Source organism: Cupressus sempervirens, chromosome 5 (genome assembly GCF_028749045.1).
Source record: "Cupressus sempervirens isolate cs-2001-9-10 chromosome 5, ASM2874904v1, whole genome shotgun sequence".
Taxonomy (NCBI): Eukaryota; Viridiplantae; Streptophyta; class Pinopsida; order Cupressales; family Cupressaceae; genus Cupressus; species Cupressus sempervirens.
In genome coordinates, this window is record NC_143122.1 from 477,099,692 (window position 1) to 477,171,780 (window position 72,089).

Below are 72,089 nucleotides of genomic sequence, written 5' to 3' on the forward strand. Positions count from 1 at the left end.
GGGTTGTCAAATAAAAAGATTTGGACTCGCTATTGATCTGGGTAAGATCGACAAAGAGTGCATGCTTGCAATAAGAAGTTCTAGGAATTTTAAATAATGAGGGCATGCACCCTTTTGACACGTGGCTGGGTGCTCTAAATTTTTTAAAGGCATTTTACTTTTTGAAATAAAGCCGTTTGATCTTTGAGAGATCGATGGGTCAAATTCAAATTTGAAATATAACATGAAACTAACGGTTACAGGAATTAATATGACTCAAAGTTTCCTTTGTGTGACCTCAATGCATTGGTGTAATATGAAAAATTTCCATTATTGAAGCACACAATCACAGGTTTTCTTAGAGCGAAAGGATTTCCTGGGAAAACTGATTATTTAAAGAGTGCTATGCATGATGATTTCCTAGAACAATTTCCCTTATCAGTAAATGAAATAACTAAAGGTAGGGAGCTCATTCCTAAGAACCCTAGGGTAGTTGTCACTGAGGGTTTCTATGATAGGGAAAACTTGGTAAGAGATGCCCAAGTATCTATGGGAGGTTTGCAATTGTTCAAAAAATGGTTTTTAGAAAGGAATTTAGATACCCCCACGAGCAATGTCTAGGAATTCAACATTGGAAGATTAATAGTCCCTACAGTTTTCTTTGACAGTGATCTACTGACTGACCTGGCTAAGAAATATGATCTTATTACGGGGTGGGTGAAGAATCATTCTGGAGTCAATATTTTTAGGGTTTTCCCTGAGCTTCTCAGTGAAGTTTTTAACCTTAACCCTAACCATGCTATGCATGAAACCATTGATATGGATGATTCGCAAGCAATATATGATGCACAAAGAATATACCTGAGGATAGGGCTATTGCAGGAGCATGCTGCTAAAGTTGTAACCTTATCTATGATTACTGCTAGCACACCTGAGCCATTACTGAAAAGACATTTTAACCCTAGGGCTCAGGCATTATATATTTCTCTTTATAGGATTTTTAGAATGGATGAAGCCGAGTAAATCCCAGGCTCAATTGTCCTCATAATGGCTCAAACTCTTCAATTTGGGATGAGCACTATTCTAGATTTTGCTACTTTTCTTGAAAAAGAGATTCACAACGGTTTGGTGGGGATAGCACGGGGAAAAGTGGATAAACCTTTCTGTTGGTATTCATTGCTCATGTATGTATGTTTGTATAAGGGACTTGCCTTCTTTTCTAAGGGTATGGAGCTGGAAACAACTAGGAATGGAGAGAGGAATCCAATGCAGTTGTGGAGTGTGGATATGACCTCAAAAGCCATAGATGCTAGTTATGTGAGGTTTGATAGATATTTTGCATCAAAGCTTAGATTTCTTTTGAGAGGAGACAACCCTAGAATTCCACAAGCACTGTTAGAATTGGTCAGACCCAAGGACCATGCCAAAGGGCTATTGGTTAGTCATAATTGGGGGGATATAATTCCCTATAATGTTTCAACAGTGATAAGAGGATATGGCTTGCTGGGAATTCCTCATGTGCTACCATTTCATGTGCCTTTGAAGATAGGAATAGCTGAGCTATTATGGCAAATAGGCACTATAGATGAGAGGGAGTTTCCTAAGAAAGGTACATTTTTTCCAATTGTTATTGTGGCACATGATTTTGTCTTTGTAAGGAAAGGGTGGAAGCATTTGAATTTGTTCTTAGATAGATATAACATGGCAGAATCTCATGCCAGGTTTATTAACCCTAAAGGATTTTATGACCTCTTGAGAGAGAGAATAAAAGCTTCCCACATGGTGCAACAAGTTTACTATCCAGAGGATGTGATTATAAATGTTTTTACTTTGCAAGAACAAGAATTGAGAAAGGAGAAATGGATAGTATTTATCAAAACCCTAGAATTCATTAATGCTTTTGAACCCCATTATGATCCATTGAAAGATAAGAAATATGGGGAGCCAAGATGCAGGCATTGATGAATAATTTTTCTATGATAATACAAGTCATGAATGAGAAGAAGGATGCATATGCCAAGGCTTATCCAGACAAGGTTGCAGAGTGAAGAGGAGAATAAATAGTAGAAATATGGTGTCTCTAGGTCAGTACACTTTGCAGAAAAGGGTAGGATATGTAATGATCTAGAATGTGCAATAGGTTCCTCCTCAGTAGAGACCAAGGCTAGAAAGCCCACCTGTAGCTAGTGCTCCAAAAAGATAAAAGTTAGAGCAAAAGTCTTCTTCTCAAATGGAGCAATATTCCCCAAGCTAGTCTCTAATCAAAATTGATGATGAAACATCTCTAAGAGAGTAGCTTAGAAAAATTGGTGGATAGGGAGATGTAATTTTTACTGCCACAGATTTGGAGATTGGAGAGCCACGAGAACCACCTACACCTTCCTTAGATTTAATTGTTGCTGATTACCAAGGTAAGGAAATTGATCCAATAGTTGCCCAAGCCTTAGAAAGGTTTATTATTGATGAAAATTTTGTGAAATCTAGGGCATTTGCTCAATTTTTATGGAGGCTAAATATAGGAAATTTTGAGAAGACTTGTGAAAAGATAAAGATAGAACAACCTGATAAAGTAGATTCTGCTATTAAGGAGGAGGTAAAGTCTAAATTTTTGAATTATTTTTCTCAATTTACCCCTAAGGCTGGTAGGCAAGTAATTAGACAGTCAGGAGTCCTTATTTTGCTAGAATGGGATATAGTGAATGCCATGGTTTTTGATTCAGTAAGGAAGCAAAAGGACGTCCAATTTAAAATTGAGGAAGAGATATTATAGGCTCACAGGGGAGTCAAATTTAGTGATGACCACCAAGCCCTTGTTATTTGGTCAATTGAAAAAAGAGACAAGACCAGAATGCATGAAATCTCTACTGCACAACATACTGGTGCATTGATAGTTTTTAGGGCTGGTGAGGTTGGCAGTAAATAGATAATAGGAATGGCCTCAAAAATGTTAAAATTTGGTAGTGTTGTATCTGGCCAGGAAGAAGATAGATTTTCCCAACTCAAATGCTAGGTTTGAAGAATTTTTGAAAGCATATGAGGAAAGGGATATGCAGATACAATCATTAGAAAACAAAGTATCTCAAATGGAGAAACAACTAGGGAAAAGAAAAGTAGAAGAATCTAGTAGACCCAGGATTGTATACCCCCCCAGGCCACCTATTGAACCTTTCAAATCCACTCCAATTGTTGAAATACCAAACACCCCAGAAAGGCCATCATTCTACACTGCAGAGGAATTTGAGGAAGAAAAGAATAAATTATATGCACTGCATGTGGAACTAAATGATCAGTATGAAGAAAAATTGAGACAGGGTGTCATGTATTTGGTAGATAGAATTGAATGACCATCATTTTTTGATTTGTTATCAGGGATTGCAACCATCAGGGATGAGTTGAAGAAAAATGAGGCTACATTCAAACCCCTTATGCAAAAATGGATAGAAAGAAATAAAGATATCACTATTATGTGTATATTTTTCATTCAACTACCATGTCATCAAATAGAACAGATCTTTGATTTGCTAAATAAATTGCAAGGTTTTGATGACAAACAAGATTATTTTCAAAAAAGATTAATTATTTGTTTTTCCAAATATGTTGTAGAGAAATTTGATTTATTTCCCTGTTCTCTAAAAAGTGTTGATAAAGTGAAAGAAAAATAAAGTGAAAGAAAAAGAGGAGTGGAAAAGAGAATTAGATGAAATTCTTTTTGAAAGGATGAATAAAATTATTAATGAAATTGGTCATTTTTTATGGGCCTGGAAAAATGAGGAGTTGGCAAAAGTATAGTTATTTTATAAAGATGTCAAGAAAAACCTTGTTGATATAGAGGCAGTTGCAAATTCTTTAATAACTGTACAAAGGGAGGTTCTAAATTTTGATTGGCCAGATGACACTACTTATAATGAGTGGAAAGATAAATTCATGTCTATAGAGTAGATGTTAGAAGATGACAAGGCAGAAGATGATGCAAGTGTAACTGTTACTTTAACAGTTGATGATGAAGACAAAGAAAATCCCCAAGTTAAAGTAAACTTGTAGGTAACTAAAGACGACACATCACTTTCAAGCGTCATGGTCACTTATTCTGAGGAATCAGATTGATAGAAGAATCAAATCATTGTACTTTTCCAATTCCAAGGGATGTAATAGAAAGGGGCCCACAAAAGGAATGTTTGATGTATAAGTATTTCTGTTACTCACATTTTTGTCATTTTGTGATAGGTGTATGTAAATATCTCTTATAAATTACACTTGTCAATTTCTCTTAGCCTGAAGCTTGTTGCATCTCACACTATATAAGTTAGATTCTAGGGCTAGAGAAAACGTCTAATTTCTATTGTTTCTAGGTGATATACTTAGTTTTTTTTTGGTCCAAGGTTTGGAGCAAGTTCTATGATGTATTATCTTTGTTAGTTCTTGAGAATACATTAATATAGAATGATCTCTGTGTTTTTCCTAAGGCCATTCAATGTTTATTGCAAATGTATACAATTTTCAAAGAAAATGAATACAAATTATGAGCTGTTCCCATATCAGTTCTTTCTGAATTTTGTCTCCTTTTAGTTACTTAGTTATCTTGATATTGTATGAGTAAAGGATTGTGCAATTTAATGCAATCCATTTAGGTTGTATATCTGTTCACCATTGCTATTAGTTCAATGGATTAAGTAAAAGCTTTGATGAACTAGATAAGGTTGCTATAGTATTAGGAAGGATGTTTTGAATGATTAATTCCAATAAGAATTGCTGATAATATTTTTTGTAAGGCAAAAAATTAGATCTAAGGATTTGTAGTAGACTCTGAATCCTAATGGATTAGGCACTCGTCAAATTGATTTAGCTAGAAGAGAAATATGTCATAAATGGATTTCAAATGCAGAATTATAATCAATTTTACTTTTATTTCCTGAAGATCTTCAAAGTTGGCCGGTACTTGTTTGCATGGAATGTTTTAGCTTCAGTTAGCCACTATTACTGAGAACACGTATAGATCTATAGAAGAATTTTGGCCAAATTTGTTATATGAGATGTGTTTATCAAATTGTCAAGAATTATGTATGTCTTTGAGGATTTGAGATGAGAATCAGAATGAAACTAAAATAATTCTTATACAGTGTTTCCCAGTCTTGAATCATCCCTGTGTATACCCACCCTGGTTTTGCAGAGCCTAAAGAGTAGAAAACCACCCTTGGTTTTGTTGAAGTTGGGTCCAAATGATTTGCACATATAATTGTTAATAGGAATTGGCTAATCCTTAGATTGTGTGAGTGATATCATTTTCGTATTGAGCTTTTTGTTGATTCAATAGTTTTAAAACACCAGCATAGCTCATAATACATATCTACAAGGATCGTAGGTCTCCACACCATCCTCCGAGGTCAACTTACTAGATCTGCTACCAATTGAACCCAGCCCAAAGGGAATCCCTTCTGGGTCCTACTTGGGCTACTAAAGAACACACTAAATAGGCTACAGGATATTGATCCCCATACTCATCTATCAAGTGCTCCTTGCTTAGGTGCCTATCTAGGATGGTAACATCCTTAATTAGCTCCTGCACTGTAAACCTCTCATCTATCAGGGTTTGATCATAATATACCTATGACACACAAATATTCATGTAAAAACTCATAGTATAGAAACCATGAACCAAAAAACTTAAAGAAATATTTATCATACTCACTAGATCTCCACGACACAGTACTTGAAGGATGCAATATACATCCTCTAGTGAGATCATGACCTCACCAGTGGGAAAATGAAAGGTGTTATGCTCACTATGCCACCTCTCTACTAAAGTTATCAATAGGCCATGGTTTTCTTGAATATGGGGCATTTGCAATAGCCAACCAAAGACCATGGTCTCTAGTAGTGTTGTGTCATCATCATCTAGACATTGTACAACTTGCAACCCTACAACCTTGGGGGTTGTGATGTGCAAAATAGGAAAATCCATCTACATAACCAAACAAGAAGAAAAAGAGCATCAATACCAATCATGATGAGTCAAATCAAGCTATAAGCATCTAAGCAAGTGAGAAATCCAAAGCAATACAATCAAATTCTACCTTAAAACATGCAAAATTGCTCAAAAATTAGACGTGTGGTACTTTCTACAATAACCATGCAATATTTCTGGTTGATTATGTATTGAGTGATACTTTTTATAACTATTGGCAATACTTTGTTCCTGTGTGATACTTTGCATAGTGTCGTGCGACTAATAGGTGCCCCCATGCAATACATTCTTATATAGTCATGCGATACTATGTGTTTGTCAAAAGTATTTTGTGACATTTTTTCATAACTAGCATGTAATACTTTTAAAGTATAACATGATATTTCACACTAAACTAATAAAAAATGAGAAAAATGTGCTATAAATGACCAAAAAACTCAAAATCTTTGATGATTTATCAGGGCACCATACTATGGAGGCCAATTGTGCAATTGGTTGTGCTTGAATTTTTGTTGGTGAGTCAAAATAGCTACTAGAGCCATCATTATCTCTCTCAGATCACTCAAATCTCTCAAAATCACAAAGGACAAAATGAGTTTAAAATGACTCTTGGACCCCTTATATAGTCCTTTGACCCAATTTTTGATCTCCTCAAAATGTTGCGAAAATTGCACCTTTGGCTAATTTTGATGCCTTGGATCCATTTTTGGGATTGAAATCAAAATATGAGTTCATCTCAATGGTCAAAATTGCATTTTAAAATTCTACCTTATTTTATGTAGTTAATTGACCTTTTGAGGTCTAATCTTCAAATCTTGCTGGGGCATCATCATTTCTTCATCATTTCCACTCTCCTACACTTCTTCATCATTTCATTAAATTTTATTTGTGTCCATACCATCTTTCTCCTTGATTTGACCTAATTCTAATGCTTTATTCTTCTTGGTCAACTCTAGTCAAACTAGGGCATTCTATTACTTCCTCGTGGTCATGCTTGGGTTCTAATTGCTTATATGTCATCATGGACCTTGCTTTATCTTGATTTGATTATATTTTTCTCAATTCTTCATCCCCTTTACCTCATTTTGATTTCAATCCCAAAGGGGTAATAACATTCTATCATTATTACAAATTGCTCAGTTGCTATAATTATCTATTTCTCAGGAGCATATGCTTGATCTTTCCATTTTCTCTTGATCTATCTGCTTTGCTTGATGTTAGTACTCTTCTTGAGTCTTGGTATCATCTCTCTCTCTCTCTCTCTCTCTCTCTCTCTCTCTCTCTCTCTCTCTCTCTCTCTCTCTCTCTCTCTCTCTCTCTCTCCCCTAGTATTCAATATTTCTGCTACCAAACTATACATTTAGGATTTGCTATCTTGTTTTGCATTTCATTCTTTGGAATCAAATCTCTCTGTTGCTTGCTACTTGGTTTATTCATTCTTTGATGTAATGTGTTCCCAGATCGATCACACATCAGTCAAAGACAACAATTTTAATCATCCAAAAATGGTCACCCAAACCATTAGCCCCCTTCTCAACATTTTGGCTAAATTATTTAATTATTTGCCTAGGCCAAATCTTTTAAAAAATAATTTATTTGATCTTATCCTATAGTTTGAACACTATATCCTAAGATAATATTTCATTAAAAGAACATGTCCCTGTTTAATTAAATAAAATACTCCATTTCCCCTTATCCTAAGTTGCACACATAAAGCATTTTCTCAAATAAAAAAATATAAGAAAAGACTTTTTGTCTCACATGGAGATGCAAAAGTTAACTCTTTCTCATTGGTAGAAATGATCTTGCACATGGATCATGCTAAATGGAAACCCCCACACTTGATCATCCATCTATTGATCATGAACTCAACCATCCATACATCTTTAAAGGGAGATTTCTCTTTTCATCCAAGGATCCCAATTTTGAGCTATTATTATGTTGCAAGTTTACTTACAAGTTTTTTTGGAGCATTTGTTGAGAACTTCTATTCTCCCTGATTCATTCTTGCATCATCATACAAGTGTAGTTTCATTAGCATTAGCTTAGTTTCCTTATGGAATAGACTAGCTCACTTAGCTTAATTATTGTTAGTGTAAATAATTAATTATTATTACACTTTAATTAATTTTACTTAGGTTAATGCATTATTTTATTATTTATTAGATTAGACACCTAGGAGTATGTGTACTCATATGAGTTGTCTTGTTGACAACATAGGAGTTAGCATCCCTAATTTAGCACATGGTGTCTACAATGCAGGAGTTTTCATATTCTTATGAGTTGTCATGTAGACAACATAGTTGTTCACACTCTAATTAAGCACATGGTGTCTACAACATCTTTTTACATGACACACCTATGTAGGCTTATCCTCTCATCATCGCACTAACTTCTGTGCTCAATGGAGAATAATCCACTCTTGGTGGACATGTGCTTAGTTGTGAGTCTTATCACTTTGCTAACTCCTAGTCATTCTAGATGCCTTTATATATTTAGGCACTCCTAGTGTGTATGTACATGAATAGAATTTCATATTGTTATATTGATCATACTTTATTGGTCCATATTGTGCTAGTGCTTGAGCTTTTTGATCTTGGGTGATTTTTTCCTAAGATAAATTCTTACATGGTATCAGAGCTGAGGGAGCTTCTCTTCACATAGCCATTGGAGACCATTTTTTCTTCACCTCTCAGAGGACCTCGATTCAAATCTAGAGTATTGCAGTCATTGGGAGTGTCTAGAGCCAAAGTGAACCTCACCATTGCATCTAGGGGATTAATTCGATAAATTTTGACTATTAATTTTCCTACCCTAGGCCATAGTCAAAATTGAGGCAAAATTTATTTTGCAAACTAGCACCCAAAGGCCTGATTTGTGAATTTGGTATGACCATTTTAGATTTGTGCAATGATCATACCCAATTTCTACATTTTTGCTTTTAGGATTTTCATTTTATTTTCAAAATTTTGCAAAAAAAATTGGCCTTTTAGGCTAGTAGAAGAGATTTTTTTGTAGGACAAGATTGGAGCTTGCTGGTGCAAATTAGAATTGGCATCATATTCAGAATATCAAAAAACCCCCAAATTGACTTTTGTTTCATCAAAATTGGACATCTGAGGTGAAATCTAGAGTCAACTACTTTTTTGGAGGTGTGACAGTGGAGATTTAGGAAAAATAATTGCAAAGGTGATTTTCAAATAGCGATATCTATCTCATACAAACTTCTTTTTCCAAACAATTTTTTTTTTTTGTTTTGGGTTAGAATTTTGCTATCTACACATTAGTGTAGGATGTTTGAGATCTTTGTTCATGAATTTTTTCTGTAAGTTGCAAATCTTGATTTTTGCAAACTCAAAGGCTTAGTACGAGCTCATCTGGACACATTTTTAGGTTCCATTTTTTTAAAAGTGCATATTTTTTAGTCTACTTTCTAGATCTACAATCAGATTATAGGCTTGTGTGGATAGAAGTACCACTTTCAGATATAGGTCCTTTTTTGCATTGTATTGCTTTGATAAAACTTCAAAATTGTTGAATATCTGAGCTACATTGCTTAGTACCAAATTTGAACTCCAAAAGGAGGTTGTAAACAACAAAATTAGAAACCCACTTTTGTCCATTTTGACAAGTGGCCTATTGTAAATGGACAACATAAAAAGTGCCAAAAGCATCACTTTTGGGGGGGTTCTTTGATTGAGTGAAAAGAGGGGGTGTGTCCTATGTTCTTGTGTCTCTCTTTCTCTCTTGTGCTTCTCTTAATTTTTTGTATCATGAGTTCACCTAAAACTCCACTTTTAAATTTCACACAATTATACTACATGGAAAGATATTATATGGAGTAGACTAATGGAAAAAGGTTTAAATCTATATGTTGATCATACAACTATAGAACTCACTAATGCCAATGCACAAGTTGATTGGCAAGTTAAAGACAACCAGGCTTTAGGAATTATTAGAAGTTGTGTCCACAAAGATCTCTTCTTCCATAGTTCTAGCTTTAAGGATGCCAAGGGTGCTTGGGAGAAACTTGAAGGGTTGTAAGATAAGGTGGATGAAGAAAAGGGGTTACAAATTGAGGATGATCTACTTCTATTGGATCCTAAGAATTTTGACACAATTCAAGACTATATCAACAAAGCCAATAAATTGAGAGAACTACTTAAAGATTGTGGTAATTCCATGAAGGATGATAGATTAATTCATCACATCTTGAAAAGGCTACCTTTAGAGTATGCATCTTTTGTTTCGAGTTACAACACTCACAGGTTGACCATGGGAAGTGCCTTCATTAAACCTACATTTAATGCAATTGTAGAAATGTTGATGTTGGAACAATCCAAGTTGATAGATATGGGAATTCTCAAGTCATCCAAGTCTACAAAATTGGTGGCTAGTAATAAGAACCAATCAAGTCAAGGAAGAAAAAGCTTTACCAATAGCAAGAAAAAGTAGTGGAAGCAAAAATCACAATCAGAGACAACAATCTTCCTCCTCACAACAAGGAAATTCTTCTTCCAACAAGAAGGATAAACTATTTTGTGCATATTGCAAGAAACCAAATCATGACGAGCATCATTGCAAGACTAAGAGAATAGATGAGTTGGAAAACTTACTTAGGAAGAACCAAATCAATGTGCCAAATGCTTCCAAGGATTCAAATCCATCTACGTCATAGGGAAAAGGGCAAGCATTTATGGAAAGTTCAAGTTCTTTAGAGGAATGGATTCCTGACTCAAGTGCCTCATATCATATGGGTTCTTCAAAAGGACACTTTTCTTCATTGAAGTAGTTTAAGGTAGCTCCGATCTTTGTAAGGAATGATACACAAGTAGAAGTTGAAGGGAAATGATAAGTTGAGATGGAAAATGTAGAGTTAAAATATGTTCTCTATATTCCTAACCTTAGCTCTAATCTCCTTTCAATTGACCAAATCACTCACTATAGAGGTGGCAATAAAGTTGAGATCCTTCCAAATTTAGTAATGGTGTGTGTAAGAATTTGGCTTAGGCTAGAATTCACCCAAGAACTAAAGAACTCAACACAAGCACACAGTAGACCAAAATAGACAGAGTATGATCAGAATGACAATATTCATTCAATAATTGGATGAGAGTACACTAGGAGTGTCTGAATATAAAGGCCTCAGGAGAGCTTCTAGAATGCATAGAAGTTAGCATCATGATATGTCATACAACCAGGAAAATGTCCACCAGATATGGATTATCCTCCATTAAGCACATGATTAAGTGCGATGATGTGAGGATAAGCCTACAATGGTGTAGCATGCAAATCAGTGGTGTAGACAACATGTGCTAAATGAGGAATGTTGATAACTATGTTATCAATATGACAACTCAATGAATGATGCATACTCCTGTGTTGTAGACACCATGTGCATAATTAGAGTTGTGTAACTCAATGAGAGTTCACAAACTCCTAAGTGTCTCACCTAAAATAATAATTAAATAATGCAAAATAATTAAATAATGCATTAACCTAAGTAAAACTTAAGTAAGTGTAATAAGTAAATACTTATTTACACCAACAGTGTGCAATCTTAAAGATGATTCATTGGTTGCAGTGGGAAAAGTCAATGATGACACGAGGCTTTATTTTTTCTCCCACTTTTTGCCTAAGTATCCTTCACATGCCTTGTTGACACAATCTTAATCACAAAGTAAAGTATGGCATGAGTAGTATGGTCATCTTACCTTCTGCTATCTTCATCAACCTAGCTCAAAAAATATGGTCAAAGGTCTACCTACAATCAAATTTTCTATAGGTGAATGTTCCACTTGTTCAATGAATATGCATCTAGAACAAAAGTATGAAAAAGGGAAGTCATGGAGACCATTAGTTATTCTTGAGTTGGTTCACACAGTTCTAGTAGGTCCTTTCTCAGTGACATCAGTTAGCAAGGGTCACTATGTCCTCACTTTCATGATGACTTTTCATGCTACATATGTGTCTACTTTCTTAATCACAAGAATGAAGTGATTGATAAGTTTTCTAGCCTTTAGGAGTCATGTTGAGAAGCAATCAAGTAAAGCCATCAAGGTTCTTCATATGGACATGAAAGTAGATATGTAAACTCAAGACTGAGATGTTAGTTTGTGGTGACTGATTAGGGAAGTACTGTACATACTTCATAAATTTTTTTGGGCCATGGCTAACATATGGCCAACATGTTGTAACCCTAAAGTGGCATAAAATACTTGCATAAAAGGGCTTAGGGTTAGGGATTGTTTTATTGTGGTGATGCAAAATTGGTTCTTGTAGCGATATTGAGCTATAAGAGATTATGGATTATAATTAGGTTATAATCACTGGATCATAATAATATTATACTTACTATTCGATAGACGTAGCCCAATGATTGGGTGAACCACATTAAATCTTGGTGTCTTGTGTTCTTTTCTATGTGATCTATTATTTTTTTGTTATTGGTTATATTTGCATGTAATTGTTACTTCTATTCATGGTTTATTCCTAACAAGTGGTATCAGAGCGAGGTTATTTTTTCAGTTATCCTCTATAGGAAAGTCTCACGATTGTGTGAGAGTGATGGAAAATGAGAGTAAGCTGATTGTTGATAGGTTTAATGGGCAGAACTTTTAGTTATGGAAGATGCAAATGGAAGACTATCTTTATCAGAAGGATTTATTGAAGCCATTGGAAGGCAAAACTAAGAATCACAGATCTATGTCAAATGACGATTGGGATCTTTTGGATAGAAAGGCACTTAGAAGTATTCAATTATGCATGGCACCATAGGTGGTATTTAATATTACAAAAGTGAAGACGATAAAAGAGTTGATACAAACCCTAGTAAAACTATATGAAAAACCCTCCACTTCAAATACAATATTTCTCATGAAGCATTTATTTAATATGAAAATGATAGAAGGTGGATCTATTGTGAATCATTTAAATGAGTTTAATACTATTACTAGTTAGTTATCTTCTATGGGTATCAATTTTTAAGAAGAAATTAGGGCTCTCTTAATTTTGTGTTCTTCGCCTGAAAGTTGGAATGGTTTGGTAATGGATGTGAGTAATTCTATACCTAGATCTAGTACCCTAAAATATGATGATGTGATCAATGTTATTTTTTTAGTGAGGAAGCTCATAGGAAAACCTCAGGTGGATCTACATCAAGAAGTGCTTTGAATGTACAAAGAAAAGGTAGAATGACTGAGAGAGGAAGTAATTCTAAAAATCATGGGAAATCAAGAAGAAAGTCAAAGGGGAAGAGGTCCCAATTGACAGGACTAAATGATTGCTGGTACTGTGGGAAACCAGGGCATAAAAAGAAATATTGTTGGACTCAAAATAAAAATGAAGGAGATAAACTAGATGGAGACAAGGAGGCAAATGTGGTAAGTAAAAAATCTAAAGAGGATGCTTTGCTTCTATCTTTAGAAAGTATTGATGATTCATGGGTTTTAGATTCTGGTGCTTCATTTCATGCTTCATCTCATTGAGGTTATTTCATTGATTATGTCCAAGAAGATTTTGGGCTTGTTTATTTGAGGATAATGAACCCTGTCAAATTTTTGGAAAGGGAAAAATTAATATTAAGTTGTAAAATGAGAATCATTGGCTACTACATGAGGTAAGACATGTTCCAAAAAGAAACCGAGTAGGAATTTAATTTCAGTAGGGCAACTCAGTGATGAGGGTTGTGTAGTTACTTTTAATGATAAAAATTGGAAGGTTTCAAAAGGCTCCCTTGTAGTAGCAAAAGGTGTGAAAGTAGACACCTTTTATCTTTGTATAGGTCATATTGTTCCTTCTACTTTTAATTGTTTCAGAGAAAAATGAAAATTCAGGAATAGTTGCTGTAGTTGAGCAAGGAGAACAAATAATTGCTATAAATTTTGATACAACACTATGGCACAATAGACTTGGGCATATGAGTGAGAAAGGTATGAAATTACTTCTTTGAAAGAAAGTTCTACCAAGTTTGAAATGTATTAATATCAATTTTTGTGAAAGTTGTGTGTATGGAAAAAAAAAGAGAGTGATCTTTGTGAATACTGGGAAGGAAAACAAAAATGAGAAATTAGAGCTTGTGCATACCAATGTATGGGAACCGGCTCAAGTATCTTCCCTTGGTGGCTCTCATTATTATGTTACATTCATTGATGATGCAACTAGAAGAGTATGGATTTATTTCCTTAGATAGACCTCTGATGTATTTCAAACTTTTAAGAAATGGAAATGCTTGGTTGAAAATGAGACTAGTAAGAAACTAAAATGTCTCAGATCTAATAATGGTGGTGAGTATTGTAGTCATGAATTTGAAGATTATTGCTCCACTAATAGAATTTTTAGATAGAAAACTATTCCAAGGACTCCATAGGAAAATGGAGTGGCTGAATACATGAAAAGGACTATAATGCAGTGTGCAAGGAGCATGAGGTTTCATGTCAGGTTTCCCTTACACATGAGGGTAGAGGCTATCAATACTACTATTTATTTGATTAATAAAGGCCCCTCTACTCCTTTGGGTTGTGGTATTCTAGAGGATGCATGGACTGGTAAGAATGTGAGTTATTCTTTTTTCAAAACCTTTGATTGTGAAGCATTTTCTCACATAGATTTTGAAAATAGAACCAATTTGGAAGCTAAGTCAAATAAATGTGTATTTGTTGGATATGGAATTAATGAATTTAGTTATAGGCTTTGAGATTTTGAAAGTCATAAAATTGTAAGAAGCAAGGATGCCATATTCAATGAGAAAGTGTTGTACAAAGATCTATTGTAGCGACATGAGAAGAAAGAAGATGATTATGTGGTATTGGATGATACTATAAAAGATGATGTTCCAACCATTCCTCATGATGTGCAACAACCACAACAAAAAATAGCACACACACCAATGAATTTTAGATGGTCAACAAGGAAAATTAGACCTCTAGAAATATTTTCTCCCTCTTTGTATTCAATTTTACTTATTGATGCTGGTGAACCTAAATGTTATGATGAAGCAGTACAGGTGATACTAAGATTCAGTTGGAGTCTACAATGAAAGACAAAATTGACTCTTTGTTGAAAAAAGGACGTGGGATTCATGCAAGTTGTTTGCAGGTAAAAGAGCTTTACAGAATAAGTGGGTTTATAGGTTAAAAGAAGAGGATGGAGGTAAGAAAATATTTAAAGCCAACTTAGTTGTAAAATTATTTGCACAGAAAAAGGGTATTGATTTTGATGAGATATTTTCTCCTATTGTTAAAATGACATCTATCCATACTATTTTAAGTATTAAAGATAAGATGTCCAAGGTACCCTATGCTTCAAATGTAGGTAGCTTGAAGTATTACATGGTATGTACAAGGTCAAATATTGCACATGCAATGGGAGTCGTTAGCAGGTATATGAGTCATCTAGGAATTGAGCATTGGAATGTAGTCAAGTGGATTCTTAGATATTTGAGAGGAACATCCAATAAGTGTTTAAATTTTGGGGGCTCTACTATTAATTTACAGGTCTAGGTTGACTTAGATTTGGTAGGGGATATTGATACCAGGTGGAGTACTACAGGTTATGTCTTTACTGTTGGTGGGGCAGCTGTGAGCTAGGTTTCTAGGTTATAGAAAGTAAACACTTTATCCACTATAGAGGCAGAGTATTTTTCTACTATAGAGGCAACCAAGGATATGATATGGCTTTAGTTCTTCTTCAAAGAATTAGGACACCCTCAGAAGGATAATTATTTGTTTATAGATAGTCAAAGTGCCAATCATCTTGCAAAGAATTCAACTCTACACTCAAATACCAAACACATACAGTTGTGGTACCATTTCATTTAGTTAGTTTTGGAGGATGGATAATTAAAGCTAGACATGATACACATAGATGAAAATCCAATAGATATGTTTACAAAGGTAGTAACAAGGGAGAAGATGAACTCATCTTCAGCTTTGGTTGGTATTCTAGACTAAAAATGAATACAAGAACAATAGAGTCTAGGGTGGTTTGATCTAGTGGGAGCCCTAGGTGGTAGCGGTATTGCTATAGGATTAGTCTCCAAGTGGGAGATTATTGTCTAGTGTGGAGTTTGATCAGTCCCCAAATGGGAGATTGTTAGTTTGTGGTGACTGATTAGGGATAAAATACTTGTATAAAAGGGCTTAGGGTTAGGGATTGTTTCATTGTGGTGATGCAAAATTGGTTCTTGCAGTGGTATTGAGTTGTAAGGGATTACAAATTGTAATTAGGTTGTAATCACTAGATCATGATAATATTAGACTTTCTATTTGGTGAACGTAACCCAAGGATTGGGTGAACCACATTAAATCTTCATGTCTTGTGTTCTTTTCCATGCGATCTATTATTTTTTGTTATTGGTTATATTTTCATGTTATTTTTATTTCTATTCATGGTTTAATCCTAACATTAGAGACTTTTGTGAACTTGAGGGTATTTATCTTCATAATCCTATAACATTTAGTGCACAAAAGCTAAATGTAGTAGCAATGAGTATTAGAACTCTTAAGTCAATGACAAGTTGTATGATTCATGCTAAGTCTCTTGATCCATCACTTGAAGTCGAAGCTATAAGTAGTGCCAGTCACATCCTTAATAGGTCTCCTCATAATGTCTTAGATGGAATGACTCCTTTTGAGGCATGGTGTAGAAGAAAACTAGTTGTGAAACACTTTAGAGTTTTTGGTTGTCCAACATTGGCACACATATCTTTAATGGAATGCAAGGCACCACCACCAAGGCCTTGTACTTTTATTGGATATGAAGACAATTTTAAGGCATATAGACTTATTGATCTTGATACTCACTAGATATTCATAGAGAGGAATGCTCACTTTGAGGAAAGTTCACCTAGCATATCCTCTAATCCTCTCCATACTTCATACATTTCAGAAACTGATTGTGACAACAGTGATAGTGATTCAAAAGGTTTAGATATGGGGGATCCTATTGATAGATGCAGAACAAGGTCATAGCATCAACACATCCCACATGCATACATTGCTACAGTGATACGTCCATGTAATTTAGTATAGTTGGGTACACCTTGTCTTTCAGAATCAAGTGATGACTACATAACAAATATTTTAGGTTTGTTTGTGGAGTCCTACATAGAAAATTTGGGAGACATTATTGATGATGCACATCTTCTCTTTGATGAAGAAGATCCTTCTTCAGTTGTTGTGAGGGAACACTCTAACCCTCTTGTCCATTCTATACATGATCAGTCTTACAAGGTTGATATGATTGTGGATCCTTATGTACAATAGTTGTAGGAGGTCTCTTTATCGTTCGAGGAGATAGTTAGTTCTTTAGGATATGTTCTACATCCATCCTTGCTAGATATGAACTTGTTCTTTTCAGTAATGTTGGAAGGGGCAACCATCAATATCAACACAAGGATAGTTGAGTAATTTTTAGAGACACCATTTATCTTCAGGATTCTTTCAAAAAATTGGGAAAGCATGTCATATGAACCTATGAAATTGTTTCTTCCTAAAGGGAGGAACATTATTCAATAGTCATGGATCAACTTCTACATTCATCGTGGAGCAGCTATCACTGATCAACATTCTATATTTGGGAAGGGGGGGACTACCTTGTCTCATTCCCTCTTCTTCTTCTCCCTTATGGGTGGGACTTTTTCCTCTTATGGGGTTTTTTCCTTCTCATACTTCTCTATTGTATATACATGATGTATATTGTTATGGCGGGTCTTAATTACTGCATCCATCCATGCATATTGTTTTTTTATCTCTCTTTTTGGGGGAGAGTTTTTCCCATGAGGTTTTCCCTCTTTCTCCATTTTTAGAGAGATTGTATTGCATTGAATTTGTACATGGGTACCTAAAATTGCCTAGTAGCTGGGACCCATCATGAATTTTCATTATAGCTTTCATAAGCTTAAGTGAATTCCCCTAAGTTGCACTTAAGGGGGGTGTTAGTGTAAATAATTAATTATTATTACACTTTACTTAATTTTACTTAGGTTGATGCATTTTCTTATTATTTATTAGATTAGACACCTAGGAGTATGTGTACTCATATGAGTTGTCTTATTGACAACATAGGAGTTAGCATCTCTAATTTAGCACATGGTGTCTACAATACAAGTGTTTGCATATTCATCTGAATTGTCATGTAAACAACATAGTTGTTTGTACTCTAATTAAGCACATGGTGTCTACAACATCTTTTTATGTGACACACCTATGTAGGCTTATCCTCTCATCATCGCACTAACTTCTATGCTCAATGGAGGATAATCCACTCTTGGTGGACATGTGCTTACTTGTGAGTCTTATCACTTTGTTGACTCCTAGTCATTCTAGAGGCCTTTATATTCAGGCACTCCTAGTATGTATGTACATGAATAGAATTTCATATTGTTATTTTGATCATACTTTATTGATCCATATTGTGGTAGTGCTTGAGCATCTTGATCTTGGGTGATTTATCCCTAAGGAAAATTCCTACAATTGTAATAGTTTTGTAACACTCTCATGTTGTTAGCATAGTTGCACTTTTACATTCCATTTAGCATAGTCTCATCTTACATTGCATCATTTTGGAAGTTCTTTGAGACTAGAACTCTTTCTTTTGTCTAAGAATTTCTCATTTCATGGTATACTAGAAATGATTGCATTTCTAAAGTTCAACTAATAGCTATTTTCATTCTTGTCTATATGCCTTTGCACTCTATGACTAGGGAGCTCTAAGCTATCACCCAAGCTTTCCAATGATAGAATAATTTAGAGGAGTGCACAATTTCTAGTGTACAACATGACTATTTCCTTTGGATTCAAGTCTACTAGTGAGAAATATTACATCATCCTAGACTGAAGCTAATGTATTCGATAAGTGTCAAGAAACACTCAATATCAAGGGAAGTGTTGAAAAACATTGTTGAGCAAGTTGCTAAAGAAAAAAACTATGCACAAAGAGCCCCTAATTAGCTAAGTAGTTTGTGTCTCATAGACCTAAATGAGAGTCAGTTCCAAGCTAGGAAAGGAAAAGCGAAGAGAATGAACACAAAGTGGGACTAGTAGACATAGGTGCAAGGGTCTCAAGTAGTGTCTATTTCCAAGTTTTCACCACTTGGAATTTTTTTTCAAAACTTTGTATGATTTTTTTGTATTTTTTGAGATTTTTGATTTTTTTCATGATACATCAAAGTGGCTATTGGTAGATTTTCACTAAGATGATAATTTTCTTAGGACATTTTGTACTTGTTAGGATTTTTTTAGCATCATATATAATTTTTTTGGATTTTTTCAGGATCATAGGACATGTACAAAAAACTAAGCAATAAGATCCTTTTAGGTGTATAACTTAAGGTAGAGTATGTTAATAGGTTTAGGAAGCGATTCTCCACTAGGTGTAGAAAGCTTATAAGCATCAAATATAAATGTAGTAGTGACGATGTAGGGACCCAAAAAATTAGGCACAAACTTACCTTTCTACTCTCTATTCTACTAATTCTTTAGGTTTTCTCTAAGAACAAGATCACCCACTTGGAATCTCTTTGGACATACCTTCTTGTTGTAACTAGTAGACATCCTCTTCTCGTAAGCTCTCATGTAATCAAAAACAACCTTTAAGCACTCATATAGAGTCTCAAGCACATGAATCCTCATAGCTCTATAGTCCTTATCAGTGATCAATCCTTGTAAAGAGACTCATAAAGAGGGAATCTCAATTTCTAATGGGAGGACAACCTTGGAACCATAGTTCAACATGAAGGGTGTAGCCCCAATGAGAGTGTGTATGGTGGTCCTATAGGCCCATAATGCAGGATTAATCTATAGGTGCCAATACCTTCATGATTTTTGAACCATACTATGCAATATTTTTGGCCTCAAATTGGAAATTCCCTTGGGGATAGTAGATGGAGGACCAATGTTGCTTGATTTTAAAATTCTTGCAAAGTTTCCTAAGGTCCTCATTCTTAAATTTCCTCCCATTATTAGTGACTATGGAAAGGCGAATGCCATAGTGACAAATAATATGATTTGGTATAAACAAGACAATATGTTTTCTTGTAGGAATAGAAAATGGAACAAATTTGACCCACTTAGTGAAATATTTAGTTGCTATGATAATAAAATCTTATCCGCTAGATGAACTTGGATGAATCTTCCTAACCGAGTCAAATGCTTTTTGACACAAAAGTCTACACCCTTGCTTGAGGAACTACTTATTAGGAGACCTTGTGTAACATGAAAAAAACCTCCAAGTGTGGGACTTGCACTCTAAGGCTGAGGCTCTAGAGAAGGTTGACTTCCTTACTATCAAGATGCATCTAAAATACCACTTGGAAGGAAAAGGGAGAAGGAAACTGAAATTAAAATATAAAAAGGGAAAGGGGGTGATGCAATGGGATAGAATGAAGGTTACAACCCTACCTATGAATGCACATGCATCAATGAAACAACTATAATATACTAACTGAGCTCTAATCTATCTTCAAAGGAAACACATGCAGGTTTGGAACTAGTTGAAGTACTAAAAGGAAAAGATACTTCACTATGCAGCAACCACTAATAGATTTGACACATGTAGATTTGAGAAAATGGAAAAGAAGCATTCGAAATAAGGCAATAAACATGCACAAATTAAAGAATGGTCAAAATAGGTAAGAACAAGGTTTTTCATTAATGGAAGGTGAAAAATTGTAAAGCATAATACTACTACAAAATATAAACAAAGAAGAACCCAAAAAAAGTATTTACAACTTGCCTTTATAGATCAGACATAACTCAGATCTAAACTTGAAGTTCAAACCCCAACCAAAGTGGAGTTGAGTTGTAGAGAGAAACAATAAATGAATATCAAAACTAAATCTGATCATAAAATACAATCTGCTATAATAAAGTGAGAGGAAGGGCAAAACAAATGCACCCAGCCGTAAGAAATCAAATCCCATGAGATTTGATCATTTAAATCATTAATTAGGCATGTAGATGTAATGGTTTCATAAAAAAAAGGACACAGAATATCATTCAACATTAAGGAATAGTCCTTGTAATGTGCCATGGTCACAACAAATAAATCTACATTGATATCAAAAAAATGCTGGATGGGATAACACATAATGTTAACCCACCTCAAAAATTAAAGAGTTGACTTGCGTGGAATAAATTTGATTTTCACCAATATGATGAGCTATTGATGCAGATCTCTATTTTAAAATAAATGGCCCAGATGCTGCAAAAAAATCCCCCCAACAGATGAATAAAACCCAATTATAGATGCATATCTTCTTCATTCTCCAACGGATGGCTGAGATGCACTCATAATATCTAAAGATTCCCAAAAATCTAATGACCATCATATCTTCACAAGAGGCCCAAGAAATGATGTGAAAATATGACCACTATCTAATTAAAAGTAGCCCAACACAAGAAGGATCCACCATGCAGCATGCAACTGTTGGTCGACACATTTCTCAAATGTTTAGTTGAAGAGGCAAGAACAATTTCACAATTTTATGGAAGCAAGAAGGTAAGCCTTCCAAAATAGTGAATTTCACTATTTCAAAAAGAGTAGAAAAGTCACTCTCTAAAATGACAAAAATGGTTAACACAAAATGTTAACCCCAACAGAGAATGCGTGTTAACCTACAACTCAGAACATGAAGGAAAAATCCAACTCGATCAATAAACAAATTGAACTAGCTTGACTAATGAAGGAACCAAGTCAACTTAGCTCATGAAGAGACCAAGTTAACAAGAGATGTTAACCCAACCAAAAAGTATGTTAACCACATCAAAGAATCCAACCCATTAAAGATTTCTTAGATTGGTTATCAATGATGGGCTAAATGGGGGGCAAAAATGGCCAATAATGTCCATTTCTAGAAACATAAGTGTGTAACAAAGAAGATTAGTTCATGCTCAGGAGCATGAATCAAGTTGTTGTGTAGCCAACACTTCTTAGAAGATTTAACATATCAGATGACACCAACTTGCAAGGTTGGACAATGATATCCCATGCTAAGCAATTTATGAGAAAGTGTAAGGCCATTAGAATGTGAACCATAAATGTTATCATGAACTTTGCTAATGCTTTTTTAGATTCGTCTATCTCTAGACACCTAAGAAGCATTCTACCTAACCTCTCTCTATATAGGTCATTAGAGATGAGGGTGTAATGGGAAGCGTTATGAATAAGATGATACTTTTTATTGCATGTAAGATTCTTGGAAATGATTTAGTATTGTAGATAGGAGAAGATGGTGGAGAAACTAGAGAATTCATGACCAACAATAGTGCAAATGACTTGATTGTTAGGGGAATTGTAGGAAAGATGTGCAGTTCTTCCACCAGGAACTCAAAGAAAGACTCATGCTCTTGTAGTTGTAGGATAGATGTCAATGTTTTCATAGGATCTACAACCTTGTATTTGGCTCTAGGGATTTGCGAGAATGTGATACAAGTAAAGTAATTCCTTAGAGCGTCCACTAATTTCTTGTCGAGTATTAACTTATCATCCTTAGTTTGATATTCATTGTTAACTTGATTGATAATAAGTTGGGAATCTCCATAAATGTGTAGCTTTTTTATTCTCCATTCAAGGGCTAACTTGATCCCATTAGTTAGAGCTTCATATTCAACTATGCTATTGGTGCATGGGAATAGTAGCTTGTAAGATTTTGGAATAGTATAGCCATGAGACGTAAAAAACAAGATTCTAATATCAGCTCCATTTTGAGTGTATGATTCATCAAAGAACATCTTCTAGGTCCTTTTTATAACATACATGATATATTCATCAGGGAAATTAATCTATATAGAAGTGCTATATGGGATTGGAAATTCAACAAGTTGATCAACGATAGTTTGCCCTTTGATAGCCTTATGCTCAATGTATTGAATGTCAATTTCTAAAAGAATCATCATCCATTTTGCTAGTCTTCCTGTAAATGCAACCTTACTTAAGAGATATTATAAGGGATCAATTTTAGCAGCAAGTTGTATCGTACGTACAAGCATGTAGTGGAAATTTTTTTGTGGATGCAAACACCACGACAAAACAAAATTTCTCAATATTGCTATAATTAATCTTATAATGAACCAATGTAAAAATGATGTAATATATAGATCTTTCTTTTCCATTCTCACCATGTTGTGCTAATAAAGCTCTTAGAGAATTAGCAATAATTGAGATGTAAAGAATAAAAGACTTCCCCTGAATTGGAGGCATGAGGATGCATGTCTTTGCTAGATATTATTTGATTTTAACCAAGCTCTTTGAACACTCCTCATTCCATATGCATACTGACTCTTTATGTATATTTTTGTTGAATTCTTAGGATGTATCAACTAATTGAGATATGGACCTCCTAATGGACTAAAGGCATCCTTGAAAACTCCTTAGTTGACTAATGTTTTTGGGAGGTGGAATTTCCATAATATCTTGTACTTTTTCTGGATCAACTTCTATGCCTTTAGCCGATATTATGTACCCAATAAATTTCCCAAAAGTAATAGTGAAAGCACACTTTTTTGGATTTAGCCTGAGTTGAAATTATTTCATATAGTCTAATATTAAACTTAGGTCAACTAAATGAGTGTTTCATTGTTTAGACTTTGCAAGGGTATCATCAACATAATTCTCCATGTTTTTATGCATCATGTCATGAAAGATTGTAGTCATGGATCTTTGGTATGTAGCACTTGCATTTGTTTAGCCCAAAGGGCATGACATTCAAACAAAATGTACCCCATGCATAAGTTAAAGCTATTTTCTCCTATTCTTTTGGAGCTATCTTAATCTGGTTGTACCCTAAAAAGTTGTCCATTAGAGAATACATTTCATAGCCCATAGTCATGTCTACTATCATATTGATGTTTGGTAGCATAAAATCATCCTTTGGACATGCCTTGTTTAAATCCCTAAATCTATATAGAAATGAATCAAATTATCATGTTTAGAAATGGGAACTATATTAAATATTCATTCTGCATTGTCGATAGCTCTAATGTACTTAACACTTAGTAATTTTTCTAACTCATTTTTGACCAACAAGGCTACATGAGGGTGCATTTTTCTTAATTTTTTCTTAATAGGTTTAACACCAGAAGTGATGGAGAGGTGATGCATAATGAGCTCTATATCCAAGCTAGGTATATCAACATATGTCCATGCAAAGTTGATCTTTTTTACCTTAAAGAATTGTGTGAATTGTTCTCTCTCTTCTATTGATAAAAATAGAGCCAAGTGTATAATCTTGGGAGATTCCTCAAACCCAAGTTGATAGGCTACATCGGTTCTATCAAAATTGATGATCTATCTTGAAAATAGCTTGGAAGACTATCTAGTACCTCATCCTTTGGTGCCTCAATGAGGTTTTCACACACAATTACATCTTTATTTTCACTCATTTTTGGTTCACACACTACCAAAAAGTGGTTTTCACTATATGACCTCTTATTTTTCATTGTTCTTTTCAATTTGTGATTGAGGTACTGTATGTCTATCTCGGTCATGTTAACTATTTGTTCCCTAGTGGAAGATATTTAGGAGATGAAACTATAAGAGGTTACTTTGGTAGAATATCAAAAATTGTTACAAGAATTAAAATTTGTGGAGGAAACAAGATAGAAGATAAAGTAGTGTGGAAAATCTTCAAGACCTTGACACCTTCTTATGATTAGAGAGCATAAATGATCGAACAAGTTATTCCTTACACACCTAATTTTAAAAGAGAGACTCTTCTTGTGAGATTGAAGACATTTGAGATGTGGATGAAACAAAATGGAGAAATGCCTAGAATAGAAATAGATTTCAACCTACAATGAAATATACCTACATTAACAAGAAGTGCAAGTACAATTGGAGATTATGCTAGTAGTGATCAAGCATCTAAAGAGGAAGAAGAAAAGAAGATTGATGAAGGACTTGCCTTTCTTATGAAAAGAGAACCTAAAGGTAACTAGATTCTTGTTTTTTGGACATGTAAAGAACCTAGTCAATATTCTTCTAAATATCCTAAAAGAATGAAGAAGTTTAAGCCTAGAAAGCCTTAAAAATCAAGAGTACCTAAAGATCATTTCTATGTTGACAAGGATGGTGAAGTTGATTTTAAGATGATAAATTTCTTAGATGATAGGGATGACAAGGATGATAAATATGATTTTTTGCTATAAAAGAAGAAATTCCTAAAAAAGAAATGAAAGAGGAAGTAAAAGAAGAAAAAGCATTAGTTTCACATATTGAGAAGAAAAAGTTTGATTGGATTATAGATAGTGGTTATCCTCATCATATGATTAGAGATATGAATAATTTTTTTCAATTCAATAGCTATGATGGAGGTATAGTTAGAGTTGGAAATAATGTGCAACATATCACATAAAAGGAAAATGATCTATTGCACTTAATGAAAAGACTAACACTAAGGATGTTTACTCAGTGGATGGGTTGAAACATAATATTTTGAGTTTTGGATAGCTTGCTAACAAGGGATATCAGTTGCAATTTACATAAAATAATTGCATTATCAAGGATAAAGATGGTAAATTGATTGGTACTAGTACAAGGACAAGAGGTAATGTACTTCAGTTGAACCCTACTGAAATGACGTGTTTAGTTGCTAAAGTGGATGACAGTTGGCTATGATGTAAGATATTTTGTCATATAAAATTTGATAACACTGTGAAGGTTAGTACTACAATTTCATTTAGAGTTTTCCTAAGATTGTGAAACTTGCTAACATGGTGTGTGTGTTGGAAAAGTAGAAGAAAAGTTCATTTCCAATCAAGACACGTACTACTTTAGTAAAGTTGGAGAATTGTACATACAAATTTGAATGGTCCTATAAGAACAAGAGCTTTTTATGGTGAAAGGTATTTCATGCTACGTATTGATGATTTCACTAGAATGATGTGGGTTGCATTTATAAGAGATAAATTTGAAGCTTTTGAGAAAATCAAGATATTCAAGAGTAGAGTTGAGAATGAATTTGATTTGAAGATTAAATGGTTGAGATCTGATAGAAGAAGGTAATTTATTTCAAATGAATTTAACAAATTTTGTGAGGATAATGGCATAAAGAGATAGCTTTAGCCCATAAGACACCACAAAAAAAATGGGATAGTAGAAAGAAGGAACATATCAATGACATATGATCAAATAGAGATGATATTTGAGAATAATTTAGTGTCATGCCCAAAATTCAACATGGAAAAAACACAACTAATTTTTTTTTTGAAAGATATGTTAATGTTTATAATTTAGTCGAATGACTTGATGTTTAATTTGAAAGGTTTTACATTCATATTAGGTTGTGGCTATTTTTGAATGGTAGTCATTATGACTAAATGTATATAAGTTGCATTCTAGGGTTGCGTGTTACATCAATCATTCAAACATTGTTGACTATTTTGAATTTTTCAATTAGAGAGTAAAGAAATTTCTTGACTTCATTGGTTTAAGTAGTTCCTTGCAAGTTACATCTTGGATACAGGGTAGGGTTATGATGTTCTTATCCTAACACACATCTTGTGTTAAATTACTTCCAAATTGCATTAAGATTATCATTATATATGTGCGTCTAATAACTTCGACAGTCCCAATAATGAAGTTTGAAACCGTAAAATACTTAGTGAGTGTACATTGTTTAGTCAATGAATATCACACAATATATACTAACTACACATAAAATTTGTATCCTATAAAACCTACTAACTACCATTCATTACAACACTACTAACCATAGTTAAATTCTATAATACTACACTACCTTAACATTGATTTCCTTTTTAACATAATATTGCCTAAAAAAAAATACTTAAATTAATGTTTCCTTGTTTATTGTAATTTATATATATCTATATTTTTTCTTTTTTTCAAAAAAATATAACAAAAAACTAATTATCTTTTCCTAATTTTGTATAATTTATATACATATATATTTTCTTTTAAAAAAAAAAATTAAAAATGAAACAACAAACTAAGTTTATTTTCCTAATCTATTTCCTAAGCACCCCCTCAAGCCTAATTTTATATCTACCTATTAAATACCTCTTGATTAAGTTCCTATTTAATATCTAACCCTTAATACCCTTTACATAAATAAATAATAAAAAATAAACATAAAAACAAACTACCCCACACCTTTTCCCATACCATATACCTACCCCCACCCACTTCCCAACACCCCACTTTCCCTCTCTCTTCCCACATGGGAAGGAGGAGGGAGGGAGGTGTCCTTTTCTAAGACACCCATAAAACATTTAATTCCCCCCTCGCCAACTTAGTATGGCCGCCAAGTATAAAGGGGAAAGGGGTTGACCCTAACCCACAAAACTTGCTTTTAATTTTATTTTTCTTCTCTTCATTACGCCATGACAAGATGAGTGTTAGGTCACTTTCTAAGATGGGGGAATTATATATATATATATATATATTATGTATTCATCTAATCATTTTATTAATAGTGGACTCACAAAGTACTTCATGCTCCCATATGGCATTATATATATATATATTTTTTGTGTTTACTACTCGGGTAGCCTTCATAACTATGTTTGTTGACATTTATAATTTTATATTGCTAGGGTTAAAATATGTTTATTTTATTCTTATATTATTATTCTATTGATTATAATTTTTGGGAAGAGATTTAGTTGAGTTGCCATACATTTTCCAGCAAGCAAATGTGCACCTACAAGCTTCTTTGAAGTTAAACTTTTGTCTAGTATTCTTCATGCATTCTCTATAATTGTTTATACTTGGGTTGATAAAATTGAACATTGTATAATGAATTATAATACCTCTTAAATCTAGCAATCTAATGTATTACACAAAGCGACTAACATCATACTAACAAAATCTAATTGTAAGGCATTCTAATATGAACATAAATGAATCTTTGTTTGTTGGTAAATCCATGAACATCAATTATTCAAATTCCATAATGATTTCCATTTCATGATTCAAACTAATTATGAATCCATTATCTAACAAATTCATATTATACAACCATGTATGAATCAAGATTGATTACCAAATGTATCTATTTATTTCTATGAGCATGGAGAATAATAGAATAACAATGGATAGTCTTATTTACATCATACCAATTTCTATAATGATGCTTAACTCTTCTCTTCAATATATTCATATCCAAGATTATTAACCAACAAAATCACTACAATAAATCTTTCTTTCAATATCCTTTCAAGCTTTCATCCAACATTTATCAAGTATGCACCAAAGGTGGTGAAATCACCATATCAAGATATACAAATGGAGGGACCTTTTTACAATACATAGATGATTCACAATCTCTCTAATGAAAAATGAATGAGATTAATAACAACACTCTTACAATACATACTAGTTCACATAACAAGATGGAGTTTTTTTCTCCAATTTTATCACAATACAATAAAGTCTTCTTCTCCTATGAAATGAATATACTACATGAACCCCATGTTTCCAACATCATCAAGTAAAACCTACAAAATAGGGACAAAAATGTGGAACCATGGAGGCTCACCTCCCAACCTAGGCCTCAAGGAGGCCACCCATTGAGCTTGGGGAAACAAGGCACAAATGGTTGCACACCTTCACATTCACATTGTTGGATACAATTGATCAATTATGTGTTGTCTTTGATGTTACACAAATGTCATATCAGTTATCAGAAAAAGTCTATAAAGCTTAGTTGGTAAGCAAAGAAAAAGATAGAGTCTACCGAGCTCAGATGGTTAGCAAAGTAAATTACAAAGTCTATTGAGCATTCCTAAATATTACACTGTAGAGACAGCTTCTATCGAGCTCACTCGGGCACTAAAGGATTCTATGGTAGAAGTCAGTTTCTACTGAGCTCACAAGATCAGGAAAGGAAAATTAGTTCTTACTGAGTTCACTCGGTCTCCAAAGGATTTTGCAGAGTTCATATTTTTTACTAAGCTTCACTTAGTTAACACTAGAAATCATTTCTGGAGTAGTGTTTACCGAGCAAGGTCAGCCAATGAAGGATTTCATTATTTTGGAAAATAAAGTTTAATTATTTCATGTAATGTTTGTAGCTGACTGATATAATGTTTATTGGTAAATGTAACTTGTAAATGAGCCAACTTAATAATCTATAATGTATAAATAAAAGGTCAAGTTGTGAATTCAAATGTATGAATGAATGAGCGATTATGCAAGTGAGTTGGTTGTGTGAAGAGGAAGTGTGAGTGCATTTTGAAGAAGGATAAGATATCCTTGAGGAGTAGCAAAGTTTTATTCGATCAGAGAGGATCTAGTGAAGTAGAACATAGATCTGTATCAGTTGCATCTCGTTTAGGTCACTTATTGTTACTTTCTCACCATTGTAGTAGTAATTCCTAAATCTCTTAACAGAGTTGGTCTAATAGCCATTTTTGTAATAGCCATTTTTGTAAATCCTCTAACAAGGTGGACAGTTCTACAAAATTTTTCTAAAGTCCTCTAGCAAGGCCACTCCTAGTAGGGTGATTAAATCCTCTAACAAGGTCACACTTAACAGTGTGTTTTGTAACCTTTAACAAGGTTAGCTCCTAACATGGCTCACTTTAGAAGAGTGAAAATTAGGGTATAATTTAGTGGCTAATATTCGTAATTTGGCTAATTTTAGAATTTTTTGGCTAGTAATTTGGCTAATAATTTAAGATTTGATACAACCTAAATCGCCATAGTTTTATAAAATTCAGTTCTAGAATATTTAAAATCGCTCAATAATTTATTTTGTTAAAAAATTTAAACTCAAATATTTTCCATAATATTCGTTACATGCATAGATTTGAGTTACCTAAATATAATATATTAGTGCAGAAATTAAATTGAACTGACCAATAATTATCATAATTATTAGTTACTTTAGGGATATATCACCAATATGTATTTTTCACCATTGATTTAAAGTATATGTAGAAATTCACATAATATTCCACGAAGTAAAAAAAATATTCAATTTTGATTTTTAATATTTCATGGTGATTAATGAACTTCCTATTATTATTGAGATTCGTCAATATTTTATACAAAAAAAATTATGATTCAAAAATAATCGCCAATATTAATCATATTTAGAATAAAAAATTGAGAGATTCGCCAATAGAAATATTTTTTTTTTCAAAATAATGAAAGATTCGCCAATATTTTATATCTTTTTTTGGAGGCATTTTTCTTAAAGTTTACCTTAGTGAAAATTGGTAGCTAGTTACTTGGTGGTTTTTCTCATATTGGGTTTCCACGTTAAATTTGGTGTCTCTTATGTTCATGTTATTTCTTTTTGCATGCATGTTAAAAATTGTGAATGCTTAAAGATCAATAATAAGTTAATACATAGTACATCTACCAAGTTACAACATTTTCTGTGTGGCTACTGAGTGATAATAGTAACTAGTTATTTAAGACATCTAAGGGATCTATGGATTTTTTTTTGTGGTAACTAATTCACCCCCCTCTCAGTTACTCCATCTATATTTCTAACAGTTGGTATCAGAGCTTTTGGTACTTGTAGGAAGGATTTCAAGGATCTAAGCTAAAGATCAAGATGTCTTACAAGGGGGAAATTCCAAGGCTTAATAGGGATAAATTTTTAGTATGGCAAGGCCTAATGAGACACCATCTAGCTTCCATTGGAGATACATGATTAAAATATCTAGATGAAGCATATGTAACTTCTTTTGGTACATTATTTGCTAATGACATTGTTGAGAAAGAGACTCATAACACCATGATGATAGATATTGCATCTGCCTTAAGCTATGAAGAATTTGATGATGTCAAAGATTGCAAAACTGCCTTTGAAATGTGGAACAGGCTAAAAGATATCTATGGAGGTGATGATAATGTGAGAAGAGCCAAAGTAGAAAGTCTCAGAGGAAAATTTGATCAAATGAGGATGAGAGAGGATGAAAACATTGCCAAATATGTTGAAAGAGTTAAAGCAATTGTCAGTGCAATCAAGGCTTCTAGAGGAGACATTGAGGAGGAAATATTTGTAAGTAAAGTTCTTAAAACATTACTTCCCATTTATGCAATTAGAGTTTCTTTAATTCAAGAAAGAATATGTGAACCAAATCATAAGATAAATTTAGAGGCCATAGTAGGAAGGTTGACTGCATTTGAGCTAGATAACTATGATAACTATGTTCCAGCTTCCAAGAACATTGAATAAGCATTTGAAGCCAAGATTTCACTCAAAGAAAAAAGCAAGAAGATAAAGGATTCTTAGTCATAAAGTGAAAAAAAATCAGAACAGAGTTCTGACAGTGATCTTGAGGTGGTTGAAGCTCTGCTTGCAAGGAAATATTCTAGAGGTAGAGGAAAATACAAAGGTAAGGTTCCTCTAATTTGTTTTTCATGTGAGGAAATTGGTCATATTAGTGCTAGGTGCCCAAACAAGCAAAATAAGGATGAGAAGAAAGGTCACAAGTGAAATGGCAAGAAAGACTTCAAATCATTCAAAGACAAAGGTAGGAAAATATGTTTCATAGCTAAGAATTCTAATGATTCTGATGAAGAAGAAGATGAAATTGTTTACATTTCTATCAAAGATAAAATGACAATTATCTCCCATGTGAGCAAAAATGATACATGGATCATAGATAGTGGTTGCTCTCATCATATGACTGGTGATAAAACATATTTTGAACATTTTGAAGACTATGATGGTGGTAGTGTGAGGTTTGGTAATAATGAACCTTGTTGCATAAAAGGAAGAGGAAGAATCTCACTAACCAAAGAGCTTGTATGTGATAATGCATATTGGGTAGAAGGACTAAAACACAATCTTTTGAGTGTGGCACAACTACTCAATAATGGATTCAAAGTGGAATTCATGCATGGAAAAGAAAGACTGTTGGATGAAAAAGGAAAGCTGATTGGATTAGGCATACAAACAAAAGGTAACTTGTTCTATCTTGAACTTGGTGAATGTTCATGCTTTATTGCTCAAGTTGAAGAAAGTAGGTTATGGCATAGAAGGTTATGTTATGTGAACTTTGATAATTTGATAAAAATAAGAAAATTCAAAAAAGTAAGAGGCATTCCTAATATAAAGAAACCTGAGGTTGGTCTATGCAAGAATTGTCATATTGGTAATATGGGAAAGACTAGCTTTAAAAATAAGAACTATCAGTCTGAAGAAGTTCTAGAAATTGTGCATACTGATTTGTGTGGACCTATTGGAATTGAGAGCTATACTGGAGAAAATTTCTTCATTCTTTTTGTTAATGATTACTCAAGAATGATGACTATCATGTATATAAGAGAGAAATTATAAATATTTCAAAAGTTCAAGTGGTATTTGGCTAGAGTAGAAAAGGAAATAGGAAAAAGACTAAAATGTTTGAGGTTAGACAAAGGTGGTGAATTCATCTCCCATGAGTTCAATAACTTTTACATTGAAAGGGGAATCAAAAGATAGGTATCAGTCCCTAAAACTCCTGAGAAAAATGGAATAGCTGAAAGGAGAAATAGATCTATCATGGACTGTGCAAGAACCTTAATGATTGAAAAGAACATTGGTATCAAATACTGGAAGGAAGCTATCAACATTGCAGTTCATACCTTGAATTAAGTACAGTTGGAGAAGGACTCATTCAAAACCCCCTATGAGTTATGGTATGGATATAAACCCAATGTTAGTTACCTAAAAGTATTTGGAAGTAAATGTTACATTTTGAAAGAATCTAGAAAAGGTAAATTTGACGTGAAAGGTGATGAAGGAATATTTTTGGGATACTCTTGCAAGAGTAAAACATATAGATGTTTGAATTTGTCTACTCACAAAGTCATAGAAAGTGCACATGTGAAAGTTGATGAGTTTGTAGAAAGGACTAAAGAAGAAAGCAAAAAGGAACCATAAGACTATAGGAGATTTATTTTTACTGAACCTGATATAGTGCCAGATACATCTGTCAATCAGGAATCTTCTACTCTCAAGTCTTCAGTAACTGAGTTGAAGAAAACCAAGTCACATTTAGATGCTACTGAGCCAATGCCTACTAAGTTTAAAGGACTCGAGCATTAGACAAAACAAACAGAACCTAAAGTTGAAGTACAAGAGGATGATAGTGCAATTCATTCAAAAGGAAAGGAACCTATATTAGCAAAGTATGTTAGGAGACATCATGCACTAGATCAGATTATTTAAGAGAAATTTGAAAGTACTATGAAAAGAAGTAAACTAAAAGGTACTTGTTTACTTGCTGATTTTGAACCTAGAAGTGTGAAAGATGCATTATAAAATGAAAGTTGGATTGAGGCTATGAATGAAGAGATAGAGCAGATAGAGAAAAAAAAAACATGGACTCTTGTACCCAAGCCTAAAGATAAAAATGTGATTGGAAATAAGTGGGTATTTAGAAATAAGTTGAATGAAGATGGTAAGGTGTCAAGGAATAAAGCTAGACTAGTATGCAAAGGATACTCTCAAGAAGAAGGAATAGAATATTGAGAGACTTTTGCTCTTGTTGCAAGATTGGAAGGTGTTAGGACCCTACTTACATATGCTACATACAAAAGATTTAAGATTTATCAAATGGATGTCAAGTTAGCATTTCTCAATGGTATATTGGATGAAGAAGTCTAAATTGAGTAGCCTAAAGGTTTTGTTGATCCAGACAAGAAGGGCATGGTCTAAAAATTACACAAAGAATTGTATGCTCTGAAACAAGCCCCTAGAGTATGGTATGAAAGATTGCATAACTATCTTATTCATATTGATTTTTAGAGAACTAATGATAACACTAGCTTATATATCAAGGAAGGACCAGATAATAAGATTGTTTTGGTAGAAATATTTGTGGATGATACTTTGTTCATAGGAAATGATGATCTTTGCAAAGAATTTTTAGAGTAAATAAACAAGGAATTTGAGATGTCAATGTTTGGAGAGATCAAATTCTTTGTTGGTCTTCAAATTCAACAGAGTAAGAATGACATCTACATCACTCAGTCTAAATACATTAAGGAGATATTGAAAAAGTTTGGTATGGAAGACTGTAAACCAGTTGGAACTCCTATGTGAAATGGTCTAAAACTTACCAAGGATGATGAATCAAAAGAGGTAGATCAAACATTGTATAGATCTATGATTAAAAATTTGTAGTATGTAGTTCGTACAAAGCCAAATATTGCTCTTGCAGTTGGTATTGTAGCAAGATTTTTAGCAAAACCAAGAGAAAATCACATGATGACAATCAAAAGGATCATGAGATATTTGAAAGGCATTGAAGATTATGAATTACGGTAAAAATTTGGAGGTAATCTAGATTTGAAAGTGTTTACTAATGTAGATTGGGCAAGAAACATTGATGATAGAAAGAGTACAAGTGGAGGAGTGTTCTTTTTTGAAAAGAGGTTGGTTTTGTGGACAAGTAAAAAGCAAAATTGTACATCCCAATCAATAGCTGAAGCAGAGTATGTTGTAGCAGCAATAAACTGTTCTAATATTGTTTGGTTCAAGCAATTATTGGAAGGCATGAAGGTGGAAATCAAAGAACCTATTGTTATGTTTTGTGACAATACAAGTGCAATTAACATATCTTAAAATCTAGTGATGCATTCAAAAACCAAGCACATTGCAATAAAGTATCACTTTGTCAGAGAATTGGTACAAGATAAGGAGATCAAATTGGAATATGTCCATACAAAAGAAAAAATTGTGAACATATTCACCAAACCATTACCAAAGGATGCATTCTTGTATCTAAGAGGTAAATTAGGGGTCATTCCCCTATCTAAAGCTCACTAAAATGAAGTTTTAGTGATGCATCAACAAGTATCAAGTTGAATATTTTTCAGTTGATGTAGCATAGTTATGGAAATATTGCATATGAATCAATACATAAGGTACATTGCTATTCATTTGGTTTGTGTTGTCTTTGGCATGTGTTGTCAAAGAGGGAGAGTATACTGTCATATCTTTCTAAAATTTGAATTTTTTTGTGAAGAGTTTGATGTTTGAAAAGAAGCTATGTAATTCCTTCACAGAGGGAGATTACTGTATTTGAGAAATTTTTAGAATGAAATGTAAGAGGGAGAAACATTTTGTCTAAAAAAGACTTGTTCTCAAATTTCATTCTGCAATGACATGTTGTGTTGCCATCAATGCCAAAGAGGGAGATTGTTGGATACAATTGATCAATTGTGTGTTGTCTTTGATATTACAAAAATGTTCATATCAGTTATCAGATATATAGAGTCTATCGAGCTCAGTTGGTTAGCAAAGCAAAAGACAGAGTCTACCGAGCTCAGATGGTTAGAAAAGTGAATTATAGAGTCTACTAAGCATTCTTGAATATTACATTGTGGAGACAGTTTCTACTGAGCTCACTCGGGTGCTGAAGGATTCTATGGTAGAAGTCAGTTTCTACTAAGCTCATAAGGTCAGTGAAGGAAAATCAGTTCTTACCAAGCACACCCAGTCTCCAAAGGATTTTTTAGAGTTCGTAGTGTTTACTGAGCTTCACTTGGTTAACACTAGAAATCATTTTTGGAGCAGTGTTTACCAAGTAGGGTTGGCCAATGAAGGATTTCATTATTTTGGGAAATAAAGTTTAATTATTTCACGTAATGTTTGTAGCCAACTGATATAATGTTTATTGGTAAATGTAACTTGTAAATGAGCTGACTTGACAATCTATAATGTATAAATAAAAAGTCAAGTTGTGAATTTAAATGTATGAATGAATGAGTGAGTATGCAAGTGAGTTGATTGTGTGAAGAGGAAGTGTGAAATTTTTTTGAAGAAGGATTAGATATCCTTGAGGAGAAAAAAGTTGTATTCACTTAGAGAGGATCTAGTAGAACAGATGTTTGTATCAGCAAAGATCAGTTGCATCTCATTCAAGTCACTTATTGTTACTTTCTCACCATTGTAGTAGTAATTCCTAAATCTCTTAACAGAGTTGGTCTAACAACCATTTTTGTAAATCCTCTAACAAGGTGGATAGTTCTACTGAATTGTTCTAAAGTCCTCTAGCAAGGCCACTCCTAGTAGGGTGATTAAATCCTCTAACAAGGTCACACCTGACAGTATGTTCTATAATATTTAATAGGGTTGGCTCCTAATAGGGCTCACTTCAGAAGAGTGAAAATTGGTAGCTAGTTACTTGATGGTTTTCCCCATATTGAGTTTCCACGTTAAATTTGGTGTCTCTTGTGTTCATGTTATTTCCTTTTGCATGCATGTTAATAATTGTGAATGTTTAAAGATCAGTAATAAGTTAATACACAATACATCTACTGAGTTACAACATTTTCTGTGTGGCTATCGAGTGACATCAATAACTAGTTATTTAAGACATCTAAGGGATCCATGGATTTTTTTTTGTGATAACTGATTCACCCCCCCTCTTAGTTACTCCATCTATATTTTCAACACACATACCATGCAAACTATAACAACACAATTCAACACAATATAATACAACCCATCCCAAGGCTTGCACATATATTCTACCATAGAATCAAGATATAGGGTGAAGGTGGGCTCTCTTAATGAGGAGAATTCCACATCCATGAATCTCATAAAAATCACATATTCCCATAAGTAACATTCCCTTTCAAGGCTTATCATTATCTTCCCCCTTCATACAACTCCTTATACCTGCCAAGAATGCAAGAAATCATAAAGTCCATACTCCATTGAAACACATCAAAATAATCTCCACATGGGAGAGTTTCTCAACTACATGGGTGAGCCCAACTAACACCTTCACCCAAGCATCTCTTCCCTCCCAAGGGTGAGTGATGCTTCACACCCAATTTACACAAAAAACAACATGAGAAAATCAAGATTCAAGAAAGAATCACATAAAAATTTACACATTCAACATACATACAACAAGATTTTTCATCAAACCACATCTACAACACATCAAATCTACAATGCAAGGAAAAAATACCATATCAAATCTGCAATGCAATGAAGAACACCATGGATCATGGATACCAACCTCACTCCAAGCAATGAAAAATGAAAGTTGTTGTAGAGATCCTTATCCTCTTTCTCCAAACCCTAAATTTTTCTAAAGTTAGAGAGTGGGCAAGCGAGTTTCTAATTTGGCCATTCCTCTATATATGACTCCCATTTTCGGATTCAATATAAAATGCATTCTTTTTGGGGTCTCCTAGGTCTTCCAGGCACCCTAGTGGTCACTATTAGCCCTCTAACTTAAAGTATTATCATGGGTAGGGTTTATTTTCATCACAAATTCACCTTAGAGCTACTTTTTGGCCCTTATAATGCTAGGTAAAGTCCGATTCCAAATTTCTTATGTGGTAACCCTTATTTCCCTTACTAAATCAAGACAATTAAGTCTAATTCTCAATTAAGGAATTTAACTTGAGATAAGGTGGCTACATGATCCATCTTTAGAGAACATGTCATTTCCATATAACGAGTACAAGTGTCAAGTGACACACAAAAAATTTCACTATACCTCACACATGACATGTTTTGGATCTACTCATGAAATACATACTACACACATACATCTCACATTTAGAAAATAAACCCATCACAATGAGGCTTATGAATCTTCTAAATATTCACCTTAGCAATGTCATATTAACATGTGTTTATACCTTGTTTCCCCCTTATGTTTCCATGGTTCCTTTCCTGCACACTAAACTCGAGCATTAGTAATCCAACGAAAAGTCACCTATAAGATACATATGAAAGTAAAGATAAATGATAATTTCATTATTCTACAATTCACATATAACACATTTCATAATTAACTTCCTACTCTCCATCATTTTCTTACATACATTTAATCATTAAACCTCAAAAAATTTGAATATTACTGACTTTCCTAACAAGATCAATTTAAGCATTTGAAACACAACATAATTTTATTTTCTATCATAGTAGTGTAGTACTAAATAAATATCCATTAATCCATCAATTATGCCAAATTAAGTCCTAATATAGATCGTAATAAAAAATCACAAGGTAAATATCATTAGATAAGTAGCAAAATTTATTGTCCATCAAGTATCAAAATATATGTTGAGGTATCTAGTCCTAAATGGAAAAATGGAAATACAATATCTATTCTATGATGGGTCAGGGTGAGGCCTCAAATGTAACACACATATTTTGGAGAGAAGCAGTGAAAAAAGTAGTATAAACTATGAGTAAAGCACAAATTAGACAAGGTACTGGTAAGGAACCTTATGAACTTTGGTTTAGACATACACCTTCCATGAAATGCTTTAGTTGAAGCTTTGGAATTAAATGATATATTAAGAGAGATGGTGATATTGGAAAGTTTGATTCTATAAGTGATGAAGCAAATTTTCTTGGTTATTCATTTTAAAGCAAAGCATATAGATCTTTTAATTAAAGATTGAAGACTATTGTTAAAAGTGCTAATTTGAGAGTTGATGAAAAGTTTAGAATTCAAGAAAGGATACTTGATTATAATTTTGATGAAGAAACTAATAAGAGGACTAATAATCAAAATGTTGAGAAGGAATTGTTTTATAAAAATGACACTAATTTTTAGACTACATCACAGGGAGAAGTTTAGAAAGAAGAACCTAAACCTAGAACATAATATCTTAGAAATGAAGAAGGAGTTTAAAATGAGTATGATTGGAGAAATGAAACACTTCTTGGGATTGTGGATTGTGCAAAAAAAAGATGGAATTTATTTATGACAAGATAAGTATCTTAGAGATTTGTTGAAGAGATTTGAATTGGAAAATCAAGTGGAACATCTATAATAATTGGATGTATGTTATCTAGAAAAGATGAATCCCCTAGTTTAGAACAAAAAAAGTATAGACCTATGATCAGTGGATTGCAGTATTTATCACACACAAGACATAATATAGAAAATACAGTCAGAATTGTGGAAAGATTCTAGAAAAATTCTAAAGAGACACACCTCGCAATAGTAAAAATAATTCTTAGATACTTGAAAGGAACACCTAATTATGGTTTATAGTATGATAGAGCGAATTATTTAAAATTATGTGCATATATTGATGTTGATTGGGGAAAAAGTGTTGATAAAAAAAAATCATGGTAGCGAATTTTTCTTGGGAGGAAGATTGGTTTCTTGGCTAAGAAAGAAACAAGATTGCATTTCATAGAGTACAACATAAACAAAGTATGTAGTAGCAACAAATAATTGTAATCAAATTATCTGGACAAAGGAGATGCTAAAAGAATTAGAATAGAGTTTATTGAGCCTACAATTATACATTGTGATAACACAAGTGCAATAAGTATGTCAAAGAATCTAGTTTTACATTCAAAGACAAAGAATATATCTATTAAGTATCACTTTTTTAGAGAGAAAGTTGAAGATAAAGATATCATATTGGAATATGTTAGCACAAAGGAGTAGATAGAAGATATATTACAAAACATTTGGATAAGGAAACAATTGAGTAATTGAGAGGTATTACCCCAACCTACTTTAGAGTAGTTGATGTAGCTATTGCATTGGTCTAGTTGGTAGCCAAGCACTACATCTTTATCTAGACTGGATGCTTGATGCTTCTCCTACGGGGGGTTAACTGTGTTTGAGCTGAGTTATTGAGGACTATTGGTATTAGTATTTAACAGTGTCTTTGGAAACTTGAGCTTATTGTAGATTATTTTGGAAATTATTGAACTTAGAAAATTGACATAATGATACCTTTTTCATTGAGGTCAACAAGGGAGAGAAGTGTACATGAAAACCACTATATTTCATGATGGAGAGAGATTATTCCTAATGGGGGAGAGTAATGCATTGATTGATGCATGGGGAGATTAAAACCTTCCTTGTGCATGAATATTACTATATGGTTGTGATTTGAAAATAAAAAACTTGTTACAACCTATCTCAAACTATGATGCATGTTTACATTCACATGGGCAACATGAATGGGGGAGATAAGGTAGGTGAGGAAGATATATATTTGGCATTCATGAAACTTAGATATTTTTCATCTATGTTGCCATCAATGCCAAAGGAGGAGATTGTTAGCATGGATGTTGATAGTATTTCTATGGGGGTGTATCACAAAAATGCTAGAGACATGCTTCAAAGCTTATGTGTTGCATCCATGATAATGTTTTTCATTAATATTAACATACACCTTATTTTGTGAAGAGTTTCAGAGTTACAGAGAAATAATTGCTTGGTACAGTCAATAGTCAATGAGATATGTTATGTACACTTGAAGGAATATTTAGGAGCCTATCATAATGCCATGTCTATGTTAGCAAAAGGAGATATTTAGTTGAGATAGAGTTATGTGATATTTTCTATAAGTTATTTTCAAAGAGAGCTTTTGAACAGTGGGGATTGGTAAATTGATTATATCTTTTAATAGAGATGGAATTTGGTTTAGCACATTCAGATGATGGTTAGAGACATGTTGAAGATGTTATGGCAGGGATCAAAAAATTAGACATGGCATTTGATTTGACTTTTTAAAGACTATTCAGAGTATTATTTCCCTTGAGATGACTATTGTAAAGATCATTGTAAAAAGAATAATTATATGTAACATGTATTTTAATATCTTAAAAACATCCCCTATATTATTATTGTAAATTGAGAAAGCCTCAAGGATAATCCAATACTTGGTTTTAGGACTTGAAATAAAGGAAATATCATTTCCTTGTGGTAAAGTGCGAGCTGTGTGTTTTTCATCAATGGAATCATTGTGTGAACTTGAATACAAACTCAACTAAGTTAGAGTAGATATTAATGTACTATGATATTCAAAGGAAGTGTGTTGGCAAAGGAGTTTTTGTTTAGTCAGTTTAAAAATCTTGAATATGCTTATCTAGAAGATTTTCTAGTGAAGATTATTTATGAGGCTATTTGGACAATGGGTTCAATTGTCCTCCTTTCAAATCCTAAGAAACTTGGAGTCTTCTAACAAGGATTTGAAGTCTCCTAAAAGGGACTCATATGTATTGATTATATATCATTTACTCCTAATAGAGTCTATCCTCTCACAAGGAACTTTTATATAAGTACATCATCTTATGGGCATCATTCCCACCATGGTTTTCTCTTTGATCAAGGGTTTCCCTAGTTAACATATATAGTCTTATTGTGCATGGTTATATTTATATGGTTGTTACATCTACTATTTACATTTTTTAGAACTAATAAATATATTGAGAGTTGTTTTAACCATATAACTAATTCACCCCCCCTCTCATCATGAAACGTGTAGAAAGATTCATGGGTTATCCTATGACCCTTTTTGACCCATTCGAACAAATGAATTAGGTACCTAGGGTATTAGAACCCCTACACACATATTTTGTCATAAAATGTGTCAAAAGGGGTCATCAGTTATCCCATAACCCCTTTTGTCCCATACAAAAAAATAAAATATGTTCTTAGGGGTCTAGGACCCCTAGGAACATATGTCAGGAAATGCATCAAAAGGGGTCATAGAGTACCCTATGACCCCTTTCAACCCATTATATGACAAAATATGTTCTGAAGTATACTAGGACCCATATGGACTAATGTACCACCCCAACCTTGTTTCCAAACCCCAAGCTCTCTCAAGGCTACCTTAGGTAATTCACTAGCACCCTTGAGGCTATAGATGGACTTGAGGGTTGATTTTGAGAACCATTTTCATAGAAAGTTTTCAGAATATACTTTGAAAAATGGGTTACTCTTCAAGGATAATTAGTTGTGTGTTCCCAAGGGATCTATAAGGGAGAATCCCATTCAAGAGAAACATAATGGCAGCTTAAGTGGCCATTTTGGCATGAGAAAAACTTTGGAACTTGTACAATGATTCTACTTTTGGCCTAGACTTGTCAAAGATGTTACCAGGTGTGTGGAGCAATGTATCGTATGCATGAAAGAAAAAGGAGGTATGAGTAATGTAGGTCTTTACTAGCCTTCACCAATTCCTAACTGTCCATGGGATTGTGTAAGTATGGATTTTATTGTTGGTTTACCCAAAACCAAGCAAGGATTTGATAGTTTTTTTTTGTGGTAGATAGGTTCAATAAAATGGCACCTTTCACTCCTTTGAGGACTACTAATGATGCTATTCATATTGCTCATTTGTTCTTTAAGGAGGTGTTTAGGATTCATGGACTCCCTATGAGTATTATTTCAGATAGAGATGTGAAATTTATGAGTCATTTTTGACAAACTCTATGAAAGAGGCTTGGTACTAACATGTCTTTTGGTTTATCTTACCATCCTCAAACTGATGGTCAAACTAAAGTGCTTAACTAGGCCTGAGGCAACCTCTTGAGGTTCCTTACAAAGGAGTATGGTTAGTCTTGGGATGTGGTGATTTCACAGACTGAATATGCATACAATGATAGCAATAACAAAACAACTGGTAAAATCCCTTTTGAAGTGGTTTATGGCATGCATCCTAGAGGTGTGTGTGAGTTGAGGACTCTTTGAGACTTGGATAAGAGGAGTGGACAAGCTGAAGACTTTTTTCAAACTATGAAGGAGATTCAGGACCAAGTCAGGAAAACTATCCAAGACAACACTCAAAAACTCAAGGCTAAATTGGATGAAAAGAGGAAAGATATACAATTTTCTGTTGGTGACTATGTCATGGTGCATTTGAACAAAGTAACACTCTAACAAGGTGTTCCCACCAACTTAAAAACGAAGAGGATAGGACCATGCAAGATTTTGACAAGGTATAGAGCAAATGCTTACAAGGTGGATTTACCTTATTATCTAGGCATATCACCAATATTTAATGTTTAGGATTTGGTAGCTTTCAAGGTTGTTGTATCTCTGACTACTGTAGGTGTTCATGAAGATGTGGACCCTGCTGCAACACCTCATGTCATCAAGTTGGAAGTAGAGAAGGTATTGGAAACAAGACCCACAAAGGCAACTAGGCCCAAGGTGTACTTTCAACACCCTATCAAATGGAAGGGAAAACCTAATTTAGAGGCTACTTGGGTGGTTGAGACTGAGTTCAAGAAGTTGGGGGCATTCCTTTGGACCTTATTTAAGTTGGAGTTACTTGACTTTCCCTTGGGGGGGGGAAGTATGGTGCAGGAGCACCTAGGTAGGCTAAGTGTGAAACCTAGGTATTCCTAATTTTTGGATTGTAGTGATGCTAGCCACATCACTAGTCTAATGATAGGATCAAATTTTTCCTAAGGTGAGGTTAGATAGGTTAGAAGAGCCCCATAATATAATATTGCTCCTAATTGCTCAAAGTTGCTCATTTGGCTCAACAGAGATTTTTTGGGTTTTGAGGGCCAAATAGGGAAAGAAAGTGTTTTAGGGTCCTTATTAGGTGTTTTTGATTGATCTTAATACTTTTGGAAAGTTTGGTAGCAAGTAGAGAAAGTTTGGGTAGACAATTTGCAAAATTGCAAAAATTGCTCATTTCTTACAAAGTTGTCATTGACAACTTTTGCAACTTTTATGCAAAAAGAGAAAATTTTTTGTGGGAGACCTTCAACCACTTAAAGTAGTTGGAATTATCCATGCCAAGCCTATATAAGGTTGAACTCAACCTTTCCAAGAGGTAGGAAGAAGGAGAAATAATAGTTTATGGATCATAATCAACATTTTTATTTATTACAATAGTTTCTTGCTTTGGGTGTTTTTTCATGCTTTGTATGGATCATACTTAGGTTTTTCTAAGTTGGAAGTGTTAGTGGTGTTTGTCCTTCATTTCTATTTTTAGTTTTTGATTTGTTACAAAATTTTTTGTGTGTTCAAATAAATTATTTTGTAAGTTAGTAGGTTGCTATTCTAAACTGGGCAACCAACAAAAAATGGAGTCTTAGGGCCATTTCCCACTGTATAAAATGTGCATTCTCTTGGGATTTGGAACTAGAATCATTGTAAATTATGTTTAGAAAAGGAGAGCCCATGGGAAGCATGGCATTTAAAGTCATGCCCTAAGCAAGCCAAATGCAACTTGGCTAGGAACCATAGTTGAAAAAATGAGCTATGGAGGGGATTAAGTGTGAAAATACTTCAATCCAGCCACATAGTGAGTAAGGAGAAGGTATAACCTTGCTTTAGTCCAAAGGAGAGGTCTTGAAATCTTTTCCAAGGTGGTTTTCATCACAACAATGATAAGGCACTTGAAACCCTCATTTTTGGCCTAAAATTGTACTTTGGTTGTATGGATAGTTTGGGGGTTGAATAATTAAAAAATATGGAATTAATCCAAAAAGGGTATCCATAAATGCAATTTTTTTGTAGGGTTTCTAAGAAGTTTTCCAAGAAATCTTGTTGCCAACTATTTAGGAGGGCTAATTCCTAGTAGCCTTTTTGGAGCAATTTGGTGCATTTTCCCTAGTAAATTGAATGCACCTATGAAATCAACATTTTTTAGGGTCATGGATGTTAGAAGGAGTCTAAAAAAAACCTGGATGAACAACCAACACCCTTGTGACTATAGATGGACTTGAGGGTTAGTAGTGGATTAGAGCCAGCTAGTAATAAATTTGATGTTACTTTGTTGGTGTACTCCCAACTGAAGGATTAGGATCTCTTGAGCAAGGTCCTAGTAAGCATAGGGTGTGAAGAAGCCCTAGTGGATCTAATGAATGACCTAAGGTAGCCCTGAGAGAGCTTGGGGTTTGGAAGCAAGGTTGGGATGTTACATCATGGACATTCATCGAGTGCTTGAATGGCTTAAAAGGGGTCATAGGGTTTTGATCGATTATATGACAACACATATTAGTAGAGTTACTAAGACCCCTAGGTATATATACCATGTGTTTGAATGGATTGAAAGGGGTAATAGGGTATGCTATGACCCCTCTCAACCCATTATATGACAACATATGTTTCTAGGGTTATTAGGACCCCTAGGAACATTTATCGAGTGTTTTAATAGATTGAAATGGGTCATAGGGTACATTATGATCCCTTTCAACCCATTATTTGACACCACATGTTCCTAGGGTACTAGGAGCCCTAGGGACATATATCATGTGTTTGAATGGATTCAAAAGGGTTATAAGGTACCTTATGACCCCTTTTGACCCATTATATGACAATCTATGTTCGTATGGTGTAATGCCCCACTCGAGAACTCAAGAGAAACAAACCTAACATGGTACAATGTTTATTGAACTATTTTTAAAGAAATTTTAAACAACCCTAAGATAACATTAATGCGAAAGCAATATATGCATACACATCAAGAACACGTAATCAGTTACAAATATAGTTTTAATTCCTCAAGGGTTCCTTCATGTTAGTCACATTTGAGAAAGTTTTATTAATAAGTTTAAGTCTTAAGTACATTGCCCATAATCATAAAATGAATAAACCCATGCATAGTCATATAAGAAAATTCATACGTACAACTAATAATATGAAAACACATCTAATGAATAACATCCATTGCACATGTCACAGTATATGTGAAAATAGATGCAAGTACATCAATATGCAGTACAATATCCCGTAGGATCTCAAAACACATGATACATAGATATATCAGCTGAATAGAAGTCTTCAAGATAAGATGAAGAATGATAATGGTACCACTTTATCAAGGAGCATCCAAAATCTATCAATCTGAGGGGGACTCAAATGGTAAGAATATCTTACCTCCCAACCACGTGGTCACCTAATTAGGCTCCCACTCCCATCGTGTAGGAGAGATAATGTACGATCCACACACAGATAATCAAATCATAAAATAATCCTAGGCAAGGAATCCTGATAGCCAAAACTACCTCAAAGGTAACACTTACTAATCAAGAAGATAAGATACTCCAAAAGGAAGAACACTCAATCCAATACCAACATCATACATATACCAAGAATAGATCAAAACACCAAAATCATAAAATAAAGTCAACAAAAGATATCCACCTCAAGACAAAAGCCACATGCCAAAAGTACCTCAACCATAAATCACCAATCACCATTAATAAAAATAAATAACCATAGTAAATACATACAATAACAAGTACACCACCAAAAACACCACCACCAGAGGCAAATACAAAAAAACTATGGAGGAGACTCAAGCTACATTCTAGGGAGTGTTATCACATGGTCAAACTACTTGAGTTACTTAGATTGATCTCTCAATAGATCTCAGACCCTCAAGACTTTAGTTACCCTTGACTGGTTACTCTGAACCCCAGACCCTCAACATGACACATGTAGAACCAGAAAACCCTCTCAAGAAGATGAGGCAAACCAGTCATATTGTTATCCCATTTCCATCCTTAGTCTATACAAGCACTCAAGGGATGGGTGGGGAAAATATCTCTAACTTATCTTTTTAGTGTGTTTCCCCAAAATATTAATTATTAGATTATCACTTATTACATAACTTACAATAGGTTACCTATCCAAAGTTTGTGATTATTGGAATGGCCTGGAATGGAGTGACCTATCCCTCATCTCTGAGGATTTGACTCCTATAATGCTTATGCTCAATTCCATGATTCCTATCAATTTGGGGGATGAGCTGGTCTGGAGGGATAATCCCAATGGAAGATACTCTGTGGCCTTAGGCTATAATTCCCTTTGGAGCTTAAAAGAGAAGGCCCCTTGGGCGGAGGCTTGGATTTCGGGTCTCACTCCAAAGATCAACATTTTTTACTGGCTGGCTCTTCAGAACAAAATCCTTACTCATGACAATCTCATGAAGCGAGGACATGTTATGCCTAGTAGATGTCCCTTGTGTAAGAATCAGGCTGAGACCGGAAATCACATTTTCATCTTATGTGACTATGCTAGGGAGGTTTGGAATGTCATCACTCATGATAATGAAACCCTCTGGTGCAAACCGGATAATCTCATGGATTTTTTCCATCAGTGGAAAGGTCTTTGTAAGATTGCTGGTCGGCAGGATCACTCGGACTGGATTTTACCCCATTTTTGCTGGGGAATCTGGAAGGAAAGGAACAATAGAATATTTAGAGACAGAGAGGAGCCAGCTATAATCCTTGGCAGGAAGGTCTCGAAGAATATAAAGGAAAATCTCCAAGTGCTGAAGGAGGAAGAAGAAGAAGAAGGGGACAGAAAGATAGCTAAAGAAAAAGACAGGAACCTCAAAAGGCAGGATGCTAGCTGGCTTCTCCCCCCAGATGGCTGGTCAAAAGCCAACTTTGATGGGGCCTCCAAGGGTAACCCAGGCCCTTCAGGCTACAGTGGAATCATAAGAAATAACCATGGGGAGGGAATACCTGCCTTTGCTTCCCCGCTGGGAATCCAGACTATTCATCTGGCGGAAGCAAGAGCTGCGAGTAAGGTGGTCAAGTTGGCTTTTGAAGCCGGGATTACTAAACTCTGGCTTGAGGGGGACTCCAAAAACATTATTAATACCATTAATGGTATTTCCCCTCCCTCGTGGACGATTGCGAACATAATTGCTGAGACTTGCGCCACTCTCACAAAGTTCGATAAGGTCCACGTCACTCATGTTTACAGAGAGGCAAACCCAGTCGCTGATTGGTTTTCCAATAAAGGGGTTAACGCCACCAATAATCTGTCCTGGCATGCCGAAAAAGATTTTTCGGCGGAGGCAAAGTTGCTCATCGACCAAGATAATATCTTGGGAAGGACGGCTCAAATCCATTGCAATTATGGATAATAAAGATTGCTTAATAAATGGTAAGTGCCATTATTGGCATCGTGATCTGCACCAGCAAAAGGGGTTTCCTCTGACTTTTCGACATGTTCGAAAGGACGATACCATTATTTTCAGAAAGGGGTTTATTCATGGGTATCATAAAAGAAACATCACCATTCTTTCGAATGCAAATAACTTGCACAGATCAGAGTTCATGAGAATTATGGAAGTTGATCAGGTAAACATGACGGGTGAGAGGAGCAGAAAGGAGCCGGTGGTGGAAGTTTAGAAGTGGAAGAACAAGGCCAAAGTTTGGAGAGAGCTGGAAAAGGGTGGGGTTACTAATTTCTTCGAGAAACTTCATGGCTCGGATCCTGAGATCACTAACAGCATGGTGAAATCGTGGAATAATGGTAAGGTTAAGGTGAATGGGGTCTACTTTCAAATTACTGAGGATGTGGTTGCTGAAGTTACGGGGATTCCGATGGAGGGGCATAAATTTTTTAGAGACAAGAAGATGTCTTCTAATGCTATCAAGGATTTTGTGAAAAACACTGAAGAGCTGAACAAGCTGGGCAAGAAAGAGACATTTTTTGTAACGGATACAATAAAGAAGCTCTGGAGGTATGTTCTCTACGCTGTCATTGAATATATTACCCTAGACCCCAGGTTTGATAGGGTTAGGACCCACCATTTTGTGATTCTGAATCATTTTCGGCATGGTAGTAAGATCTCCTTCCCGTATTATCTTTTTAACTCGATGAACAAGGCCATTTCTAGTTTTAAAAAGAAAGCTACCGTCAACCCGACACTGCATGAGGGTCTTCTGCTTCTGATTCATGAGCATTTCCACGCTCAAACCATTAGCAAAAACCCTATCCAGGGGGCGGATGTTGACAAGAGCAGCTCCAGTTTTTCCTCAGATTCCGACGATGTCGAGAGCATCAGCTCTGATGAGGTTTTTGAGCATTCTGGTAAGAAGACTAAAAGTCATAAGAAGGATTACCCCTCTATCAAATTACCCAGCAGAAAGAGCCCTAGAGGTCATACCCCAGCTAAAATTGGCTCTGCTGAGGAGGAGGAGGAAATGGATACTGATGATTCTGACAAGGTTTCGAAGGAGGAGTTGGATGAGGAGAAACTGAGAAAAAGATAGAAGAGGGATGGAAAGAGCATGGAGCGCTCCAACAGTCAGGGAAAGGATTCTCTGCCCATTCCCCTCTCCCCTATACATCCTCAGCCTCCTTTGGAGGAAAATGACAACTCTGGATAGATTGAGGGGGAAGTGCAAGTTAATAACAGAAGGAAGGCTTGGAAGAACTTCAATGTGAGAACAGCCACTATGGGAATTTACAGAGAGGCGATGAACCCCCAACTCCTGGTGGACGACCTCGAGAAGCCTAGACTCAATGAGCTAATTGACCCGACTATGGTGGCTATTTCTAATAATGCAAGAGAAACGGGTATGAATCTGTTGAACAATGCCCGCAATAGCATGATCGACAACTTCAGATCAATTAAATGGCTTTTCCATGAGCTTGAGGATGTCAGAGATAGGGTTTCCCAAATGGAAAAAATCAAGAGCAAGATAGGTGCTGAAAGCCAAGGCGACTGGAATAGCTGGGAGACTCTGATGGAGAGGAGAGTAAAAAATATTGAGAACTACAATCACAACCTGGCTAGTCAAATGATCTCCCTCCTCGCTTCGATCAACGACAACATCCTCTCTCTCTTGGATAATCTCAAAGACAGGAACCAGATGGAGGAAGATGATAAACAAAATAGAGACAAAGATAGGCTGGATGTGGATAAAGCCAAGGACAACACTATGGAGCAGGACTTGACGAACGACCAGGATCATAAGGTAGAAGAGCAACAAGAGTGCGCCGAAGCTGCCTAGACCATGCTCGAGATGGAGAAGTAGTCTGCTAGGTTTGGTCTCTGTCCTTTGGTTTTTGTTTCTCCTGGCTTTGGCTTTTTGTCTGGTCTCCGTTCTTTCTGGTTGGTTCTCTGGCCTTTGTAGTGGGCAGCTGTTTCGGGCTGGGCCTTTGGGCTTATTTTCAGCCGTAAGGATTATGTTTTGGCTGGGCGATTTTTCGCTTATTTTCAGCCTTTCTTGTTGTTAAACTTATGGGTTTCAGGACCCCTTAAAACCTATTTACCTTATCAAAAACTTACAATAGGTTACCCTCGCACTGACCACTTTGGCTCTCAGACCCCAACTATAAGCCACTCCCAAGGATATGTACCTAGACAACCTCCCAAAAATTACAAACCACAATAGTGTCTCATACCACAAGAGTAATATTGATCAAATTTGGTTCCTTAAGAGGCAACCCAGAAATAACATTGGTTCTCAAAATCCAAGTTCTCATAAATGCTCAATAGCATATAGCTTATAAAACATAAATCTCAATTCAAATCATAAAGTTCATTATGACATCCCATCAAATATCCATAAAAGAAATCTCAAAAATGCCTCTAGTTCACATCCCAACTTGGCCAACTAAACAACCCACAAAGATAAACCATCATGAAAATAAATATCACAAGACTATAAATAGAATATTAAAAAACAAATAGTTTTTAGCTACATGATTTAATCCCATCAATTTCTCTTATTTTTAAGTTGGGTCATAAGGATGTGTTTAGAAATAAGGTAAGAATATACATGTTAATATAAATTGTTATGCTAATATACTTATTTTAATCAATGAGTATTTAAATATCCAATCTCTTTGCATATAAAATATCATGCAATATTGTCATGTTATTTATTTAAATAATTTTAAATCATAAATTATTTAATTAATTGTATATTATTAGATTAGATACTAATATCAATTTCATTTCTAAAATATTAATTTGACTTCTATTTTAGTCCAATATTAACATTTAATTTTCTTTTAATTCATAATGCAAATAGAGATAAATTTAAATTTTTTATTTTATTATATATAATTTTTCTCATAAAGTCAAATATTTATTAACTAAATGATTACAAAGTGAGCTCTACCACAACTTGTCTCAAATATAATAAAATTGTAAAAATTTATTTATTAACTTTCTTCTTACATTAATACTTATAAAATCATTTATATGCAACTAAGAGTTTAATTAAACTTAAATAATCACTAATACTGACATTCACTTTATAACAATTTTTTGAAGAATTTTTTTTTCTCGCCTGGCTCCCTGCGCTTGGCTTCAGCTTCAGCTTCGGCCCCTAGCTTTGTACCAGCCTCTACACATGGATTCGACTTCGGCTTTAGCTTCAGCACTTGGCTTCGGCTTCAGCTCCTGCATGGGTCCTGCTCTGAATCTTTGATCAGAGCTGGTTTGTTGATGCTAGTTGTTGGTTGTTCGAGTTCATTTCACTGTGCTTTGTGCCTCTCTCCATTGGCTATTGATAGCTGTCTTTAGTTGCAGGGTCTAGGTGTGGGAATGCTTCTCTGTTGCTGGTTCTGGGTCGACTTCTTCTATGCCTTCTAGGGGTAGATCTGCCTCTTATGCCGATGTGGCTACATTTGAGGTGGGTCTTTATGGTGCTCGTGCTGTTCTATCCAGGCCATCTCATCCTCATGAAGTTTCCTCTGTATGTGTTTCAAACCCTATAAGGGTTCTCTTGGATTCTGAAATAGTCGATAATATCTTAGGTACGACAGAGGATCTTTCTTCTTTTGGTGCTATCTTGATTTTAGGGTTTTTGGCCCTCTCTTTCTAATCTTCAAGCTTGGATTTCTAAGCATTGGGAGCCCATTTTAGATAGTGAGGTCTATATCTTTCTGGTGGCTAAAGGATTTTTCATAGTTAAGTTCAATTCTGTTAATTACAGGAAGACTATTTTGTGCAATCATAGTTTCTCATGGGAGGACATATTTCCTCTTATGGCCAAACTATGGCATATGGATTTTGATCCGCTTACTGAATTGTTTAACAAGGTTCCTATCTGGGTTTGGTTACTAAATCTCCTGATGCATCTCTGACTAGATTCAGTTCATGAAGCTATTGGGGCTGCCATTGGTGATTTTCTTTATGTGGACCCAGACACTTCAGATCTCCTTCATTCTACATATGCTAGATTTCTTATAGAGATGGATATTTCTAAGAGCCTTCCTGATATGGTTTTTTTGGATTCTTTGAGGGGCTCTTGGACCCAATCTTTGGATTATGAAGGTATCCCTTTTCACTGTAGAAAATGTCATAAGACTAGTCACATTGCTGCTCACTATTCTGCTATGAAGACTAAATCCAGGCGACTAGCTTCCTGGTGGTTAGGGGCCTCTTCTAAACACTATTTGATGGCTAAGTCTAGTGATGTGCCTCTAGATTCAGTGGTTGTATCTATGGATGTATCTTTAGTTGATGTTCTTTCGGTGTCGTTGTTTCAGGAGGTTCCTGTTCCTTCTCTTTTTGTAGTACTGGACATTCCTCCTGGTCTTGTTGTAGACCAGGATCCTTTTCCCTTTCCTGCCCCTGCCCCTATTCTTCCTCCTAGTTTTGTGGGGGGTTAGTTAGCTTTGGTGCCTTCTCCTAACCTCTTGCGGATGGGTCCACTTTTGGCTCCTTCTATTGTGGTTGATGGTCTTTCTTTTGGTCTTTCCAAGGAAGATCCTTCTATGGTACCTTTGCGGGGTGCCACTGTTCCATCTCTAGTCTCTACTGTCACATCCTCTTCCCTGGCTTTTGGAGTTTCAAGTTCTAGTTGTGATGGTGCAAATTTACTTTGGCAGAAGGCTGCTAGTTTGGTGGAGGATGGATGGACTACAGTAAAAAGAAAAATGGTAAAGTCATCTACTCCCTCTTTTGATATGGCACTAAGGTCTCACAAGAAGGGTTCAAAAGGGAAAGTCAGACTCTCTTGGTTTTTGGCCAGCTATCCCCTTGTTCTTTTGTCCTTTTTTATTGGCAGTGTGTTTCTTTATGGGGTTTCAGGAGCCCAGTAAAACCTATTTTTGTGGCTGTTTTTGTCTTGTTTAATATGTTGCCACTTTGGACACATTATGTTTGGTGACTTGTATCACCATTGTTGACTCTATTGGGTTTCAGGCTCCCTTCAAAACTTGTTTGTGTGGCTGATTAGTAGTGTGTTATCTGCGATGCCACCCTGGTCACTATGTTCTGTTTGGTGACTAGTTCTTCTTTACATCTGTAGTTTTGTTTAGTTGAGCTTCATTGAAAATTCTTGAATTGTAAAGGGTTTCAGGGTCCCTTCAAATCCTATTTATCTTATCAAAAACATTCACTTTATAACTAAATGGATAATATTTATTTTATTTTAAAAATTAATAAATTATTATTATTATTTTAAATAAATAAATCTAAAAATTACACTATATAAAATAAAATACACAAGCAATTAGTATTTTTGCATGTCTTTGATCTCTCAAATCGCGCAACCATACTATACTTAGTTTTCTATTTTTAGCATATTTGTTTTCACATGTATGTAATCCTACTATACTTAGCTTTTTATTTTTAGCATAATTGTTTTCACATGCATGTAACCCTACTATACTTAGCTTTTTATTTTTAGCATAATTGTTTTCACATGCATGCATAAGTATAGTTACAACATGCTTTCCTCTCAATTAATTTTTTTCTTTTTCCAATAAATTTTGTGATTAAATTTTTTTAGATATAAGAATAATATTTATGTATAGTTAGAAAATTCATGATAATCTCATGGTTCTAATGACAAATTTAAAGTTGAAACCCTAACTATTCAATTTATTATTTTCTTCCAATTTTCAATAATCAAAATTTTCGTTATATTAGAAAGGGGTTTATAAGAATACAATCACAATAATTTTTTACAATTTTTCTATAATTTTCCTTAGTCAAATTTTCTTGATTAATAAATTTTGCTTTTTCAAAATCTACAACATAATTCCTTATTCAACAATCAATATAGTAAATTAATAAGCAATATGCAAACACCCACGAAGACATGAAGTAGACAGATCTATCAATAAAATTCTACAATGAATTTTCAAACCCTACTCAAAATCACAGCTAAAATTTGAGACAATTTGTGAATGCATGCAAATTCAAACCCTCCGAAACTGTCAACAATTCTTTTGATTCAATTCCGAATTTTGCTCTCCAAAACCTATGTAATTGCAAAATGAGCTATAGATTGTTGATAAAAAGTTTTCCCCTAAATTGAGGCTCTGATTGTGCAATCACAAGAGGGGACTCACTGATCAATTACTATTTATTACTTTATTACCTTTTACCTTTTCTTGCATAACTCTTTTAGATATTTAATTATAAAATATCTTAATTTAAATAATTAGCTTTATCTATTTAATTAATTTTTGAAGTATTTTTAATAATATATTTATTAATTTAATAAATAACATTATTTAGAGTTCATTTTTAAAATAAAACTAATAAATAATTATCATTAAATTAAATAAATATAACTACACCACTATTAGAACTATAACTTTATCTTTAAATTTCATTTTTTTTATATTTTATTTTCCTCCAGTTTATTAATTAGTGCAAGCACTAATTAAATCATAGTTTATTATTTAAATTAATAATAATAATCAAAGCTCATTATTTAAATGTAACTCTAATTTAATTATTATTAAATAAATAATTATAATAAAGCAATATTAAATCTTTAATAATTTAATAATCTTTTTGTCCAACTTCTTAAATTAGACTTTTAAATTAAATCTTTTAAACCGAAGTACATATTTAATTAATTTATAATTAATCAAATATCATCATATTCTAATTTATCTTTAACCAATTTTCTAAATTTAGATTAATAATTTTAAATTAAAGCACATATTTAATTAGTTTTTTAAATAAATTAAATATTCTCATACTTTAATATTTTCTTTTTAATGAAATAATATTTAATAATTCTCAATATTATATGATTAACCAAAATATTATATTTAAATCATTTACTAAATAAATCACATAGTGAAATCCACATAAAAGCAACATTACCAAAACAGACTAAAGCTCAAAATTAAACAACACAGACAAAGATAAACTCATAGGTTTAAAAAGGGTGGAAAGTCAGTTACAAGTCCTCCTTGCAAGATAGGTATTTAAGCTATGGCTGAGATTGGACCTCAACATTATCTTCCCATTCTTACCATTGAGTTATTGTGATAGGGAACACTTATCCTGGCAATTTAGGGAAGTCGATGCCTGGTACCTACATTTTGCATAAAAGATGAGCATGTACATGTATATAAATATATCTAAACTAAACAAGCAATGGTAAGGAGTGGTACATCATGTAGATTCTGACTAGTAGGTGACTACAACTCCCTCCCTTAACCACATTAAACACATCAAATAGAAAGATAAAATAAACATGCACACCATACACATGCAAGTATGGGGTAAGTATCATAATAATCGTAAGTCAAACATCAAATGTTGAGGTATAACAATGCATCATTATGAATATGAAATAGTCATCATTAACAATATTATCTCACATCGCTATGAAAGAAATCTCATTTATTAACTATGAATCATTAAAGCATCATTAATGCACTAGTAACCACAATCATTAAACAACACATGAAATATAGTCAATCAAGTAATCATTTATTGATATACATGTAATGCAAGTCATGAAATTATTTCATAATTATAAATCCATTACCCTTGAAACTAACACATGCATGAAATAGGCATAAAAAGAGTTTGGTAAATAAAATGGAAAAGCAAACTATGGGTGGGCACTACATATGGGTACTAAGATCCCTAGGGACATATATCATGTATTTGAATGGATTGAAAGGGGTCATAGGGTACGTTATGACCCCTCTCAACCCATTAATTGACAACATATGTTCCTTGGGGTCTTGGGACCCCTAGGGACATACATCATGTGTTTGGATCAAATGTGGTCATAGGGTTCCCTATGATCCCTTTTGACCCATTAAATGACAACATATGTTCCTAGGGGTTCTAAGACCCTTAGGAACATATATTATGTGTTTGAATGCGTCAAAAGGGGTCATAGAGTACCCTATGACTGACACATTATATCTCAAAATATGTTTCTAGGGGTACTAGGTCCCCTTGTAACATATATCATATGTTTGAATGGGTCGAATGGGATCATAGGTTGCCTTATGACCCCGAGGAAAATATGTCATGTGTTCAAATGAGTCGAAAGGAGTCATAGGATGCCCTATGACCTCATTCGACCCATTATATGACAACATATGTTCCCCTAGGTATATACACTACATATTTGAATGGGTCAAATGTGGCCATAGATTCCATTTGACCCCTTTTGACCCATTAAATGAGAACATACATTTCTAGGGGTCTTAGGACCCCCTAGGAACATATATGATGTGTTTGAATGAGTGGAAAGGGGTAATAGAGTACCTTATGATCCCCAAGCACACTTTGTTGGATTTTTTACATTACCAAACAAAAAAATACTTGATACCAAAATGGTGAAGGTCAAAATAACCTAAGGATTAGCTACTTCCCCTGATCAGCTAGATGGTCTTCAGATATGGACCCAACTTCATCAAAATCATAAATATTTTCTACTCTTTTGGATCTGCAAAACCAAGGCAGGTGCAGCTTAGGGATAAAATATTTAGAACTTGATACTACTTTCACATTTTATTCATTCAATGACATTTTATTACAATTCGCATCCCCTACATAGATTGGTCATAATCCTTCTCAGATTTACAAGTAATTATGGGCAACAACAACTAACTATAACTCAGAGTTTAAATGTAAACAAGTATTAACCAACTATGACACTCTCCATACATTTAAAGTAAAATTTGTTGGAAATGATTGAAAAGATCATGAGGAAAATTGTTGGAATGATCATATGGAATTAGAAAAGAATGTTCTCAATCATTGTTTTGTCATTGATGTCAAACTTGCTACTTGCAGGAATGACAATTGCTTTAGTGATCCAAATACTATCAATTAGTTGATTGACAAGGAGGAGGCAATCAATAAGATGTAACTAGAACACCTAGAGAAAGGTTGAAGTTATGATGTTGTAATGAAGTCCAAGGATCAACTAAGTCATTGATGAAAAAGTGTATTGATAACATACTCTAAGACACAGAGAATAGGCACATTGAAACATATCAAAGATGTAAGGTTTTAGCTAAGTCATTTGTAAAGACTAACTAAGATCATTAGGGAGCCGAACAGATTCCTAGTTGAAGCTGAGCAAGTGCCAAGTGTCAAGTAGAATCAAGTGTCGAGTGCTAAGCAGATACAAGTGCCGAGTAACATAGAGATGCTGAGCATCAGTAAACCAATAGTGCTGAGTTGCTGCATTATTTTGAAAATCAAAAATTTGCCAGATCTAAGCGGACAAGGTTGTTATCTAGAAATCTATGAATTAAATGAAAGATAAGAATGATGAGCTGGTGGCACAGAACACCATGTAGAACATTTTTGGAGAATACAACTGGACTCTAGACGAAGTTTTCTAGATAAGAGCAATATATGGGGTAGATACATTGTATCCTACCTAATCCATTTAAAACCCTAAAATTGGAGAGGGAGAATTGAGCGAAAAAGGCAAACCAGATTTCTATTTAAGGAGTCATAAGGTCATGAAGCAAAGAGAGGAGAAGCTGGTCGAGCATAAAAGCATGAAGTGCTGAAGAAGGTGCTAAGGATAAGAAAGCACAGAAAATCTGTTTGGATAGACAACCACAAGGATGATTGCATTGGCATGATGAGTAAGAAGACTCAAGGAGATGAAGCTTGAGAGGAAGACAAGCTGTCAGAGCTGAAGTGATTAAAACCAAGCAAAAGGATAGAATTGAAGTGAGATCTGAAATCTGCAAAGTATGTTGTAAGTTGTATCAGATCAAAAAGCCATTATCGTTACTCTCTAGCAATTGTAACAGCTAGTTTAAATCCTATGGACTTAGGTTGGTTTAATAGCCATGAGGTAAATCCTTTAACATGGTGACATTCCAAGTGAATGTTCTAAAGTCCTTTGATCAGGCCCATTCCTAATAGTTTGGTGAAATATTCTAACAAGGTCACATTTAACAGTGTGTTGTAAGCCTTTAACAGGGTAGGCTTTTAAAAGGGCATCACTTTAGAAGAGTGAGAATCAAGTAGCATGTTACTGGTGGTTTTCCCAAAGTGTCTGTTGATCTTGCATGTTTTACTGTTGCATATTGATTTACTGTAATTTGCTAGGATGATTATTTCAAGCTTGGATGGATGAAAAGTTTATGGGCTCATTATAATTTGAGAAAAAGTATTATTAGGGCATTTGGACCTTGGATAACTAATTCACCCCCACCCCCCTGCCCCCCCCCCCCCCCCCCCCCAAGTTATTCTAAAGAATTCTAACAATTGGTATCAGAGCCAAACTGTTGATTCAGTTTAAAGGGACTATAAGCAGGAAAGATCAAAATGCCTAAGAGAGAAGTCCCCAAGCTCAACAAAGACAATTTTTTTGCATGGAAATTTTTGATGAAGGTTCATCTTGGATCCATAGGAGATTATGCCCAAAATTTAATTGTTACTGAACATGTTGATCCAACTGGTACTCTTACTATAGAAGATTTGAAAAATAAACAGGAACACAATCAGACAATGTTGGAGATTGCTTCTGCACTCAACTATGCTGAATTTGATGATATCAAAGGATGTGACACTACATTCAAAATGTGGAAAGCCCTATCAGACATCTATGGAGGAGATCATAATGTACAAAGAGCAAAAAGAGAAAGCCTTAGAGGAAAATTTGATGATATGAAAATGGAGGAAAATGAGAATGCTGCTCAGTATGGCGCAAGAATAAAAGAAGTGGTAAGTGAAATAAGATGCTTGAGTGGTCAATTGGATGAAGATACTGTTAATAGTAAGTTCTTAAGAACCTTGCTCCCTATCTATGCTATTAGAGTATCAGCAATACAAGAACTAAGATGTGTACCAAGAAACAATCTAAGTTTTAAAGGAATAGTGGGTAGACTCACTACATTTGAGCTATCTAACTTTGACAACTATAGACCTGAGAGTGTTGAATCTGCTTTCAAAGCCAAGATATCACTGAAAGATGCTAAACAGGTGAAATCAAAGAAGGGAAGAAAGATGAAATATGTATCCAACGACAGTAGCGCTGATGAGGAAGATGTGGAACAACTAGAAGCTTTGCTAGCTAGAAGATTTCATAGAGGCAAAGGAAAATTTAAAGGTAAGATGCCTATCATTTGTTTCAATTGTAATGAAGTAGGACATATTGCTGCAAGGTGTACACAAAAAAAGCATTACAAGGAAGGCAACAAATACAAATTCAGAAGAGATGATGAAAAGAGAGATTACAAAGACAAAGGCAAGAAGTGTTATATTGTTGAAGAAAATTCTGATGATAATGATGATGAAGTTGTTTATGTAGCCATGAAGGACCAATCTGATGAAGAAGAGCCTACAACACTGGTAACATGTATGAACAAAAATGACAGATGGATCATAGACAGTGAATGCTCACATCACATGACAGAAGACAAAAGTAAGTTTGTTAACTTTACTCAGTATGATGGAAATAGTGTTAGATTTGGTAATGATGTTCCATGTCAAATAAAAGGAAAAGGTTCCATTAAGCTTACAGAACAAATTTCATGTGATAATGCATACTATGTTGAAGGATTAAACTACAATTTGCTAAGTGTCTCACAGTTAGGCAATATAGGATGCAAAGTAGAATTTGGAAACAAAACTGCAAAAATCTATGATACTGATGGTAAACTGATATGAAAAGGAGATCAAACAAGGAGTAATCTGTTTTACCTTGATATGGATGATGTCTCTTGTTTTGTTGCAAAATTTGATGATGAATGGTTATGGCACAAAAGGCTATGTCATGTCTTTGACAATCTGGTCAATATTAGTAAAATGAAGAAAGTCAGAGGTTAACCAAAATTGAAGAAGCTTGATAATATCATGTGCAAACAATGTCAGCTAGGAAAGATGACAAAGTCAAGTTTCAAAAGCAAAAACTATACATCTAAAGAAGTACTTGAGTTAGTTCATACTGACTTATGTGGTCCAATGGAAGTACAAAGCTATAGAGGAGATAAGTACATAATGTTGTTTGTTGATGACTATTCCAGGATGATGACTGTTATGTTCTTAAGACAAAAATCTGATGCCTTTCAAATGTTTAAGTGGTATGTGGCTAGAGTTGAAAAAGAAACATGAAAAATCTTGAAATGCTTGAGATCAGATAGAGGTGGTGAATTCACATCAAAAGAATTCGAGATATTTTTTAATGATAAAGGAATCAAAAGACAAACGTTAGCTCCTAGAACTCCCCCATAGAATGAAATTGCTGAAATAAGAAATAGATCTGTGATTGACTATGCTAGAACATTAATGATGGAAAAGACTATTGCTCTAAAATACTAGAGAGAAGCTGTAAGTGTAGCTGTTCATACACTGAACCGAGTACAAGTCAAGAAAGGTACAAATACAACACCTTTTGAATTATGGTATGGTCACTCACCCAATGTAAAACATTTCAAAGTATTTGGTTGCAAATGCTTTATCCTTAAAGATGCTAGAAATGAAAAATTTGATGCAAAAAGTGATGAAGGCATATTCCTTGGTTACTCCACTAGAAGTAAAGCATATAAGTGTTTGAATACTAACACTAGCAAAATTGTGGAAAGTGCAAATGTAAACTTTGATGAGCATACAGAAGTCCAAGTTGAAGAACCAAAGAGAACGAATGAATATAGAACCTTTGTGTATTCTTATGAAGGAATGCTTGTTGATGAGGATGTTGTCAATCAAATTGAAACTCAACAACAAATTTTAGTTTTAGCCGAGTCACAACCAGTGAATGCCGAGTTGCATTCAGAAGCCGAGTTACAGAATGACAAAAATACACAATATGATCCTAAAGTTAGTACACATGAAAGAGATGAAGAATAACCTAACAAAAAAGTGCATAGTGATCCTGAATCTAAAAGATCAAACATGGAAACAAGGATAGAACCAAGATTATCCAAATATGTAAAAAGATATCACCCTACTGAATAGATAATTGGTGACAAAGATGTAAGACCAATGACAAGGAATAGACTGAGAGATGAATCACATTTGATTAGCAAATCTGAACCTAAAATAGTATATGGTGCATTACAAGATGATGACTGGTATAAAGCTATGGAAGAAGAGATTGATCAAATAAAGAAGAACAAAACTTGGAGTTTAGTTCCTAGACCAGTTGACAAAAATGTGATTGGCACCAAGTGGGTATTCAGGAACAAGCTAGATGAGAATGGTGAGATTACTTGAAACAAAGCTAGACTAGTATGCAAGGGTTATGCTCAAGAAGAAGGACTAGACTATGGGGAAATATTCGACCCTGTTGCTAGAATGGAAGGAGTAAGAACTTTACTTGCATATGCTGCATACAAAGATTTCAAAGTTTATCAGATGGATATAAAGTCTGCTTTTTAAAATGGTATACTGGAAGAAGAAGTCTACGTTGAACAACCAGAGGGATTTGTAGATGAGAAAAATAGGGATATGGTTTGTAAACTACATAAAGCACTCTATGGTATGAAACAAGCACCCAGAGCATGGTATGAGAGACTTCACAAGTATTTAGTACAAATAGGATTTGAAAGAACTGATGATAACAACAACATGTACATCAAATCAAATGAAGGTAAGGATATTATTATATCTGAAATCTTTGTGGATGACATAGTGTTTGGACGAAAGGAAGTGCTTTGCAAAGGCTTTGCTAACAAAATGAAACATGAGTTTGAAATGTCTATGTTTGGAGAGATCAAATTTTTTGTTGGATTGCAAGTACATCAACTAAAACATGGTATATTTGTGACACAATCAAAGTACATCAAAGAGATATTTAAAATGTTTGGATTGGAGGAGTCCAAACCAGTCAACACACCAATGGCAATAGGAAATAAGCTATCCAAAAATGATGAATCAGCTAAAGTCAATCAAACAATGTACAGATCCATGATTGGAAAACTACAATATGTTGTACATAGCAGACCAGACATAGCTTTAGTAGTTGGAATAGTGGTTAGATTCTCTGTTAATCCCAAAGAAAATCATCTCATAGCAGTAAAAAGAATAATGAGATATCTTAAAGAAACTGATAACTTTGGTCTATACTACAAAAAGAATGGAAAGTTTGAACTCAATGCATATACAGATGCAGATTGGGGAGGCAACATTGATGACAGAAAAAGCACAAGTGGAGGTGCATTATTTTTAGTTAAAAGGCTAGTTACTTGAACTAGCAAGAAACAAACCTGCACATCCTAGTCAACTGCAGAATCAGAATATGTAGCAGCTACAGTAAATTGCACAAACATTGTGTGGCTCACACATCTATTAAAAGGAATGAAAGAAGAGGTAACTAAACTTGTGATATTGTATTGTGATAATACAAGTGCTATAAAAATATTCAAGAATCCAGTAATGCATGCAAAAATCAAGCACATAGCAATCAAGTATCACTATGTCAGAGAATTGGTAGAAGATAAACAAGTGAAGTTGGAATACATTCACACAAAGGAACAAATTGCAAATATCTTCACCAAACCATTGCCCAAGGATGCTTATGAATATCTTAGAGGAAAGTTGGGGGTAATACCCCTAACTCAAGTAGTTTAAAGCAACAAGGATGCTTCCCTGCATCAACAGGAACAAATCGTTAAAATATTAGAAGAATGATGCAGAGGATGACAGCAGGAGCAGAAACTCCAAATCAGTCACAAGCATGGTGACAGAGGGAGAAGACATCAAGAAGCCAAAGCTTATACTTCGCATGTTAAAGATGTTACATCTTTGGCATTTATGTCAAAGAGGGAGAAATATGCAAAAAACTGATCAATAATAAAAAAAAGGGAGATATATATGAAAGAGGGGGATTAATGAAGAAACTAAAAGAGATGTATGAGATCAGTAGTAAGGATGTAAGCAGCCAAGAAAAGTAGCAGACAACGTATAAAATCTTGATGGTAACTAAGTTGATCAATTGATCAGTTTGATTTTGCCATCAATGCCAAAGAGGGAGATTGTTGGAAATGATTGAAAAGATCATGAGGAAAATTGTCAGAATGATCATATGGAATTGGGAAAGAATGTTCTCAATCATTGCTTTGTCATTGATGTCAAAATTGCTACTTTCAAGAATGACAATTGCTTTAGTGATCCAAATACTATCAATTAGTTGATTGACAAGGAGGAGGCAATCAATAAGATGTAACTAGAACACCTAGAGAAAGGTTGAAGTTATGATGTTGTAGTGAAGTCCAAGGATCAGCTAAGTCATTGATGAAAAAGTGTATTGATGAAATACTCCAAGACACAGAGAATAGGCACATTGAAACATATCAAAGATGTAAGGTTTTAGCTAAGTCATTTGTAAAGACTAACTAAGATCATTATGGAGCCGAATAGATTCCTAGTTGAAGTCAAACAAGTGTCAAGTGCCGAGCAGAATCAAGTGCCAAGAAAAATCAAGTGCCGAGTGTCGAGCAGAATCAAGTGCCGAGCAGATACAAGTGTCGAGTAACACAGAGATGCTGAGCATCAGTAAACCAATAGTGCCAAGTTGCTGCATTATTTCGAAAATCAAAAATTCGCTAGATCTAAGCTGACAAGGTTGTTATTTAGAAATCTGTGAATTAAATGGAAGATACGAATGATGAGCTAGTGGCATAGAACACCATGTAGAATGTTTTTGGAGAATACAACTAGACTCTAGATGAAGTTTTATAGATAAGAGTAAGATATGGGGTAGATACATTGTATCCTACCTAATCCATTTGAAACCCTAAAATTGGAGAGGGAGAATTGAGCGAAAAAGGAAAACTAGATTTCTATTTAAGGAGTCATAAGGTCATGAAGCAAAGAGAGGAGAAGGTGGTCGAGCATAAAAGCATGAAGTGCTGAAGAAGGTGCTAAGGAGAAGAAAGCATATAATCTCTATTTGGATAGACGACCACAAGGATGATTGCATTGGCATGATGAGTAAGAAGACTCAAGGAGACGAAGCTTCAGAGGAAGACAAGTTGTCAGAGTTGAAGTGATTAAAGCCAACCAAAAGGATAGAACTGAAGTGAGATCTAAAATCTGCAAAGTATGTTGTAAGTTGTATCAGATCAAAAAGCCATTATCGTTACTCTCTAGCAATTGTAACAGTTAGTTTAAATCTTATGGACTTAGGTTGGTTTAATAGCCATGAGGTAAATCCTTTAATAGGGTGACATTCCAAGTGAATGTTCTAAAGTCCTTTGATCAGGCCCATTCCTAACAGTTTGGTGAAATCCTCTAACAAGGTTACATTTAACAGTGTGTTGTAAGCCTCTAACAAGGCATCACTTTAGAAGAGTGAGAATCAAGTAGCATGTTACTGGTGGTTTTTTCCAAATTGGGTTTCCAAGTAAATCATTGTGTCATGTGTTGATCTTGCATGTTTTATTGGTGCATATTGATTTACTGCAATTTGCTAGGATGATTATTTTAAGCTTGGATGGATGAAAAGTTTATGGGCTCACTATAATTTGAGAAAAAGTATTACTAGGGCATTTGGACCTTGGATAACTGATTCACCCCCCCTGCCTCTCAGTTATTCTAAAGAATTCTAACAAAATTTATTTTGATTTTAATATTATGCTTGATGCTTATCCATGATTTCTTCATATGCAAACTAAACTAATTGATCAGTGCCTCATCCATTGGGATTCAGAGTCTATCCAATTTCTTGACCTAATTAACTACATTACAATCAATATAATCAACGATTGTCCCTAAAACTCATTCTTATGCATATCCTTATTACTGCCTAGAAATCCTATCGTATCATTGAAGCATTTACTTAACTCATTAAATTAAAAGCAATAGTGATATGATATACAACCTATCCTAGTTGTATTGAATTGAACAAGATTTGCCCATGCAATCTCAAAATAACTAGTAAATAACAATTAATTCTCCTATGGTGATAGTTCATCCTTGTATTAATTCTCTTTGAAAATTATGTAACATTAAAAATAGAACTCAAAACAACTCAAGACAAGACACCACGATCCTTGAAAATTAATGTATTCTCAAATTTGCAGAGAAAATACATCATCAAACTTGCATCAAGGACTGGACCGAATGAAACTTAACAAAACTAAAAGTTATACAATGACTTGGACCCTTTCTCTAGCCTTGGAATCTCACTTATATAGTGTGAGATGCAACAAGCTTCAGGCATAGAGAATATTGATAGCTATCCTTAAGACAGAAAGATATTTACAATGTTAGTGTCACAAAAAACAAAAATTAGTGCAATAGAAAGATTTCTCATCAAGAATATTCCTTTGTGGAGACCACTTTTTGCTACACCTTTTGTTGTTAAGGGGTTCATGATTGGCTTTGAGGTTTTTGGTATTCCTCAAAGGGTGTAACCAATGGAATTTCTTGTGGTGGACTTGGTTCTGATGTTTGTAGAGTTACTTCAACTCGAGGGTCTCCATCCACGTCATCATGTACTAAAAAAACAATAGTTACTCCAGATTGTCCTATTGCCATGTCATCAGTTTAGATCACTATGCTCATTACTGCAACTGATTGTTCCTCTTTGTCTTCTTTTGCTTGAACTGATGTATCAGTTGCTTGCATCTTATCTTTGTCTATTTCCTCTTCATCAGTTTCTCCAATCACTAACTATGTTGAGTGCACAAAATCTTCCATCCATTTATTAAAAATTGTGTCATCTGGCCAATCAAAAGTTAAAATCTTTCATTGCTTCTTGATCACAAAATCTCCTAACTTATTGATTTCAACAAAATATTCTCTAATAGAATTATAGAATAATTGCACTTTAACAATTTCTTCAATTGTCATTGCCCATAGCACATGCCCTTTTTCACTTATAACCCCATTTATTTTGAGGCATAATAAATCATCTAATTATTTGCCCCATTCCTCCTTTTCTTTTAATTTGTCTATTTTTCTAAGTGCGTGGGGAAAGAGTTTGAATTTCTCAGCAAGATATTTTGAAAAACAAATTATTATCCTTTTCTGCACTGCAACCCTCTTCTCATCAAAATCAGATAGATCATTAGTCATATCAGAAGTTTTTTCTATCTATTCACAAGATAGACTGATAATTGAAACATACAAAAGGGTGGTATCCTTATCCCTACTGCCCCATTTACTCATGATGGCCTTTAAAGCATCTTCACCACTCTTTATTTCATCCCACATATACATTATTTTTATAAATTGTTCATAAAATGTTGGCCATTCAATCTTATCTACCAGATATAAGATTGTTTTACTGATTTTATCCTCATAAATAGGTAATTTAACTCTACATGCAAGGCCTATAATTTATTCTTCTCCTCTTCAAATTTCTTAGCAGTGTAAAATTTTGGCCTCTGTAGGGTATCTGGTAGTTCTACAATAGGAGTTGATTTAAATGGCTCAACTGGAGGATGAGGACAAACAATCCTAGGCTAGCTAGATTCTCCTACCTCTCTATTTCCAAGTTGTTTATCCATCTGGGCCACTTGAGCTTCTAGCTGATGTATCCTATTCCCTCTCTCCTCATATGCTTTGAGCATCTCTTCAAACTTAGCATTAAGCTCAAAGAATTTTTTTTATGCTTTACTGCAACAACTCCAAAGTCCACTATTTCCTTGGTCATTCTGGATACTTTCTCACTATCCACTTCCCTCTGCCCTGTAGACCATGAGGCTACCTGTATGCTCAACATCTAAAAATTCTTGTATCCTGGTCTTATCCCTTTTTTCAATGGACCATATCACCAATGCCTAGTGATCATTTCTATATTTTAATCCTTTGTGTGCCTGCAAGATATCTTCCTTAGTTTTAAACTGAGCGTCCTTTGCCTTCCTCATTGCATCAAAAATCATGGCATTGACAATGTCCCATTTAGGCAAAGATTAAAATTCTTGAATCCTTTAATAATTGTCTTTCCCCTTCAGGGGTTATTTGTGCAAATTCTTTGATGAAGTGAGCTTTAATTTCCTCTTTAATTTTAGAGCCCTTTTTACTAGGTTACTCTACTTTGATTAGCCTACACTTATTCTCAAAATTATCAATATTTCTTCTCCATAAAAATTGGGCAAAAGCTCGAGATTTTACAAAACTTTCATCATCGATAATTTTTTTGGTAGCTTGTGCTATCATATGATCTATTTCCTTACCTTTATAATCTCCCACAGTGAGATCCAGTATTGGCATAAGAGGTTCTTTGGGTACTCCTTCAATATCTATAGTTGTGACCACAACATCCCTCTCTCCTCCAATTTGTTTCAACTATTCTCTCAAGGATGCTTCATCATCTATCCTGAGTGGGGTCCAGGTGGGTGTGTATTCTTCAAAATTAGAAGATGATCCTATCTCCAATTTTTGTTTTTTGAGAGCATGTGTGTCAGGTGGGCTCTCAGAACTTGGAATTAGTATGGAGGAAGATATTGTACATTCTTGGGCACTACATACCCAGCTCTTTTCTACAATGTATACTAATTTGGGTTCAAAATCATTTTTCTTGTTAGTTGCCTTCCACCTCAATAGCTTTTTCTGGATATGCTTGTATCAGAATTTTTTTCTTTTCATTCATTGTTTGCATAATCCCAAAAAAATTTTCTGTTAGCATATCTATTTTCATACCCAAATATTTTCTATCTACTAGGGGATCATAATCTGGCACAAAAGCATTTATAAAGTCTAGGACTTTACTATAAACTATCCGTTTTTCCTTCCTAAGCTCTTGTTCTTGCAATGAGAACTTATTTTTCACTATGTCCTCAAGAAAGTATACAATTTGCTTCTTAATTTTAGCCTTAATCCTTTCTCTAAAAAGGTCATAAAATCCCTATGAGTCTATAAAATGGGCATGGGACTGAGCCATTTGATATCTATATAAGAATTTCCCCAAGTTCCTCCATCCCTTCTTAACAAAAACAAAGTTATGAACAATAGTAAGTTGGGGAAAAAATGTACCTTTAGATTTACCCAACAAATCTCTCTCCTCAATGGATCTAATTTTCCCTAATAATTCAACAATCCCTATTTTTAAAGGCACTTGGTATGGTAACACATGTTGTTTTTCCAAAAAAATCATAAACTTTGAAAATAGTGGACATTGCATATGGGATGATATCTCCCCAATTATGGCTCATCAACAACCCTCTAGCATGGTCTTTAGGTCTAATCAATTCTAATAGAGGTTGTGGTATCCTAGGGTTGTCCCTTATTAACAACATTCTAAGCCTAGAAGCAAAATATCTGTCAAACCTGACAAAACTAGCATCAATTACCTCCCATATCATATCTTCAATCCATAATTGAATAGGGAGCTTCTATCCATCTCTCTCTAATTCCAATTCCATCTCCTTAGAGAAAAATGTAACTCCCTTGTATAAGCATATATACAATAGCATGGAGTACTAGCAAAAAGGTTTATCAACCTTAGCCTTTGCAATAACTATTAAGCCATTATGAATCTCCTTTGCTAAGTGAGTAGCAAAATAAAAAATAGAACTCATTCCATATTGAAAAGTTTGAGCAATAATGAAAAAAATGGAGCCTAGGCTGTGATCTTGCTCATCCATGGCAAAGATCTTGCAAAGAGAAAAATACAAGGCTTGTGCCCTAGGGTTGAAATACTTTTTCAATAGAGGCTCGGGGGTGTTTTGTGTAACCAAGGGTAATGATCCAATTTTTACAAAATGCTCCTATAATGATCCTCCCCTTAAATATATTCGTTGTGTATCATACCTAGCTTGGAGGTCTGCCATGTCTATTTTTTCATGAATTGCATGGTTAGGGTTTAGCTTAAAAAATTCTCTGCTCATTTTAGGTGAAACCCTAAAGATATTATCACCCACATGGTTCTTTATAATTTTGGTAATTGGGTAATACTTAATTTCCATTACTTCTAGCAGATCATCATCGAAGAAAACTCCTGGAACAATCAATTTACTTATATCAAATTCCCATACATTGTTCATTGGAGTATCTAATTTTCTTTTTGTAAACCATTTTCGAAAAAGCCCTAATCCTCCAACAAACACTTTTGCATCCCTTAACCAATTTACTTTATCATAAAAACATTTACTGACCAATAACCTAAGGTTTTTTGGAATGAGCTCTTTTCCCCTAGCTAATTCATTCATAGATTATGACATTTGTTCTAGGAAATCATCATGTACCGCCCTCTTTAGATAATCTACTTTTCCTAAAAAATCCTTTAATGGAGGCATGTTTAAAATTTATCCTAATGCAATTAAAACTTCTCAATTTTCTATAAGCTTAGACGACTTACTCGTTTTTCCCACTTTTTCTTTTTTGGAAATCACTTAGCAATATGTCGAAACCCTTGGAAAATCTTGCCCTTAGCTTTGGAAATCTTTGCATTGTGAGAATTCTACAATCTTATTTCTCAATAATGGAGAATTGGAAATTTTATTACAACATTAAGCTCACACGAAACAACATTGATCAAAGTTAATACTTCAACAGTCACATTCCCTATCGTGCCGTGAAGTTTGAAATTCCACCATCAATCATCAAGAATTAGATAGCTCGGTTTAAAAATAAAAAAGACTGCATTAACCCTTTTTGGAAATGACCACACATCAATAAGGCACATCCCCGCATTTCATAATGTTTGAGCACTTCTATATTTCGGGAAAGCATTGATCATCGATCATTTTGAAGATCGACAGTCATAGAATTCCTTATAACTTTACAAGTTCGATTTCAATGTTTCGAGCTCACTAATACAATCATTATCCAAGTAAATGAACACATAAACTACTCCACCAATCATCATGTACCATGTTGGCATACGCTCTAACTTGGCATGATTAGGTGGCCCTTTGAATGACTAGCCCCAATTGTCCACGTGGCAAGTAGGTGCTTCCTCGCTTTAGTTAATCTTTGGTCATTTTTATACAATGAGAATGCACCTTCCATTGATCTTCCAAAGATCAATGATGTCATATATCTTACCCCTTTTACAATCTAGTCATCATAAGTAGCCAATAAAATATGCTGCTTTTTCCAATGTGTTTGACATTTGCCAACTATTTCAACACCTTTTTAAAATTGGGATGCATGACATCACCTAATACACGTGTCATTAGGGCGCTTTCCTGCATTAGCTAAACTTCATACATATTTTTATTGCAGTAATATGTCTACCGTATATCTTCCAAAGATCAATAGTGCAATTGCATAATACAAAAAGGTAACCCCACTACTCAGCTTGACCAATGAGATGGCTTGAAATTTCCAACATGCTCTAACAACTATCTGACAGTTCTAACACATTTAGTTTTTTGTGGCACATTTAGAAGCTAATGTCACAAAGAGCTACGTGACAATTAGGTCCTTCCTTGCATTTGCTAAAGGTCAAGCAAATTCTCGATGTGGGCAAGCGCTCATCGTTGATTTTCCAAAGAGCAACGATTATCAAATGAAAACCTTGTAGTGGTTAAAAACTCTGAGAAAGTGTTAAGGAATTAACGAAGGTAAAACCAAAGTTAAGGTAATGGTTTACAGGAAAAGATAATTAAATTATGGGAAAGTAATTCTAAAATAAATACAAGACAAGGTAAAGATAAAACCTTAGGGTAATAAGCTTCCCACATAAGTTTTTATAAAACACTACTTTCCAAAATTTTGAAAAACTAGGGCACATAACAAGGGTTTCATGAAATTTTTATAATTTCATCTAGGTTTTTTTATATCTCTTATTTAAAACATAGGACTATTGGTTTTTTCACTATAGAGTGTAACAAAATTATGCAAGGTGAAAAACCAAGCCAACACACTTAATGTCATCAAATGGGTCAAAAGTGGTCATAGGGTATTCTAGGACTACTTTTGAGCTATTAGATCACATCATTTATGTGGTTATGGGTCCTAGGACCCATAAATACACATATTGTGACCGAATGGGTCGAAGAGTGTCAAAGGGTACCCTATGACCCCTTTTGATCCTTTAGAAGTGTTATATGTATGGTTAAGGGTCCCAAAGCCTTTAAAAAAACATATGAAGGATCTTGAAAAAGGGTCATAGTATTATTAAAAAAAATTGTAAATGAAACTTTTGATTCTTTTAATTTTTTTAAAAAATATTAATCTAAAAAAGTTTGGGCAAATTAGGTATCTGATTTGGGAATGGGTATCCGATTTGGGAACGGGTACTTGATTAGGCTTGGTTTTTCTTTGGATACTAACCCTTCATGATCAACACCAAAAACATCCCAAAAATGCATTTATGGCCAATTATTGAGTGCTTCTGACTTTGACCATGTAGTTGATGACTTTTTTTCCATCCAAATTTGTTGTAACAAAAAGAGTTCCTTTACAACGTTCTTAAATTTCCACTAATATAATGTTTGTCAAATTATGAGTTTAGTGAGTAGTTATTACTTATTCTCTAATGGAGCTAGCTACAAAGTGTTGATTGACATACTCATTGAAAAATCACTATAACTTTCAAATGGTTTAAGATTTTTGGAATTCAATAGATGCCTCACATTCTATGCTTCACCTACTATAGGAAAATAAAATAAAAATTTAATTTTAAAAAGTTTGAATTAGTTAATGTGGTCAAACATGAGATTTTTTTTATTTTGAAAATGTTGTAGTAGAATATTCATAATTAATTATTTATTTGGAATAAAAATTTACCTAAAAATATTCGTCACATTTGGGCATTAGTGTACTTCTTATAGCTAGAATCTTATTAAAAGATATTAGTATTTGATTTTGGTTAAGGTAGTCAGACATACACGTACTTCTTATTTTCATGTTGAAATTTGTGTATCATTGCATTAAAATTCAAAATTTTGATCAATCAATTTTTGTTCTTCAGATAGGGCCTAGTAGTTTAGAAACAACATTCAATTTCGTATAGATTTTTTCTTTTAACTTTTTGATATAAAGTTCATAACTACTTTAAAACTGTGCGCCAAGTTGACAAAACCTTGATTTGTTAGTTTTTCATTGCCAGTTAAGTGCATAGTTTAGTTGACCGTGATCCTGCACATACCCATTAAGTTATATAAATTGGTGTATCTATTTTTCACATAAACAATACTTAGGTAGAAATATTTTTAATACAAGTATATGAAAAAAATTTAAGAATATAACTTGTGATAGTAATAATTCTCAATGTGAATGGCTAAGGTAGGTAGATTCAAAGTCAATTTAAAAGAATTTGAATATTACAATAATTTCAATTGAATATTTATTTTAATTACCTAGTCTTTCAAAACTTTATATATTTTTTTCTTTATTAAATTTTGAGGCACAATACAAACACCCAACATGATCTAGTTCAATCCTTTATTACCTCTTATTTTGTATAATTGTTTGTAGATATTAATATAATTTTAGTTTTATGTTTTGTATTCAAATTCTAGCAACTATTCTAGCCTCTCTTAGTTTGTATAAAATTAAATAGTAAGGAAAAAAAGATCTAGAGAAAACTAATATTTAGAATTTTGTCTCAAATAAGTTAATAAAAATAAAAACATAAATGCATAGAAAAATATGATAGTTGGGCTACCATGATAGTCCCGACATAACGAGATTTCCTTGATTG